The following is a 72,089-nucleotide window of genomic DNA, read 5'->3' as shown; positions in this document are numbered from 1 at the left end:
AGAAATTGAAAGTCTTCTGTATTATTTATGGTTGGAGTTAGAGATTCTATGCATTGATGTCCAGGTTGATATTGCTGCTGGAGGATGGCATTCTACTGCATTGACTGATGATGGAGAGGTATATATTAAATCTCTTCATTCTGTTAAACATTTGCACATTTGAACGCATCTCTGTGCTACTATGTACACAAGAACAATGCGTGGCCATTCAGACATGAAGAGAAGCTAAATACCTTAATTTCATCTTATTTTTTGGCAACATGTTCCCTGCCTTTCTGGTTCTCTTAGGCAGCAATCTGTTGGTTTGACCTGAAATATATCCTTGCAGTTTTTTCCACTTTTGTTACTGCTGCTATTTGGGATATTTATATTTGTAACAGTGTATTGGGAGTCCTTAGCCAGGACATTGGCTCGTATCTTAGGATTACTGAAATTATTTACTGTAAACATCACTGCATTTATTTTGTGTCGAATGCAACCACGCCACCACTCATAATTCCCCATAACAACCCCCCACCCCCACCCTTTGCTTGGCACCAAATGATTATATTTTTTTCAATACATCAACCAAATTCTGATAATAGCAAATTCTCTCTTTACTTCAGTTTAATCTCTCTTTTGGTGTTTTTTCCTTTTGTTTGCTGTTTATCCACTATGGAGTCTTAATATACAGTTATGAATCTTGTTAAAGTTAAGTGATGACTGTCTACCTAATTCATGTTTTTCTTTAGGTGTATGGTTGGGGCAGAGGAGAGCACGGAAGACTTGGATTTGGAGATGACAAGAGCAGCAAAATGGTTCCTCAAAGGGTTCAACTTTTAGTTGGCGAGGACATTGTTCAGGTTCTTACATGTGTCAGCATCCTTGTGATTCTTATATTATAAAATTGTAATGGCTTGAATAAAAATGTAACAAATGAATTGCTCCTTCAACGTTCCATTCAGGGCCAACAGTATTGTGTAACTGCATGTGTGTGGTGGTGCAAAAAACACCTTAACTTACATTTTATTGTAGCGTGAATTTGAGTATTGAACTAAACCAAATCCTAGCTTTTGCTCTTTAAGACTGGTGACATATCTATGTTTGTCCTAACTGACTTATATTTATTTACGACTTATTTTCTTTTCTATGTTTTGTGGTTTGTCCCTTTATGATGAGCAATTAGGCAATTTTGAGACGTGAACATCTTGTTTTGTTATTTATAGTATGCATTTTTGAAAAATCAAATGATAAAAACTTTTCTCTTCTTTGCAGGTTTCTTGTGGAGGTACTCACTCCGGTTGCATTAACGAGGGATGGCCGCATGTATTCAGTGAGTGCTTTACGCTTCTTTTAATCTTATTTATGCAACAAATGGACATACTATTAGCCCACCAAACATTACATGCTCTTCATTAAAATAAACTAGCGTTAATATATATATACCCATTAAATGCATCTTTGTTACACTCGTTAAATGCTTTTTACTCTTTGATGTGCATTTTTGTTGGCGTAGAAATTCAATTAGGAGCAACACAAGATCGGCTAAACTTTCTATTTCCATTTAACGTTTAACTTGAATCCAAGGGATTTTCAAGGCAGTCGTCAACTTATCTTGATGCTTGCAGTTTGGACGAGGGGACCATGGACGTTTGGGATATGGACGAAAGGTGACCACAGGACATCCAGCTGAAGTTCCCATAGCAATTCCACCTCCTAAAGGCACTGCAGCTGAAGGCCGGTGGTGTGCTAAACTAGTTGCTTGTGGTGGCCGTCACACACTGGCAATAGCCGAATGGCACGTTTCTGAAACTGATCAGGTACTCTGAAGCGCTAAAAAAGTGATGGGTCTACGAGAAATGGCCCAGAAGAGAAGCTTGTATAATAGATATGGGGTACTGTTAGCTACCTTGGATATCTGTATTGCACTCTCGCCATACATTGATACAACTTACCAACTATAATATGTTTTTCAAGTTTAGTTTTTTGGAGAAAAAAATATGTAACTTAATAATTTGCTTTTTGGGTAAATTGCGAAAACACCTTAAGAATTGATCTAATGGCCGTAAATACCATCGGAGGTTGTAAGCTGACCGTTGCATTTTTTGAAAAGTAATGCATAAAATTTGAAAATATTTAAATTTGGGAATATTACTACCACTATTTAATCTTTCTGTTGGATTACATGAAACTTTCGCCATTAACTCTTTCGTCCTCTGCCATCATGTTTTCATGTTCCACTACCAATCTGTTGCATCAGCATCACAAAGCTTTACTAGAATAACTATTTTCTACTTGCAAGCAACGAAATCTCTCTAGTTATTAAAATTCTTGCAACTCGGAAATGCCACATTCTGGTAGATTCTAATACCTCACTACACTTAATAATCACTTTGTTCAGACTATGGACAAACATCTGACCATCCTGTTGAAACCTGAAAGATTGTGAACTTGGAAATTGTGGTATTCTTTGGGTGTCCTTAACCTTGGTAAGTCGGCCCGTATCTGCTGTTAAATATTCCAGCATGCAGAAGAAGCAGGTAGAGTAGTTGGCTGAGTCCTGATATCGCAATAAACGCTTCCAGCGTTTGCTGCGAGTTGCAAGATTAAAATTCAAGAATCGGTCGGTGATGGATGCAATGAATATTCTATGTTGAGTTTAGACACCTTACCAAGCGTTTACCCCTGTGTCCTCCCATTATGATTTGCTTGCAAACAAGACTGTGTCAATTGGCAAATAATATGGAATGTTTAGAACACAAACAAGCTTGGGGCATGATAATGACGTAGGCTACGAAGGAATGGTTATGCATGATATTCTAGATCATCTTTTCTCAAGAGATTGAAGATTATATGTGATGGATACCCAAAAGCCAGAGCAGTAATCCCCAATGAGATGATTGCGGATGTTGCAGCACTTGCAAGTCCAACACTGTTTCAGACACGAAGTTGCAAGTATCCCTGAAACACCGAGCATATCCCCATCGTACCAGCGATCAACGCAAATATGAGAAGGAAAATCGTCTAAGGATTTCCACCCAGGTCTGCACATGCAAGCCATTAGCCTAGCCTAGTTGGAAGCTGCACGCGATGACTTTCGAGATATATATAAACTGAGAGGGTTAGTACTTAGTACTAACGGGGATGATTCTGCTCTCCATCGATGTATTTGTCGAGAGACCAACCAGCCAGCCCCACAACGATCACATAAACCACGAAATTCACTGTCAGCAGAGGTCCCATCAGCCTTCTTCCACCATTTCCAACCGCCATCGATCTTCAAATCAATCTCAAAACCCACGAGTCTCCCTTAAACCTATTCGTTCCTCTGGTGTGTGCGTGTATGTGCTTTGATTTCTCTGCAGAACTTGCGAAATTCGAGGTAGGTTTGTGGTAATAAATGGAATGATGATGCATGTATTTTTTTGCTTGTGTAAGACTCGAGCATCCAAGGGAAGTGACTGGATCATCATCATCGTTATCATCTACTTTACTCTGACTTATTTAAAAATAAATCATGCCTCTGAATTCATTAAAACGATACTTATTTGCGGGCACATATAATTGAAATTATAAAAATATTCCATTTTTATTTAATAAAAAAACCATAATAATAAATTTGTATCTCATATATAAATACTATGTATATTCTAATAAAATATTATTTTAGCTCTATATATATTTTTAAATAACCATATTATGAACATAAAAATTATTGGAAAATACAAATTTTATTTTAATATAATCTCTATATTTTCAAAACTAAAATATTTATTAACACCAAAATGCTCAATATGTAGAGTATGAGAAGCAGTACTAGTTTTAAATTATAATAATGCACGACTAAAAATATTTGCAGGCGTCGACTCCAAGTACCTAGGCGCACGGCGATGGTTAATGCTACTTTAGCTAGTTGCCTACTTTTGTTTTTGTGCTAGGTAGGAGGCCATGCAGATATCATTTTGAGCATATTGTTGCATACACTATCGATAATATTATTAATTTTAGATTATTCATAAATATTCCATGTTTGTTTCATACGTTATTTTAGCATAACCTCGATTTATTGACGAACAAAAGAACTCTTCGTTTCTTCCACATTCAATGATCCAGTAAATTAATTAAAACAATAGAATAGGGCAGAGTTTATTCACTATTGAAAACAATCATTTATATGAACAAATAACAACTTTATTTTCATCCATCATACATAACTAAATGTCCCATTGAAAGTTACATGGTACGTACGGTCGCATCCCGTATTATTAGCTTCTTCTTCTTGTTTTTTCAGACATTCCTATGGACAATAAGTTGCCATATTAGTCATTAGACCTTAGCAAGCTTTAATGAAGTGAAGAGCGGTAGGTATTTTTTGTGGGTTTGCTCTTCTCCTCTTTCTCGTGATTAAAGAGAAGCAACTGCACGTACTCGCTTTCTTTCTGGCTTTACCCGGCCTATCTTCTTCTCCTTCATTTTCTCGAGCGAATTCACCATTCTCCCTCGGTTTTTGCACTTCTACCTGTGGAGAGAACAGTAGTTCATATATGTCGCACATATAAATCCCTGTTTTTGAATTTCTTGACTTGAATTTGAAAAAAGTTGATAATATATATTATACGCGATATATCAATTCACTTCTTTATCAAATGAAAATAAAAAGACAAAATTCTCCGAGTGGTATGTATGTATGTATGTATACATGATGAAATCCAGAAAGTGTGACCACATAACACGCACTTGGCACATGCTCGAGGGGACATTCTATATATGATTCAAAATCACAGGAGCTCCCCACATAATACAACAGCAGTGTGGGGATAACTTGCAAACCAGACTATCTCAATATAAACAGATCAGATCGATTTATTACTTTGTTAAAAATATTTAGATTTTAGCGATATACTAAATCTTAGTACCATGTGCGATATTGGAAAATTTTGTGTTTGCCGATAAGAGACGCAACATGGCAGTTGGCGATCCTACGCTTACAACGATTTCTTTTACCCTTTGATAAAATTATCAAATTAATCTATTTCAAAAATAAAAATTTCATTGCATTAGTATAAAGAACCTTAATTTTAAAATTGGAAGCCTCGTATGTTGACATGAATTTAAAGTGATGGACTGAAAATGCTGATTCCATTACCTCCTTGTCCGGTGTAAATTTCCCACTGGAAACAGATCATGAGTCTCCACCCTCATTTTCACTCTTCTTTATTGATCTTTCTTCGATGGAAGGAGTGGGAATCGGACTCGGGCTTTTTCGAGCAAAAAAATATTTAAAAAATATAAGTAAAATTTTAAAATCTTATAAATCATTTTAAGTAACTATAGATATAAGACTAATTTGTTTCACATAAAAAAGATTTGAATTCACTCTTATTCTTCATTTTATATCACTTTGATGTATATAAGAGTAATTATTACACATAAAATCAATTTAAGCTCATTTTCATTCTTTTGAAGTATTCTCTCATGACACAAAATAATTATTTGGTTTGTCATGCATAAAATTTTACGGTTTGACCCATTGACACCCACGTCAGTGCAATTCTCATTATGTTCCCAATTAGCTTTGTATATGGATTTGCATGGTACATCACAATTATAAGAAATAAAAGTCTTGTCTTTGGTAACAAATAAAACATTTTACCTGAAGATCAAGAAACTTTTTAACTAAAATATTAATATTTCACTATCATTCAGTTTTATTTGGTTAAGCGTACATGAGTGAGATTAATACTGAGATGGATGAACTCTTCGGAAGTTCTTGTGCATAATGCTGACATTGTGTCGCTTATTTTAAATTCCAATAAAGATATAGTTTTTTTTTAAATGGTATTTCAGGCGATCATTCGAGGCGGGATTGAGGAAAAGACCCGGTGACGATTTTTGGCAATTTTAAAAATGGTATTTTATTTTAAGTTTAGTTTGGGGGCATTTTAAATAATTTAGTTAGTTTTAGCATTTTTGAGCCTAAATCATTATTTAGTAATTTTAAGAGTTTAAAACTTTTAAAATTAGTATTTTATGAGATGTTAGTAGTTTGAATCCTAAATTAATTATTTTGTGAGTTTATGATTTTAGAACTTTTAAAGTCTAGTATGGTGTGTGTTATATTTTAATTAAAGAGTTTTATTTAAAAGTGAGTAGAGTTAGTATTTCTAACTAATTTATTAATTGAGCTAACTTTTTATTTGCATTGGATCAGCATGTCATTTATTTTAATTAAGCAAAATCAATTCCCTAAACTATTCTAAAACACACGCTACACACACACAAACACACTTTTACACACAGTAATAGGCGCCTAAACACACACACAAGTTTCAATCTAGTTTTTATTATTTTTGAGAGAAAAAGCTAGGGTTCTTCTATAGCCAGCAGCCGCCCCTATTTCCCTTCAAATTCCAGCAGATTTCGTGATTTTATTTCAAGAAAAACGGTGCCACGTTCGTCCCGGATCAAGCTTCTCTCCATCTCCGCTTCGGTGTCGTCTTTCGGTAACGTTATCATCATAAAAGCACGTATATTCTGTTCTTGCTGTGTCGATCAAGTCATATATTGTATTGCGTTGTTTTTATGCGTAAAAGTTATGTATGATCTTAGTAGTTTGAGCGGATCATAGATCGGATCAATTTCGAAGGAAAAATTTTAGATCTAAAACTCGTTTTTGCTGTCTTTTCAAATACTGCGATTTTTCTGTTCATATATTGAGAAAACTTTCAACTAAAAAAACGTAGAACTTTTTGATACCTTCGATTTGATATAAAGTACGAGATTTGTGGACGAAAAATGAGAGAGTTATGATGTTTTTCGTGTGACTGCTCAAACTGTAATTTTTAAGAAAAGTTTGATAACAATGTATTCTTAAAGTTTTATGTTTCAGGCTTCGTTGGAAACCGACGGGCGATCGTTGCTGCGTATAAGCATGTTAGTATTGAGGTTTGGTGTATTTTTAAGGTTTTGATGTTGTTGTTAGGCGTTTGAATTAGTTTAAAGTTGTAGGAAAGTGATTGAGGTTAATTGCATAATTGGTGTTGCGTTGTGTAGTATAGTGGACGTCGTATTTTGAGGTGTTTGTATAAGTTTTGATGCAATGTTATGGTGTTCTAAGAAGGGTCCTAAGATGTTAAATTTCGTTCCATTGAGGTGCAATTGGGAGATTAGGCATGTGCATAAGTTTTCTCGCAGGTTTCGAAGCAACGAGCGATCACGGACCCAAACACGGACCCAGGCACGGGGTCCGTGCCTTTGTTTTCCATTCAGTGTCATGTTAACGAGCCAGCACGGACCCATACCCGGACCCTTACACGGGGTCCGTGCCCTTTCCTCTTCACGACACATACCATGCAGTACCTACACGGACCCTCACCCGGACCCAAGCACGGGGTCCGTGCCCCTCTTCTTCTCGAGCACTTCCTTCACAGTAGGTAGACGGACCCGTACACGGACCCGGGCTAGGGGTCCGTGTACACACTGTCATGGGAAAAATAATTTTGTTATTTTTAAGTTTGATGTTATGGCTTAGTGCAAGGATTATTAAGGTCATGTCATGGGAAATTATAGAAGGTCCTAAGATATAATTGAGCTTGAGAGTAAGTACGATTTTCTACGTCTAAGTTATGCAAGTTAAGTATGGAATGTCATGTTAGTTTGTTGCAGCAACGGCCCCAAGTCGAAGTCCAACGAATCTCTCAACGCCAAGTAAGTATGTATGACGTGCAAAGAAAGTATTTTAAGTTTTTGAGGTATGCTAAATGTCTTGTGACCAAAGAAAGTTAAAGATTGGAAACCGTTAAATTATGAACGGGGACCAATCCGCCCGTTAAATTATGAACGGGTTAGATCGTGGTTGGAAAGCGTTAAATTATGAACGTGGACCAACTGGCCCGTTAAATTATGAACGGGGATCTCATGTATGCGGCAGTGGATACGTCCCTGTTAGCCCAGTACTGTGGTGTGTCTGATCAGGCGTTTATCATGTTAAGGGTCACTTGCTTTGAAACATCATCTACGTAAAATGATGAAGTTAAGTATGTTGAAGTATGAAAGCATGTTTAAGAGAAGTTTATGTTCATGGCACGTCATAGTATGTATGTTCAAGTTCAAGTTTATTTCAAGTTGAAGTTTATGCAAGTTCAAGTTTAAAGTTATGTATGTCCTGTTTTTAAGATGCATGCGATTTTATTATGTAGTACTCGTTATTCTCAGTTTATACGTGTTGAGTCTTTAGACTCACTAGACTTGATCGATGCAGGTGAGTATGTTGATGAGGAGACCGGAGGTGGCGACCAAGGGGCAGGCTTGCACTGAGTGGGAGGCTAAACCCGAGGACCGCCTAGTTTAAGTTTATGTTTTATGCAATCATTTCAAGTACTCTGATTTTATGATTTTGGATGTGAGATACTTTGAGACAGTTTTCCTTTTTGAAAATTATGTTGGCGATGGATAATTTCAAAACCTTTTTATGAATGATGAGTGACTACCGTATGAATGTTTACTTTTAAGAAAATTTTAAATTTTTTCGCAAATTTCAACTAGTAAAAGTTCGGTATGTTACAGTTGGTATCAGAGCCAGGTTCTTGTAAAGGGTTATGCCTACTGCCAGTCGCAAGAAGCTCACGAAGTCACACCTCAAGTCTGTAAGTTTTAAAGTTTTAAGATTTATGTTATGTAGTATGCATTGAGTTATGATTTCAGCATGCCCATGTTTTTAAAGTTCAGTTACGTACATCTTATGTTGTTTATATCATGTTCATGCATGTTGGGTTACGTGTTGGGTAATTTATTGGAACAGTATGCCTCCTAGACGTGTGATTAACCGGGAAGTCAGAGAGGAGGACAGAGAGCCTCGAGTGGAGGACATGGAAGCCCGTGTTGATAGGGAATACGCTCCTCCACCACCACCTCCACCTCCACCCCCTCCACCACTAGACATGCAGGCCCAGATGATGGCTGGAATGACTCAGTTCTTTGCCCAGTTTATGGGTAACCATACAGTGGCTGATGCAAGGGCGAGGCCCAGAGCTGAGGCTGTCTACGAGAGGTTCAGTAGGATGCACCCAGATAAATTCTCAGGGACGACGGATCCATTGATAACAGAGGGGTGGATTAAATCCATCGAGGTAATTTTCGATTTTATGGAGTTGCAGGATGCTGATCGAGTTAGGTGTGCTATCTTTCTACTTCATGGGGATGCAAGAGTTTGGTGGGAGAGTGCGTCAGTGATAGTTAACCTACAAACTCTCACATGGAATGGGTTTAAGGAGGTGTTCTACTCCAAGTACTTCACTGAGGAAGTACGTACGAAACTGATTGGGGAGTTCATGACGCTGCGGCAGGGAGATAGCAGCGTAGCTGAATATGTGAAGAAGTTTGAGAAGGGTTGCCAATTTATGCCCCTAATTGCCAATGATGTTCAGGCAAAGGTAAGACACTTTCTCCTTGGAATGCGGCCGATCTTGCGCCGTGATGTGAAGGTGGTAGGGCCTATGACCTATGAGGTCTCCGTAGCGAGGGCATTGGAGGCGGAGCAGGATATGAAAGAAATCGAGAAGGATCGGCTGGGCAAGAGGCCCTTTCAGGCACCGCAACAACATCAGCAGTATCAGCAGCGGCCACCATTTAAGAAGCCCTACCAGGGGCAGCCTGGAAAGAAACCATACCAAGGACCACCTAAGGGCAATGGTCCTATCAACAGCAGGGGGCGCCGCAGAAGCCCGGTAATTTCCCTGTTTGTCAGAAGTGTAACCGCCAGCATCCAGGACCATGCTTGTATGGATCAGGCAAGTGCTTTAAGTGTGGTGCTACCGACCACATGCTAAAGGAGTGCCCGCAGTGGAAGCAGCCAACCCAAGGCAGGGTATTCGCCATGCACGCTCAGGAAGCGGATCCGGACACTACTTTACTGACCGGTAAACTTTCCTACCTAAGCTCAGTATTACTTTGCCTTGCAGGTGGATTTTATTTGGGATTATTAGCATGCTAGTATTGTTTGAGTATATTTGGGTTATTATCTCGTTAGCATTATTTTTTAATGGCATGGGACATTGAGTTTTATTATGCTTAAGATTAATGTTAGTATATTTTTGGGATATAAGTTGTGTTGTGCTAACGCATCTCAAGAAATATTTTCATAAAGAGATTAGCCACAACTGCACTGATAGATTCAGGATCTACTCACTCCTTTATATCAGAGACCTTTGCTAATCACCTGGACATCAAGTCCATCGGTCTAGACTTGAACTTCTCAGTGACAGTCCCATCAGGGGAAGAGTTGTTAGCTACCAGTGTGATCAGGGATATCGATCTAGAACTGCATGGCCACCTAGTGTATGCAGATTTGATCGTATTGCCGATGCCAGAGTTCGATATTATCTTGGGAATGGACTGGCTGACTAAGAACAGAGTTCTTATCGATTTTCAGAAGAGGTCAGTGTTGGTTAGACCGCTGGACATGGAGCAGTTTCTTTTCGAGCCAGCTAGATGGAGGAGTTTTCCTCGCATGATTTCGTGCTTGCAGGCGAGGAGACTTATTTCCAAGGGATGTCAGGCTTTCTTGGCCAGTATTATTTCATCGCCTGACGTGCCCACTCCTTCTATTTCAGAAGTGCCAGTAGTCAGGGAGTTCCCAGACGTCTTCCCAGACGACGTCACAGGCCTTCCACCAGAGAGAGAGGTGGAGTTTGCCATTGATCTCATGCCAGGTACAGTGTCAATCTCGAAGGCACCGTACAGATTAGCTCCAGCAGAGATGTTAGAACTTAAGCAGCAGATTCAGGAGCTATTAGAAAAGGATTTCATTCGCCCGAGTTTCTCTCCATGGGGCGCGCCAGTGCTTTTTGTGAAGAAGAAGGATGGAAGCATGAGACTGTGCATCGATTACCGCGAGTTGAACAAGGTAACGATCAAGAATAAGTACCCACTTCCCAGGATCGAAGCTTGTTTGATCAATTGCAGGAAGCTACAGTGTTCTCTAAGATAGATCTTCGATCGGGGTATCATCAGCTGAAAGTGAAAGATGCAGATGTTCACAAGACAGCTTTCAGGACCCGTTACGGGCATTACGAGTTCTTAGTGATGCCGTTTGGATTGACCAATGCTCCAGCTATTTTCATGGATCTCATGAACCGAGTATTTCGACCGTTCCTCGACCAGTTCGTCATAGTCTTTATTGACGATATTCTCATATACTCGAAGGGCCATGAGGAGCACAACCAGCACTTGAGGACAGTGTTGCAGACTTTGCAGGGCGGTAAGTTGTTTGCGAAATTCAGTAAGTGCAAGTTTTGGTTGCAGAAAGTTGCGTTTTTGGGTCATATAATATCTAGCAATGGTATTGAGGTGGATCCAGCTAAAGTAGCAGCTGTCAAGGAATGGGTAGACCCAAAGAATGCATCAGAAATCCGCAGCTTTTTGGGTTTAGCATGCTACTACCGTAAGTTTATTCAGGGGTTTTCGTCTATTGCAGTACCCATCACTTCACTAACCAAGAAAAATGCCAAATTTGTGTGGAGTGATGAATGCCAGAAGAGCTTCGACACTTTGAAGCAAGCTCTCATTTCAGCACCGGTGTTAGCCATGCCATCAGGGCAAGGAGACTATGTGTTATACACCGATGCATCTAAGCTCGGTTTAGGAGCCGTGTTGATGCAGCAGGGTCGAGTTATAGCTTATGCTTCTAGACAGTTAAAGGTGCATGAGAAAAACTACCCGACTCACGATTTGGAATTAGCCGCCGTTGTCTTTGCATTGAAGATTTGGAGACATTACTTATACGGCGAGAAGTGTCAGATTTTCACCGATCACAAAAGTCTCAAATATTTCTTCACGCAAAAAGAGCTGAATATGAGACAGAGACGGTGGTTAGAACTTGTGAAAGACTATGATTGCGAGATTAGCTATCATCCTGGAAAAGCTAACGTCGTGGCAGACGCTTTGAGCATAAAAGTGGCAGTCATAGCACAGTTGTCAGTTCAGAGACCGCTTCAGTCAGAGATTCAGAGGTTTGGTCTAGAGATTTACCGCAAGGACAGCGCTCCTAGACTGTCTAATCTGACAGTCAAATCTGGTTTGCTAGACCGCATTCGAGCAGGACAGTCTTCAGATGAACAGTTACAGAAATGGAGACTGAAGGATGAAGCTAAGGGCAGTGTTTTGTACACTGTGTCAGATGGTATTGTGAGATACAGAGACAAAATGTGGGTGCCTAGTGTTGATTCGATCAGACAGGATATTCTGACAGAGGCACATGCATCTCCGTATTCTATTCACCCAGGAGGTACCAAAATGTACAAGGACTTGCAAACTTTGTATTGGTGGCCAGGGATGAAGCGTGACATCCGCAGATTCGTATCAGAATGTCTCACTTGTCAGCAGGTGAAGGCAGAGCATCAGAGGCCAGCAGGAATGCTCAAGCCACTCCCTATTCCCGAGTGGAAATGGGAGAACATTACCATGGACTTCGTCGTTGGGTTGCCTAGATCAGTCAAAGGATCTAATTCTATTTGGGTTATAGTGGACCGACTCACTAAGTCAGCGCATTTTCTGCCAGTGAAGACGACTTTCTCCATGACGCAGTATGCGGAGCTTTATATTAGAGAGATAGTCTGTTTGCATGGTTTCCCAGTTTCTATTGTGTCCGACAGGGACCCGAGGTTCACATCGTCCTTTTGGAAGAGCTTGCATGCAGCTATGGGGACGAAGTTGCTGTTCAGTACAACTTTTCACCCGCAGACACATGGCCAGTCTGAGCGAGTGATTCAGATTTTGGAAGACTTGCTAAGAGCCTGTATGATTGACTTTCAGGGAACTTGGGAGTCTAAGCTACCTTTAGTAGAGTTCACATACAACAACAGCTTCCAAGCATCTATTGGTATGGCTCCCTATGAGGCGTTGTATGGTCGGAAGTGCAGATCGCTAGTTCATTGGGATGAAGTTGGTGAGAGAACAGATCTAGGCCCAGAGATAGTTCAGCAGACTGCAGAAGTGGTGGTCAAAATTCGTGACAGAATGAAGACCGCCCAAAGCCGTCAGAAGAGCTATGTCGATAAGAGAAGAAGAGATCTCGAGTTTGCCGTTGGGGATCACGTTTTCGTCAAGATAGCACCCATGAAGGGTTTATTGGACCGTTCGAGATTTTGGACAGAGTTGGGACATTAGTTTATCGTGTAGCCCTTCCGCCGAATCTGGTCGGGGTGCACAACGTGTTCCACGTCTCTATGCTGAGGAAATATTTAGCTAATCCTTCGCATATTCTGAGTTATGAGCCTTTGCAGCTTGCTCCAGATTTGTCTTATGAGGAAAGACCGACTCAAATCCTCGACAGACAGGAGCGCAGACTCCGGAACAAAGTTACTAAGCTAGTCAAAGTTCGGTGGTTGAACCAATCGGTGGAAGAAGCCACTTGGGAGTCAGAGGCGGATATGAGACTTCGCTACCCAGAGTTATTCGGTAAGACTTAATTTCGAAGACAAAATTTATATAAGTGGGGGAGGAACTGTAGAGCCCAATATCGTACTCGTAAAACCCATGCATTTAATTAAATTATTAAAGCATTTAATTTATTTTAAAGGAGTTTAGTCATGCATAATTTATTTAAATGCACTATTTTAAATTAAATTATGTTACGTGATACACGTTAAAATGTCTTTCGAGTTTCATGTTTCAGGCGATCATTCGAGGCGGGATTGAGGAAAAGACCCGGTGACGATTTTTGGCAATTTTAAAAATGGTATTTTATTTTAAGTTGAGTTTGGGGGCATTTTAAATAATTTAGCGAGTTTTAGCATTTTTGAGCCTAAATCATTATTTAGTAATTTTAAGAGTTTAAAACTTTTAAAATTAGTATTTTATGAGATGTTAGTAGTTTAAATCCTAAATTAATTATTTTGTGAGTTTATAATTTTAGAACTTTTAAAGTCTAGTATGGTGTGTGTTATATTTTAATTAAAGAGTTTTATTTAAAAGTGAGTAGAGTTAGTATCTCTAACTAATTTATTAATTGAGCTAACTTTTTATTTGCATTGGATCAGCATGTCATTTATTTTAATTAAGCAAAATCAATTCCCTAAACTATTCTAAAACACACGCTACACACACACAAACACACTTTTACACACAGTAATAGGCGCCTAAACACACACACAAGTTTCAATCTATTTTTTATTATTTTTGAGAGAAAAAGCTAGGGTTCTTCTATAGCCAGCAGCCGCCCCTTTTTTCCTTCAAATTCCAGCAGATTTCGTGATTTTATTTCAAGAAAAACGGTGCCACATTCGTCCCGGATCAAGCCTCTCTCCATCTCCGCTTCAGTGTCGTCTTTCGGTAACGTTATCATCATAAAGACACGTATATTCTGTTCTTGTTGTGTCGATCAAGTCATATATTGTATTGCGTTGTTTTTATGCGTAAAAGTTATGTATGATGTTAGTAGTTTGAGCGGATCAATTTCAAAGAAAAAATTTTAGATCTAAAACTCGTTTTTGCTGTCTTTTCAAATACTGCGATTTTTCTGTTCATAGTTTGAGAAAACTTTCAACTAGAAAAACGTAGAACTTTTTGATACCTTCGATTTGATATAAAGTACGAGATTTTTGGACGAAAAATGAGAGAGTTATGATGTTTTTCGTGTGACTGCTCAAACTGTAATTTTTAAGAAAAGTTTGATAACAATGTATTCTTGAAGTTTTATGTTTCAGGCTTCGTTGGAAACCGACGGGCGATCGTTGCTGCGTATAAGCATGTTAGTATTGAGGTTTGGTGTATTTTTAAGGTTTTGATGTTGTTGTTAGGCGTTTGAATTAGTTTAAAGTTGTAGGAAAGTGATTGAGGTTAATTGCATTATTGGTGTTGCGTTGTGTAGTATAGTGGACGTCGTATTTTGAGGTGTTTGTATAAGTTTTGATGCAATGTTATGGTGTTCTAAGAAGGGCCTAAGATGTTAAATTTCGTTCCATTGAGGTGCAATTGGGAGATTAGGCATGTGCATAAGTTTTCTCGCAGGTTTCGAAGCAACGAGCGAACACGGACCCAAACACGGACCCAGGCACGGGGTCCATGCCTTTGTTTTCCATTCAGTGTCATGTTAACGAGCCAGCACGGACCCATACCCGGACCCTTACACGGGGTCTGTGCCCCTTCCTCTTCACGACACATACCATGCAGTACCTACACGGACCCTCACCCGGATCCAAGCACGGGGTCCGTGCCCCTCTTCTTCTCGAGCACTTCCTTCACAGTAGGTAGACGGACCCGTACACGGACCCGGGCTAGGGGTCCGTGTACACACTGTCATGGGAAAAATAATTTTTTTATTTTTAAGTTTGATGTTATGGCTTAGTGCAAGGATTATTAAGGTCATGTCATGAGAAATTATAGAAGGTCCTAAGATATGATTGAGCTTGAGAGTAAGTATGATTTTCTACGTTTAAGTTATGCAAGTTAAGTATGGAATGTCATGTTAGTTTGTTGCAGCAACGGCCCCAGTCGAAGTCCAACGAATCTCTCAACGCCAAGTAAGTATGTATGACGTGCAAAGAAAGTATTTTAAGTTTTTGAGGTATGCTAAATGTCTTGTGACCAAAGAAAGTTAAAGATTGGAAACCGTTAAATTATGAACGGGGACCAATCCGCCCGTTAAATTATGAACGGGTTAGATCGTGGTTGGAAAGCGTTAAATTATGAACGTGGACCAACTGGCCCGTTAAATTATGAACGGGGATCTCATGTATGCGGCAGTGGATACGTCCCTGTTAGCCCAGTACTGTGGTGTGTCTGATCAGGCGTTTATCATGTTAAGGGTCACTTGCTTTGAAACATCATCTACGTAAAATGATGAAGTTAAGTATGTTGAAGTATGAAAGCATGTTTAAGAGAAGTTTATGTTCATGGCACGTCATAGTATGTATGTTCAAGTTCAAGTTTATTTCAAGTTGAAGTTTATGCAAGTTCAAGTTTAAAGTTATGTATGTCCTGTTTTTAAGATGCATGCGATTTTATTATGTAGTACTCGTTATTCTCAGTTTATACGTGTTGAGTCTTTAGACTCACTAGACTTGATCGATGCAGGTGAGTATGTTGATGAGGAGACCGGAGGTGGCGACCAAGGGGCAGGCTTGCACTGAGTGGGAGGCTAAACCCGAGGACCGCCTAGTTTAAGTTTATGTTTTATGCAATCATTTCAAGTACTCTGATTTTATGATTTTGGATGTGAGATACTTTGAGACAGTTTTCCTTTTTGAAAATTATGTTGGCGATGGATAATTTCAAAACCTTTTTATGAATGATGAGTGACTACCGTATGAATGTTTACTTTTAAGAAAATTTTAAATTTTTCCGCAAATTTCAAGTAGTAAAAGTTCGGTACGTTACATAAACAATTTGAAAACAACAGTTAATCAGTTAAGTACACAAGATATGTTTATTGATGTTCGGAGACTTCAACTGCTCCTACGTCACCCCTTCTATCGCCTCGAGTAGGATCCACTTGAAGACTTTGATTTATACAACACCTTGTACAAACCCACTCAGCTAGGACTTACATTACTGCCTAAACTGAACTCCGAGCCTAGACTGAAGGCAACACCTTCCAGCCAACCCTTCTTTAACGTCTACGTGTCAAAGATATATACACAAGTTTAACGTCTTTGTGCAAGACTGTATCTGAGTGATTGTGAGAGTGTTTGTGTGTGAGAACTGAACAAGGATGTTCTCACACACTGAGGGAGATGAGATTCTAAACTAAGCTGATAAATCTTTTGAATCCCTATGGGCTGATTGCTTCTTGAAAGCTGATAAATAAATAAGCGTGCCCTTTTCACTCTCTGTATCGTCTTATGAATCTTCAATGTTCTTCTATTTATATAGGCGCGATAAACTGATCGTACAGTGAGACTCATTTTTTGTATCCGTTGCATTTGAATTGGCTCCTTGAACTTTGTGTCTCGACTTTTCGACTGCCCTGCTGGAGCGCTTGTCTTTAATGCTCTGATGCAACGTCTATTTGTCCTTTGACAGGACAATTGATTTTGTACCTTTGCGCACAGCTGGATTCCGATAATGTTGACTGTCGTGTTCCGCAACTGATTGCTCCTAACTGAAGTTCTGAACTGGTCAGTTGAACTGATCTTCAGTTGTTGAGGTGAAATCAGTTGGCTCGTCAGCTGAACTAATTTCACTGATTCAGTCGAACTGATCAGCTGGGTTTCTTCACAGTTGAACACTCCTTCGGCTGGCCAGGCTTCTGAGGTTCTCCTGCTGAACCACCTATCAACTGGACAATCAACTGGACTGCTCAATTGACGTAACGGTTAGACTGATTCAGTTTGTGCAATCAGTTGAGTCTTCAGTTGTGACGCAAACACCTCGACTGATCCTAGCTTCTGCACACTAAGATAGATTATTAGTCACAAAGATTATCAAGTTTTGTTAACATCAAAATCAAGATTGCGAACTTGAAAAGTTCCAACAAAACCGTCTCACAGAAGACCTACTCAAAAATTGGATAACTATAAAATTTTGAATAATAGTGTAAACTTCATTTTTATTCGATTTATTTTAAAATGCATTAACATTAATTAATAAAAAATGTCGACTCGTCTTATAGATATATCTACTTGATACCGTTTTACAGAAGAGTACTTACTAAAAAATTGGATAACCATAAAATTTTGAACAAAAACGTAAACTTCATTTTTATACTATTTATTTTAAAATTTAATAATTAATGAAAAAATTGAAATCAAACAAAAAGACATCCTAAAAAATAAAGATAGGGTTCGCAAAACAAACAAAAAATAAAGATAAATAAAATAAAATTAATTATTTTTAAAACAAGAACATAATTCATTTTTTTAAAAAATAGAACGTAAATTTCATTATTCTTCTATTTATTTTAAATTTCATTAAAAATATAGTTCTTTTAAAAAACGTAGAGTATAAATTTCATTCCAATAAATGGTAACTGAATTTTATTTTTCTTCAATTTATTTTAGGATACACTAATAGATGAAAAAACAAATCAAAACATTTTATTAAAGATATATATTTTTTAAAAAAACTAAGTGCAAGTTTCATTCAAAAAATTTGAAGATAAATTTAAATTTCATTTTAAAAAATGGTAGCTAAATTTTTCATTCTAAAAAATATAATTAAATTTCTTTTTTTTTTCAATTTATTTTAGAAGTAATTGATAGCTAGGAAAAAATAAACAAAAAATATATATTTATTATTGTTATATTTGTGAATTTCATTAAAGATATAAGTTTTTTTTTAAAAAAAATGGATTGCAAAAAATGAATGCTAAATTTTATTTTTCTTCAATTTAGTTTAGATTCCGTTAATTAATAGATGAAAACAAAACAAACAAAGTGACATGTATTAATGAATATTATTTAATGAAGATAAGGATATAGATGTAAATTCACAATTCAAACTCATATATTTATAATAGTAATAATAGAAAAATGGTAGCTAAGTATTTCATTATCTAAATTTTATTTTTCTTCAATTTATTTTAGAAGTCATTAATAGTTTGGAAAAAATAAATCAAAACATATATTAGAAGTCATTAATAGCTAGAAAAAAAAAACAAAACGCATATTCATTATTGTTATCATTTTGATCTCATTATATATATTAAGTTTTTTTAAAAAAATGGATTGCAAATTTCATCACAAAAAATGAATAATACATTTTTTTTTCGATTTAGTTTAGAAATTTCATTATAGATATAAGTTTTTTTTAAAAAAAATAGCTTCTGCACACTAAGATAGATTATTAGTCACAAAGATTATCAAATTTTGTTAACATCAAAATCAAGATTGCGAACTTGAAAAGTTCCAACAAAACCGTCTCACAGAAGACCTACTCAAAAATTGGATAACTATAAAATTTTGAATAATAGTGTAAACTTCATTTTTATTCGATTTATTTTAAAATTCATTAACATTAATTAATAAAAAATGTCGACTCGTCTTATAGATATATCTACTTGATACCGTTTTACAGAAGAGTACTTACTAAAAAATTGGATAACCATAAAATTTTGAACAAAAACGTAAACTTCATTTTTATACTATTTATTTTAAAATTTAATAATTAATGAAAAAATTGAAATCAAACAAAAAGACATCCTAAAAAATAAAGATAGGGTTCGCAAAACAAACAAAAAATAAAGATAAATAAAATAAAATTAATTATTTTTAAAACAAGAACATAATTCATTTTTTTAAAAAATAGAACGTAAATTTCATTATTCTTCTATTTATTTTAAATTTCATTAAAAATATAGTTCTTTTAAAAAACGTAGAGTGTAAATTTCATTCCAATAAATGGTAACTGAATTTTATTTTTCTTCAATTTATTTTAGGATACACTAATAGATGAAAAAACAAATCAAAACATTTTATTAAAGATGTATATTTTTTAAAAAAACTAAGTGCAAGTTTCATTCAAAAAATTGGAAGATAAATTTAAATTTCATTTTAAAAAATGGTAGCTAAATTTTTCATTCTAAAAAATATAATTAAATTTCTTTTTTTTCAATTTATTTTAGAAGTAATTGATAGCTAGGAAAAAATAAACAAAAAATATATATTTATTATTGTTATATTTGTGAATTTCATTAAAGATATAAGTTTTTTTTAAAAAAAAATGGATTGCAAAAAATGAATGCTAAATTTTATTTTTTTCAATTTAGTTTAGATTCCGTTAATTAATAGATGAAAACAAAACAAACAAAGTGACATGTATTAATGAATATTATTTAATGAAGATAAGGATATAGATGTAAATTCACAATTCAAACTCATATATTTATAATAGTAATAATAGAAAAATGGTAGCTAAGTATTTCATTATCTAAATTTTATTTTTCTTCAATTTATTTTAGAAGTCATTAATAGTTTGGAAAAAATAAATCAAAACATATATTAGAAGTCATTAATAGCTAGAAAAAAAAAAAACAAAACGCATATTCATTATTGTTATCATTTTGATCTCATTATATATATTAAGTTTTTTTAAAAAAATGGATTGCAAATTTCATCACAAAAAATGAATAATACATTTTTTTTTCGATTTAGTTTAGAAATTTCATTATAGATATAAGTTTTTTTTAAAAAAAATAGCTTCTGCACACTAAGATAGATTATTAGTCACAAAGATTATCAAGTTTTGTTAACATCAAAATCAAGATTGCGAACTTGAAAAGTTCCAACAAAACCGTCTCACAGAAGACCTACTCAAAAATTGGATAACTATAAAATTTTGAATAATAGTGTAAACTTCATTTTTATTCGATTTATTTTAAAATGCATTAACATTAATTAATAAAAAATGTCGACTCGTCTTATAGATATATCTACTTGATACCGTTTTACAGAAGAGTACTTACTAAAAAATTGGATAACCATAAAATTTTGAACAAAAACGTAAACTTCATTTTTATACTATTTATTTTAAAATTTAATAATTAATGAAAAAATTGAAATCAAACAAAAAGACATCCTAAAAAATAAAGATAGGGTTCGCAAAACAAACAAAAAATAAAGATAAATAAAATAAAATTAATTATTTTTAAAACAAGAACATAATTCATTTTTTTTAAAAATAGAACGTAAATTTCATTATTCTTCTATTTATTTTAAATTTCATTAAAAATATAGTTCTTTTAAAAAACGTAGAGTGCAAATTTCATTCCAATAAATGGTAACTGAATTTTATTTTTCTTCAATTTATTTTATGATACACTAATAGATGAAAAAACAAATCAAAACATTTTATTAAAGATGTATATTTTTTAAAAAAACTAAGTGCAAGTTTCATTCAAAAAATTGGAAGATAAATTTAAATTTCATTTTAAAAAATGGTAGCTAAATTTTTCATTCTAAAAAATATAATTAAATTTCTTTTTTTTTCAATTTATTTTAGAAGTAATTGATAGCTAGGAAAAAATAAACAAAAAATATATATTTATTATTGTTATATTTGTGAATTTCATTAAAGATATAAGTTTTTTTTAAAAAAAAATGGATTGCAAAAAATGAATGCTAAATTTTATTTTTCTTCAATTTAGTTTAGATTCCGTTAATTAATAGATGAAAACAAAACAAACAAAGTGACATGTATTAATGAATATTATTTAATGAAGATAAGGATATAGATGTAAATTCACAATTCAAACTCATATATTTATAATAGTAATAATAGAAAAATGGTAGCTAAGTATTTCATTATCTAAATTTTATTTTTCTTCAATTTATTTTAGAAGTCATTAATAGTTTGGAAAAAATAAATCAAAACATATATTAGAAGTCATTAATAGCTAGAAAAAAACAAAACAAAACGCATATTCATTATTGTTATCATTTTGATCTCATTATATATATTAAGTTTTTTTAAAAAAATGGATTGCAAATTTCATCACAAAAAATGAATAATACATTTTTTTTTCGATTTAGTTTAGAAATTTCATTATAGATATAAGTTTTTTTTTAAAAAAATAGATTGTAAAAAATGAATGATAAATTTTATTTTTCTTCAATTTAGTTTAGATTCCGTTAATTAATAGATGAAAACAAAACAAACAAAGTGACATGTATTAATGAATATTATTTAATGAAGATAAGGATATAGATGTAAATTCACAATTCAAACTCATATATTTATAATAGTAATAGATAATAGATATAGATATGACGATAGATCATATATATTCACTTATATATATATATAACATTTTTCAATCTGCGTGATTATAACATAATGACAGGTCTATCAAATTAGCGAATATATTTTTAATCCAAATATTATTCATAATGAAAAAATAATAAAAATAAAATTAATAAAATAATAAATTTTACCAAAACTAAAATCACAATGTACAGTACACATAGTGATTGTCAAATTAAATTTTCTTAATTAACTAAATGTTGGGATCGGGAAAGAGTTTAGAGGGGGGTGAATGAACTCTTTCAAATTTTCTTATTTAAAATTATATTTTCAACCGTTTTCAGGCGGTTCGAAAAATTCTTTCTCAAGCAGTCGAAAGAGGTGAACTACTGAAGTGTGCGGAAAACGGTTCACATTTTTCGACAGATATTTCTAGAGATTTGACAAACTAAACAGCAAGAATATGAGTAACAAATAACAGTTTGCACGAAGTAAGAGACACAGAGTTTTTATGGATGTTCGGAGATTGAAGACTCCTACGTCACCCCTTCTTCCTCTTTCAGGAAGGATTCCACTAAAAGACTTTGACTTTACAAAACGTTTGTAACAGCCCAATCCAACCAGGACTTATCACACTGCCTGTATGGAACTCTTAGTGATCCCTTTACACTACTGGATATTAAGAACCCTTGGTTCACCAGCCATCACAAGTTTGAATCAAATAACCAACAGGTTATTGATATCGAGTAGTAGTTTGTTTCAGTAGCACGAAAAGATCATTGAATGATCAAATATGTTTCTGTATAGCTGCGTGCAAAAAAGAGCGAAGATAAATATTGACTGAGATTGCGCTCTGAGATTTCTTGACTACAAGCTTAGAGGATTCTTTGAACGAACATATGAGTTGTATAGCTTGCGTGAGATTGACTTGCATTCCTCTCAGATGATATAGCCGAATGATTTAACGGTCAGAAAGTACAGTTAACGTAAACCCGAGCTTCTGAATCAGATAGGTCACTTTCATCTTTATGAGCAATAAATGTTCGCATTTAATCTTCCTTTTGCTTAACATAAATTTGAAGCTCTTTTCTTGAGGTTTACTACTTTAGGCGACTGTGCAGATAGCATCAGACCACGAATACTGTCTTTGAACTTCCTTTATGGGATGGAGAGATAAATGCACATCTATCTTGGAATTGATGTGAGATCGTTGTCTTCGAGGATTTGAATGCATACAATCGGTCAGAGAATGTCGTTTAGCCATAAGTGAGTCTCTTAAATGAACCGGTTCACTATAGCTGTAATCTCAAGAATAAGCGGTTGAATATCAGCGATTGAGAATTTCCAGCCGCGGTTGATTACAAATTTGTAATACACCAAAATTCCTGAAATTTCATTTCTTAACAATTTCCCCCTTTTTGGTGATGATAAAACTGAGCTGAAATTTTGTTGATCAGAACAGAGAACCAATTGTATTTCATCCCTGAAACAACAATTACTAAACAAGATTACTATTTCTTAAGTTCTGATCCTTTGGCTTCCTTTTTCTTTAGAGCGGCCAATTCCTTTTGAAGAAGCTTTTCTTGCTCTCTTTCCCCCTTTTTGACATCACCATTAACAAGAAAGTCCATAATTTCTGTGAGTTGAGCACCTTGGGCATCCATTCGTTGTTCAATACGAGTGATTTGGGACGAAAGACCAAGGCACATGTTGACATTAATCGACTGATTGTTGGAAACTTTTGTAGTGATGGCAGCAAAATCCTTAGAGATGGCACTCTTGATAGTCTGTAGATCTTCTTTTAGATCAAATTGCTTGCGATTTAGAGCGAGGATAGACTGATCCATATTGGCAAGTCGGCTCAGAAGATCCTGATGGAAGTTTGCTTCAACAATTTCTTCTTCTTCAGGTGCTTCGGGATCAGCAAGTAGTTTGGCCTTGAAAGCAATTAATGTGGAAGAGGTTGCTTTGGCAGATGATGGCGAAGGATCAATGGCAAGAGGTTCCGCCGTGATACTCTCAATAAATTGATCAATGTCGTCAGTTGAGACAAAAGATGCTGAGCCAATGAGCTTGGCTTCCTCTGGTTTGGCAATTAGATCATTGGGAGAGGAAGGCTTTGATGAGATGGGTATCTCAGCTTCCTGTAACTCTGTCGGAGAGGATGAGAGCTGCTCTTGAAATACCATCGGAGTATCAACCTGAAGATGATCTTGTGAAGAGATAAGCGACTCTTGATATGGTTGAGCAGCATCAAAGTCAGAAAGAAACTGTTCTGCTTCATCGACTGAAAGAGCTGAAGCTTTGTTTGACTCAACAAGAGGCTGTGAAGCAAGGATGCCAGTATCAGAATGCGGTGAAGAAACAACTGGGACAACCGAAATATCTAGACCGCATTGTTGTTCGGCATTCGAAGAGTCTTCTTTCAGAAGTGTTTCAGAGGGTGTGGGAGCGGTTTCTTCATGAGTTGGTTGATTGGTTTCAACAAGAACTTCGGGTGATGCAGATTTAGCATGTGTATCAGATAAAATATCTTGACCAGCGGGGGAGGCTAGTTGTTGTTCTGACCGCTGAGTAACCTGAATAAGATCTAGCTCCAGCTGAGCTGTTGTCATAACGTCTGGTGAAGTGGGTTTAGAGCTAGTGCAAGGATTAGACGAAGAAGCCTTCTGAGAGGCAATAGGTGGAACTGGTTGCTAAGGTCGTTATGAACATCCATCAAAGAGTCAAACTTACTCTGTTCTGCAATAGCTGGAAGATTGAGCTTATGTCGCATGTGAGCGACTGACATAGCAAGAGACAGAGCGTCCATTTCAAGTTGAGATATGACTGCAGAGTCATCTTGAGCAGTAGGACTAGAGGGATCAAAATTTTTCCTTTTTAACTGTATGATGATTCGAACAGTGCTTTCTTTCATTTGAATTTCTATAAAGTCGCGTCTTTGAAGAGCGGTTTGAATGTCTGATGTTTCAGCCCATTCCAAAATGGACCGTTCAAGTTTTGCAGCAGCCTTTATTTTCCCGGTTTGGAGGAGCGAATCAAAAGGGACAGCAGTGCGATATTTGACCCATTTATCAAACATCTTGATTTTTGACTGAACAGCTTCATTAACACGCTGACTTGTGAGGATGATTGTTGTATGAACTTCATTGTTTTTGGGTGGATTGGTACTCATAACCTGTTTGCCTTTGTCTGAGGAGAGAATAATCGGAACTCCTGAATAAGATGATTGGATATCTGTGTCTGTAATTTGAATACCTTTTAACTTGGTAACCGATACTGAAGGGATAGGTGCAGGAATAAGTGGTGCAGAAATATGCTTGATCAGCTTAATCTTCGTTGATTTAGAAGTAACGGTTCGTTTCTTTTTGAACACTTGTGAAACCGGAATGTCATCCTTAGATTCATCGTCAGAACTGGATTTCAGAACCAGCTTCCTTTTTGTTTCCTTGGGAGTGGAGACAATCGCTTTCTTCTGTTTCACAAATTCAACACCAGTTTCTGTTTTGACAGGGACGAATTCTTCATCCGTAGGTTTGTTTTTCTTAATGAATTTGTCAACCGATACCCATGAGAACAGCTTGGTCTTACCAACTTCAATCATATCAACTGGTGGAGCACCGGCAGAAATTAGCATGTGGCATATTGGAACTGCAAAGCCTTGAGATTGGTTGTTTTTCTTTACCATGGCTACCAGAACTTTGAAAAAGATATAAGACAAGTTGATTCCAAGATTAGAGGAGATGGTTGTGATAACAAGAAATTTTTCTAGAGTGATTTTATCATATGCACCAGCTTTAGCAAAAATTCCTTTAGCCACAATATCAGCCAACAATCGAAATTCGATCTTTAGATCTCGCTTCTGGCATGTTGGGTGAGAGATAGGAGAGGCAGTGAGTGAAAAGTTTTGACGCCAGATATCAGTATTACCATCCGGTAGTGTAGAGAAGTCAGTGACGCCAGCCGTTGGTAACTTGAACAATTCAGCAAACACCTTCTGGGTGAAAGTGAAGTGCTGGTTCTGAACAGAACAAAGAATTTCTCCATTTTTCATGTGAGCAGTATCAAAGAACTCTTTTAGTAATGTATCAGAGTATGAGTATCGACAGCCCAGAAAAGTTCGAAGCCCAGATTCTTCGATTGTACGGAACATAGCCTTCATTGGCTTGTTGGGCATAGAGAAGACGGATGGAAAGTTGATAGCCACTGTATTCTGTGTAATGGAGGCAGCCATTTTGATGATTCTCCAAGAAATTCTGTAATCTGGTTCCTGTAGAGTGAGCTGCGATAAAGTAGTAAAGAGAACAATGATGTGAGTGAGGGTATGTATGTCCGGTTCAAACACGTACTAACAGGTCCACGTGGAGGACTGTTAGTGGAGAATTTTATAAAAAATATTTGAAATTTTGGACGGCGGCAAAATTAGTGTTTTTCAAATTTCAAGGAGATAACCGTCACTTCATATAGGAGCAGTTGAAAAGTTTGGGTGTGTTTTACGAAAATGACGTGGATGTATTATGACCACAAGATCTGAACCGGATAATTGATGTTATTAGGTGGAACCGGTTAAAGAAAATGATGATTATTCTTAACCATGTTCCCCCTAAACACGTGCATGAATGAAATTGAACCGTCGGTAGCGTATGATAAAACTCTTCACATTTCCCACCGCAGTCATGATGACATAAACCCTTGGCGCTTGATTTTCATCTATAAATACCAGCAAAGATGTTAACAATAAAATCAAGTTAGAAATATGGAGAGAGATAGTAGTCCAGACTTGGCGGAGGAGTTCCTGAATGCTGCGGTGGCTTCGAGGAAGAAGGCTATCATGGATCGAGTGATGAAAAAGCCGCTGGCCATTTGGGCAAAAGTTCAAAAACTCAAGTCCGTCCTTGAGGGCGGACTAGCTTCTTCTTCCAGAGATATGGCGGCATTAGGAAGATATCGGCGACGTCTTCGCGTTGCTGATAATGCTGGAGTCTTTTCTGATGATGGTGTTTATCTTCTTATGCTGCTTAAGGAGAGGAGATCTCTGAGAAGGGTAGCCATATCAGAGGAGTTCTCACGTATTTCCGTCGGAGGGCTGACCAGCTGGTTAGCACTTTGGAGGTTGTACGTAGATAGGGAGATTAGGAGTGTCCGCCTCCGCCTCTGTTGATGTACTGCCCCCTGCCTCTGACTTTATAATGAAAGATTATTTTTTGTTCTGTTTTACTGACTTTTTCCTGCCTTTTTCTTTTGTTACCTGCAAAATTAAACTGAGCATACACAAGAAATAATTATATCATGATAAATCAATCAAACCAAGCATATTACGAAAATAAGAGAACTTAGCCTCGGGTAGTGGTTTTGTAAGAATATCGGCTGTTTGTTGATCAGTATGAACGTATTCAAGCCGTATTTCTTTCTTCATCACATGTTCTCGGATGAAATGGTGTCGGATATCGATGTGCTTTGTCCGAGAGTGCATGACAGGGTTGTATGTTATAGCTATTGCACTTGTGTTGTCGCAAAATATGGGGGATTCAGCAGCTTGGATTCCATAATCTTTTAATTGTTGCTGAATCCATAGCATTTGAGCACAACAGCTTCCAGCTGCTAAATATTCTGCTTCAGCGGTTGATGTGGCAATTGACGTTTGCTTCTTGCTGGCCCATGAAATAAGTCTTTCTCCTAAAAATTGGCATGAACTGCTTGTGCTTTTTCGATCGATTTTGCATCCTGCATAATCTGCATCTGAGTAACCTACAAGGTTAAAACTTGAATCTTTGGGATACCAAAGACCCACATTTTTGGTTCCTTTCAGATATTTGAGTATGCGTTTAGAGGCAATAAAATGAGATTGCATGGGTTTAGCTTGAAACCGTGCACATAGGCATACAACAAACATAATGTCCGGTCGACTTGCGGTTAGGTATAGTAAAGACCCAATTAGTCCTCTGTACATTTTTGTATCCACCGAAATTCCCCCTTCATCTTTATCTAATTTGATTGATGAACTCATTGGAGTGCTGGCTGGAGAACAGTTTTCCATGCCGAATTTCTTTAACATATCTCGTGTATATTTGGCTTGATTAATGAAGATACCATTTTCAGACTGCTTGACTTGCAGTCCTAAAAAATTGTTTAATTCGCCCATCATGCTCATTTCAAATTGTTCCTGCATCATCTTAGAAAATCTTTCACACAGCTTAGTATTAGTTGATCCAAAAATAATATCATCTACATATATCTGAACAAAAAGTGAATGATCATTCTTGGAGAATTTAAATAGGGTTTTATCGATTGTACCAATAGAAAATCCATGGTCGAGCAGAAATTTGGTTAGTGTGTCATACCATGCTCTTGGGGCTTGTTTTAGTCCATATAAAGCTTTATCCAATTTGTAAACATGATCAGGAAAGATATGGTTAACAAAACCGGGTGGTTGTTCTACATGAACTTCCTCATTTAATAGACCATTCAGAAAGGCAGATTTAACATCCATTTGATATACTTTGAAGTCTTTAAATGCTGCAAAAGCTAGAAATATTCTAATGGCTTCTAATCTAGCAACAGGGGCAAAAGATTCATCAAAGTCTATTCCTTCCTCATGTCTATATCCTTGAGCCACTAGTCGAGCCTTATTTCTTATGATTAAACCACTTTCATTCATTTTGTTTCTATAAACCCATCTAGTTCCAATTATATTAGCATCATTAGGTCGAGATACTAAGTGTCATACTCTGTTTCTTTCAAACTGATTAAGTTCTTCTTGCATGGCCTCTATCCAGTTTGTATCTAGTAGAGCATCATCAATTTTCTTGGGTTCAATTTGAGAAACAAAAGCAGCCTGCATAAATTCACTTATCATTTGATTTATAGTTCTAAGAGGAGCAGTAGGGTTACCAATGACCAGCTCGAGTGGGTGATCCTTTTTCCACCGGAGACATGGTCCATATTGATCTGCCTCGGTTGGTTGAATGATGTCATTTTCTTGTTCTGTTACCTCTTCTGCCAGTGGTATGTTCTGCGGTTGATAATTGTTTTCTGGATCATTCGTTTGCTGACACTTTTCTTGACCGGTTGGATTTTCTTTAGAGATTGTTTCACCTGTTCTTCTTATGTCTATCTCATCATCATCATTGCTAGCTTCAAGGTTAGCAGCTTCAAAATTATTTATCAGATCATGCATGTTGCTATTGCTATTGTCATGGCATATAGATGATTCATCAAATACAACATGTATGGATTCTTCGAAAGTGAGAGTTTTTTGATTATAGACTCTGTATGCTTTACTTACTGCTGAGTATCCCAGAAAGATGCCATTTTCAGCCTTTACGTCAAATGCAGTGAGATGTATTTTGCCATTTATGTGAATAAAACACTTACAGCCAAAGATGCGAAAATACCCCACTTCTGGAAATTTGTCGGTCCATATTTCATATGGAGTCTTTGCATGATTTTTATTAATCATAGATCGATTCTGAGTGTAACAAGCTGTGTTGATGGCTTCAGCCCAAAATCTTTGCGAGATACCAGATTCAGCTAGCATGGTTCTAGCTGCTTCTTTCAGTGTGCGGTTTCTTCTTTCTGCTACTCCATTTTGTTGTGGTGATCTTGCAGCTGATAGCTCGTGTTTAATCCCATGATCTTCAAGGTAGGATGCCAGATATTTGTTCAGAAATTCAGTTCCTTTGTCACTTCTGATTCTGTTGATGTCTTCCCTTTTCTCACTGTGAAGTCTCTTGAGCAGCTTGATTAGTTGGTCGGCAGTTTGATCTTTGGAGCCAAGGAATAGTACCCATGTAAATCTAGAGAAGTCGTCAATAACAACCAGAGTGTATTTCTTTCCCCCCTAAACTCATCACCGGAATGGGTCCAAACAAGTCCATATGAAGTAGTTCCAAGCATTTTGCCGAAGAGTTTCTTCCTTTGCTTTTGAAAGTTGATCGAACTTGTTTACCTAGCTGACAAGCATTGCATACTTTATCTTTGGCAAAATCAACGTTAGGCAGTCCAGATACCAGCTTAAGCTTGCTCATAGTAGCAATGGATTTAAAGTTTAAATGATTGGGCCGTTTATGCCATAGCCAGTTTTTATTACCATTTAGAGCAATGAAACAGGTAGATGCGTTTAAACATTCATCATTCCATTCTACTCGATAAGTATTTTGATTTCGATAACCAGTTAACATAATGGTGCTTGTATTAGTTTTAACTAAGCATTTGTCTTTATGAAATTCAACGGTAGATCCATTATCACACAGTTGACTTATACTAATCAGATTAAAACACAATTTTCTACTAGGAGAACATCTTTAATGATGATTTTGCCATGGATAATCTTACCCTTACCCGTGGCTTTACCTTTAGCGTTGTCACCGAAAGTAATTGTTGGCCCCTTGAAGTCCTCAATTTCTGATAAGAGATTTTTGTTTCCAGTCATATGTCTTGAGCAACCGCTGTCTAAAAACCATGTTGACTTTTCCAAGCAATTCTTCTTTTGTTCCTGAAATTTAAAAGAAAAGAAAGAAAATGGTACCCTTTTTACTTGGGTCCTGAGTTAATTAGACCCTTAGGAATCCACACTTGAATTATCCTTGAGGATTTTTTATGATGTGTTCCAGGGTGATCATGATCGGATGAATAATCTGATGAAGAATGTAATGTGTGTTGTCTGGGTCTTTGGTCACCATCATTCAATCTGTATCTCTTTTGAACCGGTCGGCAATTATAGTAATTGTTAGGTCTGGTTTTTGAGTGATATCCATTTGAGCTATCGTAACCGGTTGAGTTTGGCCTGGATTTGCGCCAATTTTGTTTGGATTTATCACTTTGAACATAACCCAAACCACGTCGCCTTCCATTGTTCTCAAGATTGATACTATGAATGCCTTGTTTTTCAGACTCATCATGTTCATATACCGTGCTAGATCTGACAAATTTAATTGATCTTAAATTGTCTTTTTCTAGTAACGGTTGAGTTGGAGCTTTTGAAGTGCTGCAATCATTGATGTTGTAACTCACTCCAGTTCTGTCTCCGACTGGTTTCTGCATGTCATGCATCTTATCAAGATAGGCAGAAGACTTGTTCCAAGTATTTACGACATTTATTAACCGTTTATTTTCTTTTAGTGTGGCATGGAACAGTCTTCGTAAATCATCATTCTCAGCCGCTAGCAGACTTAACTTAACTTTCAAACTGTCAATCTCTTTGTACTGCGAACAGTTAGAGAGAGTTAACTTGTTTTTTAAGTTTTGTTTTTCTGATTCAGCCTCATTGAATTTCATAGATAGGCCTTTGTACTCATTTACCATGTCGTGAAGTGCTGTGACAAGATCTTCTCGTGTAAATTCTTCAGAGTTAAAGTCAAATACCGTTTCATCGATGGGTTCTTGATCTTCCTTGGCCATGAGACACTCAACCGTCTCATCTTCGTTTTCACTTGAAGATGCCTCAGAGGAGGATTTTCTGATTCGGTCTCAGCCCATTTGCCTTTATCTTCTTCTGCAGTCAGAACTCGCTGGTTCTTTTTCTTGATGAATTTCTTGTTATCTTTGAACCGTCCTCTATTCTCCTGTTTCTTTTCATCTTTCTTTGGTCTGTTGCATTATGCAATAAAGTGTCCCTTCTTTCCACAGTTAAAACAACCTTGACCATCCTCAGTATGGTCCTTTTTAAAATAAGGTTTATTCTTTTGAGATTGATTTTTGCGCATAAATGTGCTGAATTTCTTAACAAAAAGAGACATGGCTTCATTGCTTAGTTGCTCAGCCGATTTCTTACTTGTGGACTCTTCGACCGGAAGAGTCACTGTAGCAGCTGCCAAGGCTTTTATCTGTTGAGTTGCTGATGGCTCTCCTTCCGTTCGTATCCCAAGCTCAAATTCATATGCTTTAAGATCAGCAAATAAATCATGAAGTTCCAGTTTGTTCAGATCCTTGGATTCGCGCATTGCTATGGTCTTCACATCCCATTCTCTGGGAAGAGCTCTCATGACTTTTAACGCGGTTTCTCGGTTGGAGTACTCTTTTCCAAGTGAGATGAGCTCGATGATAATGTTGCTAAAACGCTCATCAAATTCTGCAAGGGTTTCTCCTGGCTTCATCTTTGCATTATCAAATTTTTGGATGGCCACAGTCAATTTGTTTTCTTTGGTCTGATCGTTGCCTTCGCAGAGTTGAGTAAGTTTTTCCCATATCTCCTTCGCAGTGGTACAAGTCTTGATTTTGGCAAACATGTTCTTATCCAGAGTTTTATAGAGGATATCCTTTGCAACATTGTCCAAGTTTGCTTTCTTTTTATCCTCAGCTGTCCATTCAGATCTGTGCTTCTCTATCATTTGAGGAGCACCTTCGGTTATACCAACAGCTGTGTTTGCTTTCATGATCTTCATTGGTCCATCAGTGATTATAAACCACATATCGTCATCCTATGCTGCTAGATGTGCATGCATGCGAATTTTCCAATCATCATAGTCTTCTTTGGAGAACATAGGGATTTTATTGAAAGATGCCATATGATTCAAAAGATATCAGTGTTTGAGAAAATCCTGCTCTGATACCAATTGTTGGGATCAGGAAAGAGTTTAGAGGGGGGGTGAATGGACTCTTTCAAATTTTCTTATTTAAAATTATATTTTCAACCGTTTTCAGGCGGTTCGAAAAATTCTTTCTCAAACATTCGAAAGAGGTGAACTACTGAAGTGTGCGGAAAACGGTTCACATTTTTCGACAGATATTTCTAGAGATTTGACAAACTAAATAGCAAGAATATGAGTAACAAATAACAGTTTGCACGAAGTAAGAGACACAGAGTTTTTATGGATGTTCGGAGATTGAATACTCCTACGTCACCCCTTCTTCCTCTTTCAGGAAGGATTCCACTAAAAAACTTTGACTTTACAAAACGTTTGTAACAGCCCAATCCAACCAGGACTTATCACACTGCCTGTATGGAACTCTTAGTGATCCCTTTACACTACTGGATATTAAGAACCCTTGGTTCACCAGCCATCACAAGTTTGAATCAAATAACCAACATGTTATTGATATCGAGTAGTAGTTTGTTTCAGTAGCACGAAAAGATCCTTGAATGATCAAATATGTTTCTGTATAGCTGCGTGCAAAAAGGAGCGAAGATAAATATTTACTGAGATTGCGCTCTGAGATTTCTTGACTACAAGCTTAGAGGATTCTTTGAACGAACGTATGAGTTGTATAGCTTGCGTGAGATTGACTTGCATTCCTCCCAGATGATATAGCCGAATGATTTAACGGTCAGAAAGTACAGTTAACGTAAACCCGAGCTTCTGAATCAGATAGGTCACTTTCATCTTTATGAGCAATAAATGTTCGCATTTAATCTTCCTTTTGCTTAACATAAATTTGAAGCTCTTTTCTTGAGGTTTACTACTTTAGGCGACTGTGCAGATAGCATCAGACCACGAATACTGTCTTTGAACTTCCTTTCTGGGATGGAGAGATAAATGCACATCTATCTTGGAATTGATGTGAGATCCTTGTCTTCGAGGATTTGAATGTATACAACCGGTCAGAGAATGTCGTTTAGCCATAAGTGAGTCTCTTAAATGAACCGGTTCACTATAGCTGTAATCTCAAGAATAAGCGGTTGAATATCAGCGGTTGAGAATTTTCAGCCGCGGTTGATTACAAATTTGTCATACACCAAAATTTCTAAAATTTCATTTCTTAACACTAAATTATCAAAATAATGTTAAAATAAAACCTCTAAATTTGTTCTTAAGTTAAATATCGATTGTGTTTTTGCTAACTTTTAACTCTTTAGGGATGAATTATCTTAGTTAAAAAAATTATAAGGATTATCTCATAAATTTAATACAAAAATAGAAAGTAAAAAAAAAAGATTTTCAAGGTGTTTACAATGATATTTGTAGAAAAATGTAAATTTGATATATAGATTAAATCACAAAATTGAAAAGTCATCTAAATAAATAAATAAAATTAAGTAATGGTACATAAAAGGGTAACTAAGTAAATTCACAAATAAACTCATATATTTATAGGGACTAGGAACGTTCACGTGCGATGCACGTGGGTGACTAATAATAAAAAAATATAATCACGAGAATTAGATAATGTTTAAAATTATTTAAATAACTTCTTGTCTATGAGTATTTATCAATCTAAATATATAAAAAAACAATACACAAAAATACATCATGACAATAAATCATATATATTCATTTATTTATATGACATTTTTCAATCCGCGTGATTATAACATAATAACAACTCTCTTAAATCAACAAAAATATTTTTCATCCAAATATCATTCGAAATGAAAAACAATAAAAATAAAATTAACAGAATAGTGAATTTTATCAAATCAAAACCAAAATGTAATTAAATAGAGTACATACAAATGTCAAATAAAATTATCTTAATTTACTAAATTATCATAATAATGTTAAAATAAAACCGTTAAAACTTGTTACTAAGTTAAATATCACTTGCGTTTTTGCTAACTTTTAACTCATTGTGAATTTTATTTAAATTTCTATATTTTTTAAAATACATATTATAGATAATTAATTTTATATTAGAATCAATCATTTATAAATTAATATTGGTGATTAATAATTTCTGTGAAATAAATTTTTTTAACATAATATCACTCAAATAAATGTGTGCAATAAAACACATATATAAAATAATACGTAATACTCATTAAAAAATATCATATGTAAAATTGTAATAATAACAAATAATAATAAATTATCAATATAATTCATATTTATTATAAAGATTATGTTAATTAAACAAATTATAAGGATTATATAAAAAATTTAGTTCAAAAGTAGAAAGTAATTTTCATTCTTTTTAATTTATCATTACTTTTTATTTATATGAATAAAGTTGAAATGATCAAACTAATCAAATTATAATGTAAATAAAATATTCACTTTTGTTTTTGCAAAAAATCATATAGAATCTACATGCACTCACTGTTCATTTTCATTGGAAAAGTATAATAAGAAAAAAGACATTTACTGACATGATTTTAATAAAATTTGTAGAAAAGTGTAAGCTTGTAATGCCCGAGATTTAATCATTATAATCAGACGTTGATTAATTGGCATAAATGGGGGTTAGAAGAACTCAAATGACGAGGCCGGGCGTCGGTGCAATAAAAACATGATTTTGTACAGAACTCGTGGCGCCCGAGCGGTAGAAAGAGACCGCCCGAGCGCCAAGGCACCATAAATGGGAGAGTTGGACAGAAAGTCTGGCGCCCGAGCGGTAGAAAGTTACCGCCCGAGCGCCAGTGTTCAATAAGATCATGTCTCGGACAGAATGTATGGCGCCCGAGCGGTAGAATGTTACCGCTCGAGCGCCAATGGATAATCATCCGAGTATCGGACAGAAGTTCCCGCGCCCGAGCGGTAAAGATCCACCGCTCGAGCGCCACTTAAGAATTGGAAAAGGTGCCACGTTTTGGTTAGCATGCTACGTGTATGTATATAGATATATATATATAAGAATTTTGATTTTCCCTCAGAAGAACAGGGGAAACGAGAAAGAAGAAGTCGAGGGAAAGCTATAGAAAATCCTTACGCCTTTTGCGAGAAATCCGTCCGTCTGATTTTGAATCCGACTTCAGTACTGTGTTCCTATCAACACAGGCTACAACTGGACGTAAGTTTTGTTACGTTTAGACCTGTCTTGAAATTATGATATTGTCAGAATTGAATATGCATCAGATATGATGTTTCTTCTACAGTAGACATTGTATAATTGAAGTCAGATTAAAGAACAGACTGTTTATACAATTGTTATGATTTTATGAAGATCTTGGTTTAGATTGAACACTAGACTTGTAGTGTTCTTGAGTTAAGAATAGAAAGATGTTGATTTCTATGAATTCTGGTATTATATCGGTGAGGTTTGATCTGACGGAATTGTCAAGACTGTATTATTGTACCGTTACAACATCAGATGAGTCAGAGTGATCAGATTCAGTTATGATTTAGATTTCATCGTGATATTCGTTGATATGAATCAGATTGTATCTTGTTCAGGTTTTGGTCAGATTATGTACTGAGTTATGTATTGATCAGAACAGATTGTGAATTGAGTTATTCATTGATACCGTGTATTTGATATTGTCATTTCAGAGTTGATTTGGACAGATTTGAGTACATGTCATCGTCTTCCTCAGACCGGGACGACAAAGGTATAATTCATGTGGTCACGGGATTGCACAAATCGATTCAGACTTGATACGAGTTTCCCTAAATCACATACTCGATTGTTATTACATTTGATTATGTAATATCTTGTTTATTGATTGTATTCGAGTCCTGAGATAGGCGAGACTGACAGAGGTGTCAGACTAGACGTTCGGTGTATCGTCGCGTAGTTGCAGATTTTCTCTACGTGTAGACACTCGATACAGAGTTGACCGAAGTCTAGGAATAAGACGTACCGTCACCCCGAGTGGTTGGGTAGGTGACAGACAGTGACGTCTTATTCATACCGAGATCCCTAGATTAGAATTGAGTCGAGTCAAGAATTATATGTGAATACAGATTTGTATCCCTTTGCATGTTTTAGATTTTAATTCATGTTATTCGATTTCTGTTATGCGTTTGTTCATGACTTGAGTAGAACTGCATGCGTACGAGAATGGGATTCATAGACTATGAAACCCATTGTTATTGTCTTTAGTATGACAGCATGTTTTATGATCGAGATTGTTGATGTTCATGTTAATCTGATTTGAGTTGCATGTTTAGTTAGATTAGATTTCATAGATGATGAAATCTATTACTATTGTTATTGCTTTATTCATGATAGCATGTTTCATGAATGATTATGTGTATATGCATGTTTACCATGTTTTATACTGGGATTTATTCTCACCGAAGTATCCGGCTGTTGTCTTGTTTGTATGTGTGCATGACAACAGGTGGGGCTGGATCAGGGTCAGATGATGATGAGAGAAGACGAGTTTAGCGTGGTGATTCCGGACTGGCAGTAGATTAGGTTTATTACTTGAACCTAGTAACTGAACCTAAGATTAGTTGGATAGACTCTTGTGCAGTATTGTACTTTTCTACTGAACTGTAGTTTTCATACAGAGATGTATATTGTTTAAATTTCCTTACCTTCCGCAGTTTCTTTTTAAAAGAAAATTTTTAGACCCTGTTTATCAGAACTGATAATTAAATCCCAATAACGATTAAGAGAATGATTAGCGTCCGGGTCCCCACAACAGGTGGTATCAGAGCGATAGATCCTTTAGATTGAGATAGTCAGAGTTGATAGATTATTTAGACTGAGATAGAGGAGATTGAGCGGGGTAGATTGAGTTTTCTTTCCTTGCATGTGATTGCTAGCATGATATTTATGTCAATGTTGATTTACATGATGTGTGCTAGCATGAGTTACTGCTTTCCCTATTACATGTTGGTTGTTATCTGAGTTGATTGCAGCATGTAATTGTTAAGCCTGAATCAGAACCGAGTCTCGATCAGAGGTATATGATCAGAGGAGGGCTGAGACAGATTGTATAGATTGTGTACTAATCCGTTTGATTATCAGATATACCGCCTCGGAGAATTCCAGAAAGGGGTAGTACTTCGTCTGAACAGATAGATGCATCAGAAACTCAGATAGCAGTGAAATTGGCAGAATTTCAGTTATTTCAGCCGCCGATTTTGAGTGGTATCGAGACATCTGGAGACTGTCAGAATTGGTTAGATGACATCGAAATATTGTTTGATCTAATTGACTGTACAGATGTGCAGAAAGTGAAATTGGTATTCCACCAGTTACAAGAAATTGCTAGAAGTTGGTGGATTACAATTAAAGGAGTATTGACGCAACGTGGTACTGTGATCACGTGGGAAGTCTTCAGAGCTGAATTCTATCAAAGATTCTTCTCAGTCTTTTATCGGGAGGACAAAAGAACAGAATTTGAGAATTTGAGACAAGGGCCATTGACTATTGACGAATATGCTGCTAAATTCTCTACGTTACTGCGTTTTGCTCCTCATGTGGCTGGGGATGATGAAGCGGTAGTGAATCAGTTCATCAGAGGATTGAATTCGGAGGTAGTTGCATTGATGAATTTGCAGCGACCTTACCATTTTGCTGATATCTTGGGTAGAGCAAAGAGAGCTGAGGCAAGTCTGATTAGACAGCTAGGGAGGTTGTGTGTGAAGCCATCCCAGACCCAGCAATCCCCTCTTCGATTTGATCGAGGTAGTACGAGTGGGAAGCAAGACTTGCTGAAAGCTCGAAAGAAATCGTTCAAGAAATTGGGAAGTGGTTCCTCTAGCTCCAGTAGTCCTAGTCCCAGTTATACTGGAGTGTATTGCAGGATTTGCGGTGGGAGACACCCCACAGAGCAATGTCAGGGAGTGACTGGTAGTTGTCATATCTGCAGACAGCGAGGACACTTTGCTAGAGTTTGTCCCCAGAGAGGTCCTCGAAGATTCTAGGGGGCCGGACCATCTGGATATGATGATCAAGGGACAGACCCAGGACACACTGGGTGATATAGTGACAGGTACTATTCTTTATGATTAGATTGCATATGTATTGCTATGTACTAATGCATTTCATACGAGTATCTATGACTGAGTTGCATGGAGATATGCATTATTTGTTGGATCTGTTATACTGTAGTATTGATTTTCTGACTTTTTGAAGAAAATGATGATATCCGTGACTTCTGTAGAATGTGGTATACTACGGTATGATGAGAATGAAATTGAGATAGAGGATAGGGTACTGATGTTTTCTGATTTGAACGCAGTATTGATATTTATATGCTAATCAAGTACATACAGAGGGTAGAATTTGTTCCAGAAATGGTAAGATTCAGACCAGAGATGACTGATCAGTGGAGATACCACGGTAAGGATTCTAGATTTAGAATTCCTGTGACATTTGTATTATATATGACTCGATTAATACAGAAAGGAGCATATTGCATCCTTATGTATTCAGTAGACCTACTGAAATCGAGCCTGGCATTGGCAGATTTGCCAGTGATAAACGAGTTGGCTGATGTTGCCTAGATAAGATTTTAGATGGGTGAATAGATTTCAGAATTGAAAGAATTGATAAATCAGAATACTGGCTGAGAGTTGCAGCAGAGGAAGTGTTTCTTTTGGGACATGCTTCAATTTTGTTTATAGATTGATAGACTTGGTATTCAGAGGTATTCTGAAGATTTATACTCGCTATATCTATGATATATGGATATAATACAGATTGATTTTGATACAGTTGAGATTAGGATCAGTGACAGAATAAGATATCGATGTCAGAAAGATCAGAAATTTCAGAAATACCAGAAAGGTCGGAAAATCATGTTATCTCCTTGAGTATTATTGCTTCTAGATCAATATGTAATACAGATGATATTGCTGGGGAGCATATTTGCAGATGAGATATAGCAGTTGATCAGATTGTTTTATGAGTTCACTGAACTCACTAGATCTGTATAGGATATTGATATTTCGTTCTGATTTGATATTACTGTGTTTTGACTCCGTATATGATACAGATTGTTATGAACCGTTGAGAGTATATACCGTTCAATCGTATCAGAATTGGTTTTGAGAGTTACAGCAGGTTAGAAACGAGATTAGAATGTGTCAGAATGTTTCAGAATTGACACTGAGAATCAGAGCCGAATACCAGGTAGGTATTTCTTCTGTAACTTATATTATTAACTGATTTGTTTGTGTCGAGTAGTTCGAATCAGATATCACAGATAGTGTCAGACATACACAGTGATGGATTCAGTTGTTATTCGGATAGCAGACAGTTTTGATATAAACAGATTAAGACAGTTAGAACAGAATTGGTAAGGAAAGGTTGGCAGAAATCATACTGATATGTCTGAATCGCTAACAGAACAGACCAAAAGATAGGAATCAGAAGATTTATTACAGAATTGTATATTTCTGAATAGAAATGAGAATTCATTTCTATGGCTTTTGTAATGATATTACCGCCATTGCTCTTCAGATAATAAGATGATATGATTCTGATTGACAGATTGATCAATCCCTATCTATTAGTTTGTACAAGATGACGTACAAACAGAACCATATGACACAGATTGATGTCAGAAGAATGATCAGAGTCAACAGAATGTTGAGATGGAGCATATCAGGATGTGATTGCTGGATGATTTTGATTTGTTTGCACGTATGGCAGAGTATCCCATCAGTTATGGCAGAGATGATTTATGGATTGACAGATAGCCAGAGTCTATTCTATCTAAATGTAGCACAACTGCCGGAATTGTAGTGCTGGAAGGTAGCACTAGGCGACGTGAGGTGTTGTTACTATATGAATTATAGTGTGATGATAGCTATTAAATGAGTCTTGAAATAGCTACAGATGAGATAGTATCTAGTGAATGCTGAATACTACAGATTCTTTTGAAGAAGATTCAGAAGAAGAGAAAGATAGTTCAGAAGGAACAGATTTAAGAAACCAATGTCGGATGATGACGATTGGTCTTTGAAGTTAAAGACTGTAAATGTTCTTGAATTGGAATAAACAGATTGAATAACAATTACTGGTATTGTTTTTGTTATGAACGGTGGATTGGTATATACGGATGTTGTATAACCCATAGGGCAAGATTGATTCTGTCAGAGTTAGTTTAAGAAGTATTATGATAGTATACTTCATGAAGTTGTATTCCAGAATTGAAATCAGAGGTTGATTCAAGAAAGAGATTTCCGAATGGAGTCAGTGAGATGAGAGTTTGACTTTAACTCTGTTATACATTTCTTCTGATATATCTGAATTGATTACTTGCGAGTTCGAGGACGAACTCAGATCTAAGAGGGGGAGAAATGTAATGCCCGAGATTTAATCATTATAATCAGACGTTGATTAATTGGCATAAATGGGGGTTAGAAGAACTCAAATGACGAGGCCGGGCGTCGGTACAAGAAAAACATGATTTTGTACAGAACTCGTGGCGCCCGAGCGGTAGAAAGAGACCGCCCGAGCGCCAAGGCACCATAAATGGGAGAGTTGGACAGAAAGTCTGGCGCCCGAGCGGTAGAAAGTTACCGCCCGAGCGCCAGTGTTCAATAAGATCATGTCTCGGACAGAATGTATGGCGCCCGAGCGGTAGAATGTTACCGCTCGAGCGCCAATGGATAATCATCCGAGTATCGGACAGAAGTTCCCGCGCCCGAGCGGTAAAGATCCACCGCTCGAGCGCCACTTAAGAATTGGAAAAGGTGCCACGTTTTGGTTAGCATGCTACGTGTATGTATATAGATATATATATATAAGAATTTTGATTTTCCCTCAGAAGAACAGGGGAAACGAGAAAGAAGAAGTCGAGGGAAAGCTATAGAAAATCCTTACGCCTTTTGCGAGAAATCCGTCCGTCTGATTTTGAATCCGACTTCAGTACTGTGTTCCTATCAACACAGGCTACAACTGGACGTAAGTTTTGTTACGTTTAGACCTGTCTTGAAATTATGATATTGTCAGAATTGAATATGCATCAGATATGATGTTTCTTCTACAGTAGACATTGTATAATTGAAGTCAGATTAAAGAACAAACTGTTTATACAATTGTTATGATTTTATGAAGATCTTGGTTTAGATTGAACACTAGACTTGTAGTGTTCTTGAGTTAAAAATAGAAAGATGTTGATTTCTATGAATTCTGGTATTATATCGGTGAGGTTTGATCTGACGGAATTGTCAAGACTGTATTATTGTACCGTTACAACATCAGATGAGTCAGAGTGATCAGATTCAGTTATGATTTAGATTTCATCGTGATATTCGTTGATATGAATCAGATTGTATCTTGTTCAGATTTTGGTCAGATTATGTACTGAGTTATGTATTGATCAGAACAGATTGTGAATTGAGTTATTCATTGATACCGTGTATTTGATATTGTCATTTCAGAGTTGATATGGACAGATTTGAGTACAGGTCATCGTCTTCCTCAGACCGGGACGACAAAGGTATAATTCATGTGGTCACGGGATTGCACAACTCGATTCAGACATTATACGAGTTTCCCTAAATCACATACTCAATTGTTATTACATTTGATTATGTAATATCTTGTTTATTGATTGTATTCGAGTCCTGAGATAGGCGAGACTGACAGAGGTGTCAGACTAGATGTTCGGTGTATCGTCGCGTAGTTGCAGATTTTCTCTACGTGTAGACACTCGATACAGAGTTGACCGAAGTCTAGGAATAAGACGTACCGTCACCCCGAGTGGTTGGGTAGGTGACAGAAAGTGACGTCTTATTCATACCGGGATCCCTAGATTAGAATTGAGTCGAGTCAAGAATTATATGTGAATACAGATTTGTATCCCTTTGCATGTTTTAGATTTTAATTCATGTTATTCGATTTCTGTTATGCGTTTGTTCATGACTTGAGTAGAACTGCATGCGTACGAGAATGGGATTCATAGACTATGAAACCCATTGTTATTGTCTTTAGTATGACAGCATGTTTTATGATCGAGATTGTTGATGTTCATGTTAATCTGATTTGAGTTGCATGTTTAGTTAGATTAGATTTCATAGATGATGAAATCTATTACTATTATTATTGCTTTATTCATGATAGCATGTTTCATGAATGATTATGTGTATATGCATGTTTACCATGTTTTATACTGGGATTTATTCTCACCGGAGTATCCGGCTGTTGTCTTGTTTGTATGTGTGCATGACAACAGGTGGGGCTGGATCAGGGTCAGATGATGATGAGAGAAGACGAGTTTAGCGTGGTGATTCCGGACTGGCAGTAGATTAGGTTTATTACTTGAACCTAGTAACTGAACCTAAGATTAGTTGGATAGACTCTTGTGCAGTATTGTACTTTTCTACTGAACTGTAGTTTTCATACAGAGATGTATATTGTTTAAATTTCCTTACCTTCCGCAGTTTCTTTTTAAAAGAAAATTTTTAGACCCTGTTTATCAGAACTGATAATTAAATCCCAATAACGATTAAGAGAATGATTAGCGTCCGGGTCCCCACAAAGCTTGAGATATTAATTAAATATCATAATTTAATAAATTAAAAATAAAATAAAGTATCATATTAAAGTATTTTGTAATAATATTTGTCGTTAATTCAACCAAATAATGAAATAAGGTTATTATCATTTTCAATCTCAATCCTTAAATATATTTTTCTCAAATATTTTACAACACGTTATTAATTAGTTAAATTAACATAATATTAATTGAGTTATACCCGATCACAAATCAAATGATCTCATCCGAAAGCAAACCAATATACTATCCTAACCACACTTTACCTCAACTATTTCATCATGACAAATTTTGAATGCAGGTGATAGTGACAATCATTTACCCACACATATGCTTCGTTGAGTTTCAATAATAATAATAATAATAATAATATACAATTTATTAGTAATTATGACTGAGTTAATGTGGTGTGGTACATGAGTAATATTTAAACAACATAAATAATTTTGAAATTTAAAAATCATGAGGTTAAAAGTTCTTAATGTAATAAAACTAAAATAAATATAGACTAATATATAATTCGGAAGATGATAAATTAAAATGACTGTCAAAATTAATTATTGAAAACTAATATAATCTCATAATTTTGTGAAAGATGATAAATTTATTATATAGATTAACCGAACTGTTAAAAAAATGAAGAAAAAAAATGGTAACAAAACACGAAACATTGATAAATTAAACTAATTAAATCAAAGAAACTAACGTAACATCAAATAATTAAGTTAAAAAACTAATAGAAGGAGGAAAATAAATAATCACTAAAATAAAATGAAGAACTAAAATATCCAATCCATTAAACAAATTAATGTAATAAAAGTAAAATAAATATACACTATATAGTTTTGATAGGGGAGCTCAAAATAACCATCAAAATACATCCTTAAAGACCAAGATATAATCTTCAAATTTTGTGAAAAGCGACAAGAATTAACCGAGCTCTGAAAAAAAATTCGGAAGAGGAGAACTTAAAACGACTATCAAAATAAATCATTGGAAACTAATATAATATCATAATTTTGTGAAAGATGATAAATTTATTATATAGATAGATTAACCGAACTGTAAAAAAGACGAAGGAAAAAAATGGTAACAAAACACGAACCGTCGATAAATTAACTAATTAAATAAAAAAACTAACGTAACATCAATTAATTAAGTTAAAAAACTCATAGAGGGAGGAAAATAGTTAATCACTAAAATAAAATGAAATACTAAAAGATTCAATGCAACTTGTTAAGCTAAAGATTAAATAAGGATATATATGGAAATTCACAACTGGAAGTGATATATTTATATGTAAGTAGATATAGATTTAGAGGGATATAGGTATATTTGAAGGCAAGTGATGGCGCCCGAACATGCAAAATTTTTCCCTCGTGACAATGGCCAAGATATAGATCTGTCAATCAAGAATCATACATAATTGAGACCATTTACCAATTAAAAGCTTTAATTGATTAGCTATAAGATAGATAACAATTTTATATTTTAATGAATAAAGTCATATAATTTAGGCGCGAAATTAACATTTAGAACGTACACATAAATTGATCAAATATCGTACGTGCAGTAAGAATATAAAAGCAGCACTGATTATATCATGAAACATAGATGAGATTGCGCATGGAAGGAAGGGCTTTTGAAAAACGATTAAGATATCTTCTCAGAATCCATTTTTTCTCAAAATTTGAGGAAAACGATTCAATAGGCCATATTTCCAAATTCTTTCGTATAACCCTTTATCAAGAACTCAATATAATGATAATCATATTTTAATATAATATAAGATTAAAAATTTGTTTGGCCGATAAATTAATAACTGGTGAATCAACAAAAGAGAAGATGCCAAGGGCTACTTTTCAAAAAAATTTAAACTGGACCAAGCAATTCAAATTTGGAGATATGTCTGGAATTTTCTACGTAAATTACATTTTATAATAATTTTCCAAGTAGATTTTATTTATTTAATTTAATTGGAAAAATCTTGAAAAACAACTTTGTTCCAGACCTGTAGATGGCAATAATAATTACAGGCTCTCGACATTTGGCTATGACAAGATTTCGATCCCCAAATATAACTTTAATCTTGCTAAAAGAAATGTAAATTATTTCATTCAAACATACCCAAGATTATAACTAATATACAAAAGAAGCACGAGTACATCATCTTGTGAACTGAAGAAGATAAGGTTAATGGCTGGCTATAAGTGACAAATTTGGAGATAGATAAGCATCAGTGTCTGATTATTTTCAATGTGCAGGTTTGATGGCGAAATATGGATATGGATAGGAATTGGGAAAGGAAGGTCATTATCATCTACATAAAATGCTCAAACACCATAATTTACAGATGCTATTATACCACTAAATTTGCAGATTTAAATACAGACACCATGCGACACAAATGTAAAAATATATAGATTTTTCAAAAAATATAGGAACATGGTAAGAAATGTGATACAAATCAAATGAACGTATATTGACTGTATAGAAACAGATTCCATGAATTCAAACCTTATTATCTTCCATTCGATCTGTAAAAAAGGAAAAAAAAAATGAATGGAATATTTACAATTTTGAAATCAATCAGAACAGCCAACATGTAGAGGAAAACCAAAGTTGAAATCAAAGAAACAAGCAAATTTTGCAAGATTATGGGAGAGTAAGCAAGAGATTACCTTTAACGCCAATTGCCAGTGGAGACATGAAAAGAAATGCCATATACTCAATAAATAAAGATCAAATCACTCCACAGGGAGTATTCGACAAATAATGTGCGGTTAACTCTGAGCAAGCCTCTTAACAATATCAGCCATGTATTTGCCTTGATGTTCTGCAATGGACAGTTTTGTTTCACTTGGTTCCCTCGTGCCATCACCTGCATAGACTCCAGCACCATACGGAGTACCTCCTCTGATGGAATCCATTTTGAACATACCACCTCCGAAAGTGTATCCAATGGGAATAAACAGCATCCAATGATGAGCTAATTGTGTGATTGCTGTCCACCTGCGGCAGAGTAATATGTGAACAGTGAAATTTATGTTCAAACATGGAGCGTCGAGTTTGAGCAACGGAAGAAACAAATATGACAATTTCTGAGGTATGTTTGTAATAAGAGGCTTCAGAAGATATATTTCAGATAAATTACATTCAAGAGCCGATTATTATACCTTATTAATTATACAAATTTCTGATGCATGGTAATTCAGATGATCGGATGGTGATAGTATGTCAGGCTAGTGATAATTCAGAGTTAATGTTCCCAGTTATTGAAAATGAAGATAAAAAACACTTGATTATACTAATTGCAGTGGTACCATGATATAGGTATATTTCATGTCCCAAAACAAAATACCAATAAAAGGAATTAAATTAAGAATGACTTTTCAGCACAGTTGATCCAATAGTTTGGAGTCAAGTTCAACAGCCTACATACTAATTTCATCATCAAGTTCTTTTGGTGCCTTGCTACGAAACTTATCCGAATCCGTTAAATCAATATGAACTCAGCCTAGAGGGCAGCAGCAACAGTCTCGATCAATTCACAGGCTTCTCTATGAGGAGGCTCGAACTTCATAGAGGAAGGTGTAAGGGGCCTCAAGAAGGGAAACAAAAGGTTCTTTCTCTTCCACAGAGCTGGTATCCTTGGGGGCAGCGTAAGGACGGAGAAACAGACGAAAATAAATGCAGAAGAATAAAAAGAGAAGGCTATATCAACTCGACTCATCCAATTAACAACTTACCAAAAGAAAGATACAACCTTTCTTTTGTGGTTTTCCAGGAAAACGTAGTATCATAATTCTTTTGCAACAATGAAGCATTTATGTGAATTCTTGAAGATCCTTATATTCCATCAACGGACAATTCCCTACAAGACATTATTTGTTGTATAACGATCCCTTGATATCTTAAACTAATCAATAGATTAAGGTTACATCCATAGTTTAAGCCTCACCTAGATTACCAGACAGGGCAGAAAAAGAAACTTTTATAATTTTTTTCACAGTATCAATCCCTAGATCAGCCTCTCTTTCTAACACACATGGAAATACACCACATACCTGTGCGTCCGCACAGATAAGAACATCCAAATCTCCACTTTCCATGCCATTCTATACCCATAAGAAAAGCTTTTGCAAGAAACTTGCTTATCCCTTGTTTAAATCTCATGAACATGGAGAGATTAAGAATACACAATTTGACGAGAAATCAGACAACGTATGAATACGCAGGGTAAATACAGTGATACTCATGACCAAAAAAAATTTCGGCAAACGCAATTAAAAAAACCATAATACAAAAAAGTAAAACATTTCATTCTTATTTTCAACATTTCCAAAGACCGACAATGAGGGGTGGATCAACAGTTGCTGAAAATGAATCAAATTTCTTTAAATATGATATTTTCATCTACCAAATTAGTCCAGCGATTGTCGCAGAACAAATACACGGATCAGTAGGAATAATTCTACTGCAAGATGCTTACGCAGTAGTCTCTTGGCCTCCACCTTGAGTTCCGGTGCTGACGAAGAAGCCAGCAGGCTTGCCAGCGAGCTTCTGCTCTCTCCACAACTGTCCCGTAGAATCAAAGAAAGCCTTCATTTGCGCAGCCATGCACCCGTACCTTGTGGGAAATCCGAATAAGAATCCATCAGCTGTCGCCAAATCATCGGGAGACCCGATCACAGGGATCGAATCGTCTTTCGGCGGAGCCTGCATTTTGCAAAGTACTTCGTCGGGTAGCGTCTCGGGAACACGGTAGAGCACAGCATCTACTCCGGGAGTCATCTCAACCCCCCGTTTCATCCGCCGGGCAAGGCCCTCCACGTGGCCGTACATGGAGTAAAAAACTATGAAAAGCTTGAGACTCCGCGTGGGATCTGAAACTGTGGAGGTGGTGGACTCATTGCTGACGACATGGTTTGTGGCAGGCGGAGAGGTGGATTCCAGGAGGCTATCATCGGAGGAAGCAGCGGCGGTTGTGGGTTTTGGAAGCTTTTTCTTGCTGGGAACACAGCCTCCACCCTTTCCCATGAATTATATAGGGAATCAAGAGATATTGGGAGGGGAGATGGTGGTGGCGATAGTTAAGTGGAGATGGTGATAAGTGAGTGGCGGAAGCTTCGCTCAGGTGTGGCGGCTCGGTCAATTGGCTGTGAAGACGATGTCGTTTCAGTTTTATGGTTTATTTATTAAATTAAAATTTTTAAAAAATGAGAAAGTAGACCCTGGCCGCTAAAAAACAAAATAAAATAAATTATTAAAGTGGGCCGGGTTAGTAATCCCGGCGCCTCGGTTTTTCATTTTTAGATTTGGATCGGCCCAAAACAATAATGGGCTATCAAAGACATCTACTGGATTGGAACCTAAGCCTTGCATACAACTTATCCTAATGGTTCGTGCATGGTATGTCATAAACCAAGATAAAAGCAACCGTCGTTTCATCCTACTTTGATTTGTCCTGATACATACATAGTTTTAATCAAGAAATTTTAACATGTATGTTGTAAAATTACATATCGAAATGCTTTAAAATTCAAAAATTATTATCTAAGAAATACGACAGCATCTATTTGAGTTTGGATCATTATCAAGTGAATCACATTTTACCACATGCATGCATGAATTTTTTTAAGAAAAACATATATATATATATATATATATATATATATATATATATATATATATATATATATGTATGTGTAATTTAGGATGAAATTTATTTGAGAGGCCTACGTTGCTCTTATCAATCTTTCCCCGTGATATATTTTACAGAAAACTTGAGGTTTTTAATTTCATTAATGAAGGAAACTACCGCACCAAATAACAGAAATTTGGGGAAGGAATTGAAGAGGAAGCTAAACGAAGAGCAAGTGAGCATGTAGGAGCAGAATTGTTCGCTTTTTGTTTTTTGGAAAATTGAATTTTTTTTTCCTCATATTTGATTCTATGATATTTTGATCTTTTAAGTTATAAAATTTAAATTTGAATCATTTATTTTTCGGATGTTTTGTTCTTATTATTAAAAATAATATTAAAATCAAAATAAAATTTGACAAAATCGAACACCATAATCAAGAAATATATATATATAAAATATTTCAAGTCTCTCACGTAGATTTAAAAATCTAATATATATATAAAATATTTCAAGTCTCTCACGTAGATTTAAAAATCTAATCAACTTACTTTCTCAAAAAAAAATTCTTACAAACACTTCAAAATAATAAAAATGCTATTAATTAACGACACGATGGTTCTAGAAAATGTAGAGAATTAACAGACTCTGTACTTTTGCATCTCTCTCTCTCCTCTGCACATCGATGGAGGAGAGTCCCGTCTCCGCGAGCCCAGTCAGGAGACGGGCACTTCGGGAGCCCCAAAAATTGTCAATATATACCCAAATCACTCTCCACCAGCCTCAACAGTTGAGTAGAAATGACAATTTCCCAGATTTCTCGCCATTTCCGAAATCTCAAAATTTTTATGGGAAGCGATTCCTTTCACTATACACTGGTAAATGCTGCTTCAATCGCTTGTGTGGCGAGCTTTGTAGTGGTTGCAACAGATGAGAAACCTGGGGATCAATTGATTGTCACCCAAGAAATTGAGAAATCGGTCAAAAGTTTGGAGTCTCACGTCCAGAAACTGACGTCTACTGAAATTCCTATAACCGAGCCGAGATGGAGCAGAGCTGCAGCCGAGAGGCTATGGGTGAACTCCCGTGGAAAAACAGGAGCTTATATGAGGTTTGTTATTTACTTTCTCAATTATAGTCTAGTGGTCTGATAATAATCTCATTGAGCTTGATTTTACAAGTTAATTTTCTTTGTTTTTTTGGGTGTTTTCACCATGAAGAATACTAATCAATGAACGAGAAATTCAGTGAGTTATAAATATTTGAACTAGAGTGCTCATCATCTTCGCTTCAAACTCAAATAAAATAATCAACATAGAGCAAGTAGATAAAGATATCAGCAAATAACTCTTCAGGATTAACACTCCGCTCATTTGAAAATGTTGTGCTTACCCATGAACGAAGTACGAGTGTTGCTTGAATTATATAATTCTCTTACAAACTATTCTGCAGTACATAAAGAACTAGAAAGAATAATTACCCTCGAATGGGAAAAAACTGACTTAATTACCTTACATTTGTGCAACATGGATCCTTTCTACCTTTTCTTCTTCATCGTCCATTCTTTCATTTGAATCCGACAATAAAGCCTCTTCATTGTTCAGTTCATTCTCACTGATTCGGGTAAAGGAAAGATTGTCCACAGAAATTGCATTCTTTTTATAATTCCATACTAGCATCGAAATGTAATCTTGAGGTGAAATCAGACCTTGTTCTTTAAGGCAGTCACGTTGCTCATCAAGAGTTTGAGAGTCTTCAAGCCCAATAAATTCGAGCAATGCTTTCTCGTGATCTGGCCTCCAGTTAGCTGGAAATATGGTATGGTCAGTCTCTGGTACAAGAGACATTCGGGTGTTTTGAAGCCCATCAATTGATTCCACAAGACCCATTCTCAGTAAATTATGGTACTCAGGCGATTGCCCTTTCTTTTCCTTCAAAGGGCGACTCAAATTCCGAGAACCAATCTTGTAAACCTTTGCTCGTGACCTTAGCTTGTACTTAGCAGCATAGAGCTTTGCAAGTGAACCTCTAAGGATGTAAGAGCAAAAATTAACGATTTTCTTCCTATTGTCTGCATATCGATACCACTCAGCCATTGTGCTCAAGAACTTGTTCATCTGAGCGTTTGTGTGAGCCTGGGTAGCATGAAACATTCTAAAGCAAGGTTGTGGATCTGGATCCCTATCTCCCTTCAGAAAGTTAGCTTCCTAAACTGTTTGATGCACTGCTTCAAGCTTGCAGTGACTGACAACAGTGTCCCGACACCCTTCTCACTGATTATTTTTCCACCAGTAGCCGTATATCTTAGAGTAGGATAGACAACCCTTCGGCATAATACATGGTCAAGAAACATGATGCCTTTAGTAATGTGCTCAATCGGGAGGCTCTCGTTGTCAAGTTTCAGCATATACTTCTGGTCACAGAATTCTATCAACTGCTTTCTAAGAGTTGCTGCGTCGGCCCTCGGTCCCCTGACTCCAATCAAAATGTGACCACCATAGCGGATGTAGTCAATCTTCCGAGTCTTATCTGGGCCACTAGTTGGCACAAATTCCGGCCAAGACGTATTGCTTTGTTCTGCATACACATCAGGAGAGTTCCATATGACATCTCTGGTAGATGGTCTATAAAATTCTTTAATTTTACCTTCCATCCAACGATCCAATTCATCCAGGCATATGTTAGCCAAAAGAGGACTAAGGATTCCACAATGGCCCCAAGAAGGAAGTATTTCGGCCTCCTCTGGTGCAAACCCAAAGAAGGTTATCAACCAATACGGATCAGGCTTCGGCTCATCTTCTGCCAGAACTCTCTTTTTTTGATGCTTTCTTTTAGTCTTCTTTTTCTTCTCCCCATCATCAATCTTACTAGTGATAACAGGTGTGGCCAACGCTGCCTTTATCAAATCAACCACTTTCTTATCCCTTACGTCCCTCGTTAAAGCACTAATAACCATACCAATTTTCATTCCATCCAACACTGTACTCAAATCCCCCTTTATATACCACAAGTACCCTGCAAAGTTCCGCCTAATCACCCTCAGAACTGTTTGGGCATTCCTGCCTCGCCGAAACACAAATGACTTTTGCGAGAACCTAGCCTCATATACTGGCTCCAAAATCATGAATAATACCTCTTGGACAATCCTATCTTGAAAAGCAGCTGGCTGCGTAGTTGTCAAGATTGCCTTGATCTTCCTCTTCGACAAAGACTCATATTCTGTCTTATCCTTTGGTGACTTGACGAAAAACTCTAACCTAGCTCCCCACTTGAACTTACTATCAAGAACTGCATTACGTAGAGCCAACAAATCCTCCAGAGCAGCGCGTGTGATGGAACTTCGTGGCATGTACGCACCCATATCATCAGCAGAAACCTTTTGGTACGCCAAAACCCACAATTCAAATCTCCTGAAATAATTCTTCAAATTGGTAATAGTTTTCTCGGGTTCTCTGAAGTTTTCAATCCACATTTGAGAACAAACTGCAACACCGTCCTCCTTCATCAAGGTGGCCGGGTCATTCGGGTCAGGCACTCGCCTATAATAAGTAGAAGTGCTAAGTGCTCTTGATAGAAAAAACCCACGATTATTTCTTAGGTTGACAGCATTTGTCAATTGAGGATGAAGCAACACGTAGTGGCGGTGATTTGGAGATAAAACTGTGGCTCTACTTCTGAGTGCTCTGCGGCAAAACACCATCACACTTCGATGCATTTAACAGAGCTCAGAGCACCACAAGGAAAATGCAAAAAGGATAAAACTTTCAATCAATCATAACCCAACAAAATTGAAACTTGCGACAGTGGCTCCAATCGCAAAAAGAAAATCAATTAATAAAGGGTCCTACTCTGAACCTTACTCTGTAACAAGTATTTTGAACCGGGAGAGGGGACTGCAACTGCGTTCAGCTTTGCTTTTGATCTGTTTCTCTTACAATATTTTTTCAAAAATTCAAAAGTTGATTTTATTTTAGCATGTCAGAGATTGATGAATTATTAAAGCAAATTACATCAACACCTCTTTGTAAAAATTATATTTAAAAAAATCATATTAAAAATTTTGTGTTTTAAAATTCATTCATGAAACCCATTAGAAATTAGGTAGATGTGCTACAATTTTTTTAGGCAAAAACTTGTGTGAGACGGTCTCACGGGTCGTATTCGTGAGACGGATCTCTTATTTGGGTTATCCATGAAAAAGTATTACTTTTTATGCTAAGAGTATAATTTTTTTTTGTGAATATGGGTGGGTTGACACGTCTCACAGATTAAGATCCGTGAGACGGTCTCACATAAGATCCACTCATTTTTTTAACGCATGAGTTAAATATTAATGATTTTTTTTAAAAAAAATAGAAGATATATTAGCTATTAATATTTTTAGGAGGTTCTATGCTTTTTAGACTTTTCATCTAGGTGTGGTACAGTTAACCCTGAATTATTAAATTAAAGGGTTATAAAATTGGTAATAGATTTGTGTCTATATTAAATTAATTTTCCACTCTAATTTTCCTACTGATATCTAATGAACACATACTTCTTCTATTTCAACTGTTAGCTTAGGGTGTATTTGGTAGATGAATTTGAAATTCATTGATTTTGATTATAGTTTTATTGATTATATAATAAAATAATAAATTAAATCTTTAGTTTGCACTATACTTATTTACACGTTAGTGATTTCAAATGAGATAATTATTGGATAAACATGAAATTTATCATAATTAACATAAAACATATAAATATGAATTTGAAGTTTATGGTTTTACATCTCTAAACAACAAAAATGTATTTGAAATCTTTGAATTTAGAATCTATCAACTCAAACGCAACATTAACTAACATATTTAAATGTTGATCGAATTGATATTTAATGAGTGAATTTACTCAGAATTGTAGCAAAAATTTTGGTATACTTTATGCACATAATAAAATCAAAATTGTCAATACTTTAACACTAAAAATGGCCCAAAAGTAACTGAACGCCTAAACTCGAAGAATTTATATGTAGTTACAATATTGGTGAATATAAGTTAACGAATTTTTTTAAAAGATTGCATCAACATACAAATTGATTTTTTTTAAAAAAAAAAATCAATACAATGTTAACATTTTCATTAATTCAATCTAATTTTTTGAAAAACCTAGTAACTTAACGTTTAAACACATGTAATTTATATTGTTCATCCATATTACTTCGACTTCGTTGTAAGTATAAGTTAATGAAATAAGAAATAACATTAATACACGTTGATGTTTTTTTAAAGAAAACCAACAGATATAATGTTAAAATCTTCATGAATTCAATTTATGTAAAATTTGAGTTCCACTAAATCCATTTCGGAAATTAAAAATAAACAATAAAAATGTCTAAATTAAATGAATTGGATATATGTTTTCTAGTTTCGGATTCCATTATATAATTTATTTATTAATGTCATTATGTGTTATTCAGACATTGATGGAATTTACATAACATGTGATCCAACATCACTACAGGAACGAACGTTAGGTTTCAAGCAGCTGCTCTGCCATCGACTCGCTGCCCGAATATATTTCAGCTGCCCACAACACTTTTTCCCTAATTGATCTTCTTGAGGATTTGGAAGAACCCTGTTAAGACATTAAGTTTTAATCCTACCTTTTAATCAATTGTGATCCAACATCACTACAGGAACACTTTATCCTAATGGTGCAACCGTTGTTTCATCCTACCTTGATTTGTCCTGATACATACATAGTTTTAATCAAGAAATTTTAACATGTATGTTGTAAAATTACATATCGAAATGCTTTAAAATTCAAAAATTATTATCTAAGAAATACGACAGCATCTATTTGAGTTTGGATCATTATCAAGTGAATCACATTTTACCACATGCATGCATGAATTTTTTTAAGAAAAACACACACACACACACACACACACATATATATATATATATATGTATGTAATTTAGGATATAAGCAACCGTCGTTTCATCTTACCTTGATTTGTCCTGATAACATACATAGTTTTAATCAAGAAATTTTAACATGTATGTTGTAAAATTACATATCGAAATGCTTTAAAATTCAAAAATTATTATCTAAGAAATACGACAGGAATGCTTTAAAATTCAAAAATTATTATTTATCAAGAAATTTTAACATGTATGTCGTCCGGGTACGTATAGCGTTGAAACATGTGCGGTCGGTTCGAGAAAACGAGGGCGGTTTGCAACTTCCTAAAAAAATTCCAAATCATGTTAAATGTTATTTTTAGAAGTTTTAAAGGATATGCATGGTATATGCTATTTTTAAAAGTTTTAACGTATTTGCATGTATTTGCTATTGTTAGCAATTTCGATGTATACGAATGATATGAGCCATTGTTGGGAATTTTAAAGAATATGGAAAGTCATGAATGTTTTATGAAATTAAAAGGTAAAGGGAAATATTTTTGAGGAATGTGAATTGATCGTGACGAAAAGTAGTAAGGAATCCGTTGAAAACGGGAACGGTGAACTTGCAATAACGAAAGGGAGTGAACCGTCGAAAACGTGGGCGGGAATCTCAATGATAACGGATCCGTTGAAAACGTCAACGGTGAAGTTATGTTTATGATAGTCGGTGGGATCGTCGAAAACGTGGACGTTGAACCCGGCGGCCTAGTACTATGGTTTATAGATTGATCAATCGAATAAAAGCTGTTCACTTTCGAGGATCGGACTTCACATAAAAATGATAATTTTAAAGGGAAAATGTTCATATTTAAGCATGATTTCAAAGGTTGCATGTTTTAAAGGTTTAACGTTTGCATGAAAAATCTATTTTCTTGCTATGTGAGGTTTGGCCATGCTGAGTCATTAGACTCATTAGGGTTGAATGGTTGCAGGTAATGATGATGTTGAGTCGTGAGGTGCGGACTATCGAGTTATCCGGAAGGCATAGTGCAAACCCAAGGACCTATAAATTCCGCATATGCTAAAGACATTAAATGAATTTATGATTACCGTTTTATTTATAGATTGTTAAGATGCTAGAAATTATGGAGTTAAATGTTAGACTTTTAATGCTTATTTTACTTATTCCGCATGAATGATTATGGATGATATGGAGTTTGGTTATTTGATTATTTATGCTAGTTTACTTATGATGAAATAATTATGCATGGCTTTAAAAAAAAAAAACTAGTGTAAATTAAAATGAATTAGAAGTTAGGGTCGTTTCAACAATCATTGTTAATCTTGCAGATCTGCATTGATTGACCTTCCAGATCAACACGATTTACGTTGAAAATCTTTTAAATACGCTTTCTAACTATTGATAAAATATGGTGTAGAATGACTTCGTGTGTAACATGAAAACCATGATCTCTTATTTATAGACTACATTTTGTATTTGAGCTCGTCATTCAAATAAAAAAGTCTACTTAGTCTCTAGACATCAAAGGTTTACCCTATACCATATATATTAAAGCCCAAGCCTTGTTTAGATAACTTTTATGGGCTAACTTTATTTGACAGTCATCAATACATAATTATTAACATATAAACCCGTTAATTGAAATTATGTTCCAACATTATCCAGTGATATGGAGAGGCAGAACAGAAGAGGGTGATTCGGGAACTCGAAAGGGTTGTAATATAACTGTCACAGACATTGTCTATGAAGCTAGATATATTGTCGAATTGTTCACGGCTGAGGATGTAAGAGACAGGATTCAAAGTGCAAACACTAGTAGAATTTTTTGTTTTTATTTCGTCACTGATTACCTCGGCGATTATTAATTATGAAGTAGTATATACCAATCAACTTCGGTAATAACACCGACGAAGTGAAACATTATTTTTTACTTCACAATTTAAAAAACACGGGCTTCACTTCTAATTTTCTGTAACATTTTACTTCGACGAAATAGTTTTGATAAGGTAAAAAGTTAAAAAAAATTGAAATTTATATTTAGTAAAGTAAAAAAATGAACCATAATTTTAATTAATTTTCCTTAAATTATTTCTCGATCCCTTAAAATTGTGTCGAATGTAAAGAAAGAATTTACTTCACCACAACTCAATGTAAAGTCGTTCTCCATTAATTATTTCACTACAATAAAAAAATGAAGTCTTTTAAATCTACTATTTTGTCATTAAATGTAAATTGTGAAGTAACAAAAAATCAAATAATTAACAAACAAAAAACAAAGTTTTTAGCGACGGTTTTTAAAAAATCGACGTAAATATTTGCGATGGTTTAGGTAAAATACCTAAAATTGTTAGAATTTTGCGAAATTAGCGACGGTTTGTCGCTCATTAGCGACGGTTTCAAAAACCGTCGCCAAATCGGCAACGGATTATAAAATTGTCGCAACTAAAATCGTCGCAAATTAGTGACGGTTTTAAAACCCGTCGCCGATTCTTTTTGTGACAGTTTGGAAAACTGTCGTACAAACGGTCGCGAAAACGAATCGGCGACGGGTTTTTCATCTGTTCCATTATACATTAATAATTAATTAATGACATTTATCTTAGTGCATGTGGGGGGTATTTCATCTGTTCCATTATTTAGTAATTTTAAGAGTTTAAAACTTTTAAAATTAGTATTTTATGAGATGTTAGTAGTTTGAATCCTAAATTAATTATTTTGTGAGTTTATGATTTTAGAACTTTTAAAGTCTAGTATGGTGTGTGTTATATTTTAATTAAAGAGTTTTATTTAAAAGTGAGTAGAGTTAGTATTTCTAACTAATTTATTAATTGAGCTAACTTTTTATTTGCATTGGATTAGCATGTCATTTATTTTAATTAAGCAAAATCAATTCCCTAAACTATTCTAAAACACACGCTACACACACACAAACACACTTTTACACACTTGTGACTTGGCCCGTAGGCCCAGTGGGCTTGCCCACCCTGTGGTGTCACTCACGGGCTTTCCATAGGCGTCGTATGGATTACTCATAAAATTCTTAAGCCCATGAACTTAAGTATGTGCCTTCCCAGACTTGAACCCATAACCATCAATCTATATATGACTAGAACCAATAACGTCACAATGTTCCCAATACATACGCCAATGCAACAGAACAGCTGGCTTTTGACGTGGGTGGCGGCGGTGCAGCTGAATGCGAGTCTTAGTGCATGTGGGGGGTATTTCATCTGTTCCATTATACTATTAATAATTAATTAATGACATTTATTTATTTCTTTTCTTATTATAAATGACTAAATGGTCAAACATTTTAATTTTACTAGTTTTGGGTGTGTAATAATTATTATCAAAATCTATATCAAATCGAATGAAATACCTATATTCACTATATTCTATACTATAATATAAAATATATATTTCTATCTATTTCATAAATATATGAAATTTCAATATTTCTCAAAATATATTTCTATATGTATATACCTAAACTAATTTTTAAATTAGTTTCTATTTCAAATTATTTTTAATTCATTGTTGCAAATAATTTGACACTTATTCCTCAACTTCAAATCATATCTTTCATGATATCAAATGCTAATGCATGCCCTCCTTATCATACACATCGCCAAAGGCTTTTAAAAACATATATCAAAGTTTAATAAATCAAATTATATATATATATATATATATATATGTATATATAACTGATTTAATAATATAATAGTGGTGGTATAATTCTTTTTTTTAGAAGCAGTTGCACAAAACGAACATTTGGTATTTAAAACTAATAGTCTCGCGTCTTGTACTTTTATACAGTAATAATAAATAATAAATTACATCCTCCATTTGTAGTGAAATTTAAACTTATGTCCATTTATAATCCAGAACATTTTTAGTTTGGAGGATAGAGAGAAGCTTCATAAATTATTACATACTCCATTTTAATTTGAAAACATTTTTAAATTTGTTTTTTTGAAGAAAAAACGTTTTTAATTTAAAGCCTCGTTCATTACATCATTTCTGCAAACACGTTGGCTTCATTTCCCGAAAGTACTTTCTATCATTATCTGACTATAGCAAATACTAATAACATGCCTTAATTTTAATAAGTGTCCACATCAACAAAATGCATTTTTATTCAACCGAAAAAAAAAAAGAATAACGGAGAAGGTTTTTAACAAGCTTCGGTTCAAGCCCATTTCCGTCACCTGCCAGCAGCGTAAAAGGTATTTATTAATATAGCACTCCGGCAGGTACCATTCAAACTCAAAAATAAGATTAGTTTCACAGACTAATGTCATGTTCCGATACAGATATAATAAATATATGTAGCACCTGTTCCTTCGTACATGACGTATAATGATATATACAAAATCATTTTTAAATTTAACTTCAAGACGTATTGCTCATGCGTGTGTGAGTAGTAAAAACTAAAACATGAGATGAAACATCTCGAATGCATCGATATGCAGCAGCTAATACATAGACCAGAGCACCTGGACTTTCAATGATATTTCTTACCAACATAGTAACACAAAAATGATGGCTTGCAAGTTGTTCTTTTTACCTTTTTCACCCTTTCTCTTTTGCCCTTTTCTTGATCTGCTGTGAGTTGTAACTAGCACCTTCAAATATATACCAAATTTATGTATTCCAATTGTATAGTTCCACTCGCAACTAGCACCTTAAAAAAATCATTCTCACACCTTTAGTCCCACTGATCTTGCATGGCTAACAGCACTGACAAGATCTGAGTCTGTCATGAGCAGGACTTTATCTCCTTCGTCATCTTCATACTAAACAGAATTAGGAAAATAAATTAAAAGGTCTTAATTGGTTTGACATGAAAATTTACCAAAATTCTTCAATGTTCTTTTAACTCACCAAAGGTTGAGAGAAAATCCGATCGTTTGATGCACCCAGCCTTTGCATAACAGCAGAAACAAGCTCAGATAAATTCTCAAAGCCTGAATGGGAGAGGGAATCAGAACATGGAACATCAAAAGGGACGACTTTGTTCATTAAACTTGATAACAAAAAGACTGCAACCAAAAATTCGAGCCCCCTGCCTACTATAAAAAAAAATTCAACAGCTAGACATTTATACCACATCAACCTTCTCATAGAGAACAATGCGAGTTCTTGCTGCACAGCAACCTCGACATGTTATATATATTTTTCTTCATTTTCTTGCTTCATTTGTTCACAAAACCAAAAACTCAATGCACCACCAACACTTGATGCTGCTGTTGTAGTACTAACAGTCCGGCTTTAAAAACTGATTTTGAAAAACAATTTTCGGTTTATACAAGAAATAGACTACAATAAATACAATACCAAGTAAAAGATATACAATCATATGACAGAGTAAGAATCATGAGGTGTTCAGTTTCATCTAACCTATGCCGGCAATAAAGTCTAACTCACCAAAATTAAATCGATGCACACGTCCTTTATGGTCCACAAATTTGAAAGAAAATGAACTCCCAAAACCGAGAGATGGGTATGTAGCCTTTGTGTGCTCGGTTCCTTCTGATGCCATGTATTGGGACATTGACATCTCACTGTACATCAAAGCATGCAAGGGGAACAGTCATATCTATAGATCATTAATTATGTTCTCAATAGAAAGGTGAAGGACAACCTGTGAGTATCATAATCATCTGGGGGCTCTAGATTTAGTGCTGAATCCCAGAACTTTTGCATCACTGTATTTGCTACATCATTGGCAACATCAGAGCTACTTTCAACCTTCATAGAAATATTTAACCTACTCAATTCTCTAAACTCTCTGAAAAAATCATCACTACCATGTTCAATTAAATTCTATTTTGTTCCCATTTTATTAAATGCTGATTCTTATTCATATAAATAAAAGCATATTTCAAGAACATTTTACCCGGAAGAAAAGCCTCAGTAAAAGAATATGTACTCACTTTCACAAAAAAAAATTGTACTTCTATATCATAACGAATCTCTAAAGCAAAGGCAGAAGTATAAAAATACAAGATTGAAGTCATTCATGATGTAAAAATTTCTCATAAAAAGTTAATACAAACAAAAGAATAGCTGACTAATGTCATTTTTTATCATCCAATAAATGTGTCCTTCAAAAACACAAAAAAACAGACAAAAGCATAGAAATATCTTATTTATGCAACCTCATTGAGTGTCAGAAGTATATAGACAGCCTTACATAAAATATTTGCCATTAAAATTCAAAGAACTAAAAACAAGTTAATAAAATCATCAACTCTTAATACTTGTGCTAAAATGGCCATCTATTTCCACAATTGGAAGAATCATCTCAAGTTACCAAAACTCAACAACTGATCGTATTCCTTTAAAAAAATCAAGATCGCATTTAAGAAATGGAAGACATGAAGTAAGTTAGTAACAGTTGGCAATAAAAAGTTTATAAACTGTTTCTAAACATAATGAACCCCGTTAAATTCCACAAATATACCAAACATGAAGGTGAAAACTCGTAGTTTTCATCACAAGTACGAAAATATCAAAAGGTAAAAAGCAATATATTGTGCACGGGCCTTAAACAGCACTCAAAGCATAAAATAACTTTACCATAGAAATTGCTGCCTGAGTTATCTGCAAAACATCCATGCAGGCAGCAATACCTCCGTCTGCCGGCCTCCCCAAATATAAAAAGTATTAAAAACTCGAAGCTTGAAATCAGATCATTTTGCTTAGAATAGAAAAGGGTGACAATATGATCACCTTTTTCCAGAACAGGCAAATGTAAAAATTTCCCGTCATGCATTATGTGCAATGCTTCAAGGATTGTTGACTCCAGTGTTACACATTCTGGGTTCTGTGTCATTACCTAGACAAAGAGAAGTAGCATTGGAAAAAGATAAGTCAGCAGAAACATCTACATCCAAACAACCGTGGAGTAAAAGTTAGGCAACACAGTCCACTAGGTCATTCGATTTTTAGTCTGTTATCACACAGAAGTGTTCTCAACCACAATATACAGCACAGACAAAAGCCTAAAACAAGAAAGAAACAGCTCCAAATCTTTTCCACTAAAGTCAACTCGGGAGAGAGATTTTGGGCCACAACTCGCATGAGTATATCCTTTGATATGCAACAATATCCAAATAATAGCCATGAGCAAGGATAAAAAGCACAGATCAATTCAGACTCCACTACATGAATATCCGTATATATACATATTATATATGTGTGTGTGTGTGTGTAATAAAGTAAAAGAAAGATGTTCTGGACAAAAGTCATACGTTAATATCCCCTGAATCTTATTTCCTGTCATGACAACCACCGAATTGACTCGTAACTCACGCATCATTTTAGCAGCAACATAAACAGGATCAGATAGATATATTATTGCAACCCTGAATTTGTGATCAATTACATGGTAGTTTTTTAAATGCAAACAATAAGACAACTTTCCATCTAAAAGAATAGGCTAGCAAGTTCCGTTGTACCTAGAATTATCGGAAATGATAGCTGATAAAGAAGGCTTGAACGTGCGTTCCCTGAGAGTTTCTACAAAAGCTGATGGTGCTGAAATACAGAAGAACAACAAAATAAAAAAAACAGCTACAGTGGAAATTGAATTAGCTGACAAACAAACCTTGTAATTTTTTTTTTACAGAAAATATCCCTTTTATAGAACCGTTATTTAACACAACAGCCACAGAAATACAAACTGACCAGAGAAATTGCTCCTGAACTGACGTTCAACTCCTTCAACTGCTGCTGCAATGGCACTTCCCTGCTCTGCGGCCTTCTCCATTCTTGATATGGCATCATAAAGACATTTTGTGATGTCTAAAAGAGCTATAACTTCTCCATTCTCAACAACAGGGAGGTGCCGGAATTTACCTATAGTAGGTAAAAGAATACCAGGAAAAGTTAACACTGTACTTATAAGTAAAGGTGCATGTTCAAAATGAGATTAATGGAGCAAGTTAACAGAAACAAAAAACCTAAGCTCATGAATATTACGCTACGAGTAATTTTTTTGGCATATTTTGCTGGGATAAAATGGAAATAAAGTTGTAGCATATAAACACTTATAATCGACATTTCGCAGAAAATTATAATCTAGGAAGGTAAAATATTTTAAAAAATGATTACACATGTACAATTAACGTTTGAGGTCATAAAGCATTAACGTTTGAGGTCATAAAGCAAGACAACCACCCAAGTTCAAGGAGCAGAACCATTGCCACATGTTTAAATAGCTTGTTCTTATCTGGTGATCAATCTACAAGTAGTAGCAATTTTCTAAGTACAGAATAAGGTTGACTTTACCCTGTCACCATAAGCTCCGCCATAATACACCATTATCTTTCTGTAAAGTGCCAATTCTTTCGACTGTATTAAATCCATATGATGTCAATAACATGTAGATTTTTTCAAACTCACTTTCTTAAAATCAACCAATTTTAAAAGGCTTGTTCAGTAAGTATTACAACAAGGAAAAAGAAGACTTAGAAGAAGAAACCTTGAACCATCTTCTGAAGAGCCTCAATAGCCAATGAATCTGAATTCACAAATATTGGGTTCCTTGTCATCACTTTCGAAATTATTGTTTGCTCTGGCCTCAACTCCTCAGCTATGACTCTGGTTGCAATGTCCTATTCACACAAAACCTGAATTAGTATATAAAAATTCATTGACGGTGATGTTATATGTTACGTTTTCCTAGAATTGGAGATCATCAGTTCCATGACAGATAAGGTGTTCACTGCAATAAGCCTATTCAGAAACATTACCTTATAAAGCACCTTCTTCCATCTCCTTCAGGGAAAAATCAATAATTTGAAACCAAACCCATTTACTGTAATCATGGATTGTCAGCCAGTTACACACCCACAATAATACCTTATCAGTTACAATTCCTGAAAGCAGAGCATTAGCATCAGTTAGCAAGACAGCATCAACGCGCTGGGCTGCCATCCTCCTACATGCATCTGACACAGTGGTCCCTTCAGGAATTGTAAGTGCCTTAGAGAGCCTTAGTTTCTTCACTGTCCTTTCCCCAACAGAGCTACATATACAACGAAAAATATGATGTCAGCATAGTGCATAGACAGGGAGCTGAATAAAAAATGGAGTCAGAATATACATTCAAACATAGAAGTAAACGAGGGGGGAAACCACTATATATTTGGACCTAAATTGTCTGCCTTGATACACTACACTAGGAAAAAATATACCAATACCACGTTAAAAATATAATGAGATGGTCATCCGCTGGTTGAAATGTTTCACTTCCATATGATACACGGATAAAAATTTAAAGCAACAAAATACTAAAAATAAACCAAAGGAGAAACTGAAATAATCTGCATTGACAATGACATAATATGAGTGCAAGAGACAAGCCGAACTCCCAACGACTACCATTCTAGGTGAGATCTCTTCGTGCTTATTAGTCATTCCACATTTTGTTGTAGTGCCAATACGGGAAATGTAACATTACCGACAGTTACCTGGTGGAAACCCTTTCCACCATAACAAGAGCACCAATATTGGGATTTGGGCCATTAGTCCAAGAGAAAGTCCAAACCCAAAAGACTAGCCTTTTAAGTGGAACTGTGGAAGAACCCCTCAAACCAATTGAGCACTCCACTTTTTATAGTGAAGCAAATGTCGACACAGACCATACTACAGACAGTTACACAATAGTAGCTTTCACAGGTTGCCACCCCTTCTGCCACGTCAACTCTCTGAACAAGCGTATGAACTTAGGCCATTAGCGACCCAAATCCAAAAACATAGCTTTCTACATAGTAGAAATTGTCAAGCCAATTAGTCACTTCATAACTCATTATGAGGCCATAGTGGGACATGGAACATAGATAGATAATTATGTCAAAACTTGGTATCAGAAGGAGCTCCATAGGAACAAACTATTTACCAAAAGACAATGCTAATTTCCATATATATCACTCTCAAAACACACCTGGCCGATCCCAAGATGATCTGCATCATAGATTCCAAACCCACGTGTACATTTAAATTTTCTGCTTCTGAATTTTTCAAAAACGTGGCAAACTGGCAGTAAAAGGATCCACGTAACAAGCTAAATTCCTCTTAACACCCCTCAAGCAGTTCCTGACTCAGAATATTTCAGGAACCCAGAATATTTCAGCTTCTTCGAGTTCCTGACTCATAATATTTCAGCTTCAAGATTCAATCTCTTTCTCCGAAGACCCATAATTCCAAAATTGAACTTAATTCTTAAATATGATATAGAAAAGAATTTTTAGTAACGAGAAATATGACACAAATGAAATAAATCACGGAAACTTACGATTGAGTAGGGGAAGTAGGCTTGGCGTGAAACCCATTAGCATCAGCGGCTCCGTTCTCGGAAGGTGGAGCCGAAGACTTCCTGACGGTTGATGAATTGCGTCTTTGAACCGTACTGCTGCGTCTGGGCGGCGGAGGACCCATCGGACCACTCATTTCTTCCTGATATATTTCCTTTTCAATCAATCACCGAGTCATCTAAAATTACGAAAATTCTACGGGGAATTAGGGCAGTCATTCAGGGGATTCCCTAACACTCTCCCCACTTCCGAAGAGCCGCAGCAGAAATTTTTTATTTAATGACTTTTTTTAAATGATGAACTTTTGTGGAGTTGATAGATTTTTATTGACTTTTATTGAATCTCATAGAATTTTAAAACAAATTTCATAGACTCTTATAGACTTTTTTTCAAGATTTTTGTAGACTTTTGTAAACTTTTTCATAGAATTATGTGAATTTTGTAGTTTATAATTGTGATTTATTTTTTATTAATTTTTTAAAAATAATTATTGGACATAGATAACCTCTTCAATTTTAAATTATTTTTTATTTATGAATGTAAATGGATTTTACTTACTTAAAAGTTAAATCAATTTAATTTGTGAAAAACGACAAATGAACTATCCAATTTATTGATTTTTATGTCAATTCAACATATTAATGAACAATATTTTTATAAGTTCATAATAAAATTTTATTAAAAGAACACTCAAAATAATGAGTAGTCTTTTATAAAAAAAAATCTAATCATTACTGACAATTTGATCAGTATCGTTCTACATTTCATTGTGGTATCCCTCCATGCATTAGCATTTGCTCGTTGTTGTTTTTGAGTATTAAATAACTGATCAAAGTCGTCACCTTCATAAACTTGTGCTGATGAAGACAATCGAACTTCATTATCTGGTTCAATTTGAAATTCATCAAATTGACACTTCTTTCAAAGAAAATTGTGTAATATAGCACATGCCAATACAAGCCCTGTTAGGAGTGAGAAAAATACCGAATTTTCGGTATACCGAGATTACCGTAACAAAAAAATATTGAATTTACCGAATTTTAAGTATACCGAAAATTTCGGTACGGTACGGTAACAATACCGAATTTTTCGGTACGATAACGATATCTAATTTGATAATTTTGGTATATACCGAAATACCGGAAAAATATACAAAATTTTTAAAATATATACTATTTTTAAAACAATAAATTATAATTTTTTTAAAATGTAAGGTTTTTTTGTTTCGGTGTACCGAAAATTTTGGTATAGTATCGGTATGAATTTGCTTATACAATAATTTAAGATATATATTAACTAAAATTAAAGAAAATAATTAAAAATAAAATGTTATATAATAATTAATAAAAATATTAAATTTTAATTATGTTTTTAAAAAGTACAAATAAAAGGAAAAATAAAGAGATGAGAAAATAATGAAAGTTTGTATTGAGTAAGTGAGTTTGAGAGATTTTTCAATTAAATGTACATCAAAATCTTTAGGTTGAATCAAAGACTTTTGTTGACATTTTATTGTTGTACCTTATGCTATAATTCTTGTACTTAATAGAATTTCATAGAGTCATTAAAAGTCTATTGACATTTTGAATACATATAGACTTTTGTAGAGTTTTTAAAAGTCAAGTTTGAATATCACATGACTTTTTAAAATTCTACAAAAGTTTACATTGAATACCACTAAACTTTTATAGAGTATATAAAAGTCTAGTTTGAATATCTCTAGACTTTTAAACTCCATAAAATTCATTAAAAGTCTATAACCAATACATCTCCAAGTGTCTGTTCAGGTTGGTATATTCAGTTCTTACGTTTATTAGCGGCCCTCGCTGTACTCCAATCCACCAGTGTCAACACACCATCAAGTAAAATGCGACTTTAGTTGCTAACGACTTTTCAGGTCCACAAATTGTATAAATAAAATAAGAAATTGTGAATAAATATTTTGTTTAGTCTTATTATTTTGCAAGGTGTAGAATTTCTCATAGCACAAGAGTTTTTTGTTTCTTCTTGACGGAGAGTTTGTAGATGTACACTGAATAAACTCTGAATGTATATTAATGCATACAATTTGTTTTTGTTTTTCCGTTCCAAATCATACATGAACATATGTAATTTATTTTTCTAAAACAAAATGATATGGAATCCCATTTATTTCATTATCTTGATCCCGAGTGGTTTTTATTATCTAATATCTGACCAACTCCGGCATTTTAAATACTAATTTATGGATAAGCATTGTCCATTCTCTAAGAAGAAAGTGCACAATTATCATTTTTCCATTACCTCGAGGATAATGAACAAGATTGATTTTAGTAGGGACGATGGACAAACTTTGAGCCGGTTAATAAATTGTCGTGACAAAATCAGATGAAGAATCTTAAAAGAGAAGAAGCTATTGTATGCTTTAATAATATAATAAGGAATCCTTCTTGTATGCAAATAAAATGGTGATTATACAAATTACCTTTGCAAATACTCAAATGTACAACGTCGGTAATATTATCATACTACATACAAATAATTATTAGTCTCTAAATATTTGTCGGGTGAAATCAGAAATTTGATCTTGCAAATTATTTTATCTTGATTTTCAAGAACTTCACGAATGTCCTTGTTTAAACAAAAAACATTTTAAGACTCAATTAAAATATCAAGACAATCTTAAAAGAAAAGAAGCTACACGAAACATATGGATATTGGAATTTATAATACTACATTCTTCTATGAAAGAACGTTTCATGCCAAACAAACAAACATGTATCAAAGTACAAACTATTTAAGAATCTCCTATCTGCTGAGTGAAGTTTTAACCGATCTGGTATCCCTTCATAACATTATGCGAAACCTGGTCGATCTCCTATCACCATTCCGGCATTTTCGCGATCATAATTCTCAACTCGGAATATCTAGAAATGCTCAAAGTATCTCATATATCATTGAAGGTAAAAACTATGAGAAACCTACATATCCAAACTATATGTGCTATACAAGGAGCATCTCTTATGGTCTAAGAGAGACTGTAGCCCGAATATATCATCAAACTATGTTATCATGATACCATCGCAACAACCAAGTAAATCAAATTTGAGTAGCTAATGTTTTTACTAGTTCCTAGTACTAAATATCACCTTTTGCATAGTTACAGAGATTTTCCTGTCCTGCCCTTTCTCCTTTCGTAGTTTTATGCAACTTAACATATACCATAATCTTTTCTAGAATAAAAATATTTGAGAGGGCCATTGGAACTAAGGATAAATGTCTTGAAACGTAGAGAATTGATTATTATACTGCATCTGGGAGCCAAAAGGATCATCATCTTGAAAACCACCCAAGTAAGTGTGTTGTAAATCAACGGAATTTTCAAATGCACTACACTGAGACACACTTTGAACCTCTTTCTCGCATGTAAACTCGGGTGACGATGCATGCTCTGAGCTGCTCGAATACGTCTGAACCTTAGGTACATACTCATTCTGCTCAACGGGGTCATATCTCCTCAGAAAACTCAGACACTCTATCCTTGGCTTGCCTAAAGGCATCCAGCCTTCTAACATGCCACCCACATCAGCCTAGGCCTCAATTTTGGTTCTACATGCAAATTAAAATGTGGACTAGTTAACTTATACGAAGGTAATTCTAACAAGTGGCAGGAGTATATGACCTTCATTCCTGGTCCCTTACTCTTGTGCTCTTTTGTATAATTGCCCGAAAACATGTCTATATCCGACACAGTAGGTGTGTGTGTATATGGTGCGGAGAGCTGCTGTTAACTTTATTATATGTTGAAACCACTGCCAGACATGATAGGTTTAGGTGAATCATTCATAAGCCTTTTGAGTACTTCATTGCAAATTACAAACTTCTCCACCGTACCGTATGTTTAAAGTAGACACTGATGATTAAATCCATGTTTCTCTTACAGGTAGAACTATTGATACGGCATGTTCCAGTGTTTATAGAAGAGTTACATCAGTACAATTTCGGTTCAGTAAGTCCTTATATTCACAGATTGGGTTTTGTACAACGAAAGTCACGAAATTTCGTTGCTCATTATCATCTTTTCTATTACTCTGTAGTATGTTATTTGCCTAAAGGCAAAGCTGGTGTGAAAACAGATACTTAACTAAATAAAAACTAATTGTCTTTTACAAGTTAATGAAATAGGAACATCACATATTTGATTTGTAAAAAAACAATAAACATACAAAAATTACTCTGAGTTAGCAATTAGCATCTGAATAACGATATTTAAAATGTAAAATCCATAATTTTGCAAAGTTTGACGTGAAAAAGATGACATACCATTTTTTGAAATCTTATATTAAGCCATAACCATAAAAATATTTAAACGTAATTAATTCTCCAACATTAAATACATCTCATTTAAATGGAACATGCACTAAGACGTAATAATATATGTCATCCAACTCCGGCACCATCAGGAGTTCCTATTCTTCTTCCCTGAAACACAAAAAGCAAATCAGAAATGCCACTAGACTATATTGTATATCTAAACAGACGACCATATTAGTATTAATTGAGAAAGTAAGTTCAATAATTTAATAGCTGATATATAAAACTAACAAACCTCTTATAAGCTTCCATTATGCGACGTGATTCACGCTTGCGTCTATAACATAGAGAATCTCATCAGATAAGTAATTTGTTTGCAAAAATCAGATAATACTGTATATGTATATTTCTAGCAGTAATCAGAATACAACGTACCAAAAAAAATAAATAAATAAAACGAAGAATCACCACCTACCTTACCACCTCGTAGACAGTGAAACATCCCGCTAGAAACATATTAATGTTCGTAATTGCTGAAAAGGGTAAAAGATAATTTAAGAATACATTTGCATCAAACATCGAAACTTCGTTAATGATGTGCTTATCCTCTATACACATTAAGTCATAGTTTAAAAAGGCATGGACGTTTCAAGCACAAGAATTAAGAATTTGTATTATAATTAGTTTAGTCATTTTCTGTAATGTTGTGTAAATTTCGATAAAACCATGTAAATATATATGTATTAGTTTAAGGATAGGAGTAGGCAGTTTTATTTACTTGGATACCGCTAAACAGTTTTATTTCTTGGTTGGGGAATATTCTGTATTATTTCTTGGTTGGGGAATATTCTGTATATATTCTCTATAACGAGCCTCACTTCGATATTAAACAATAGGTAGTTACAGAAGAAAATAGAACAAAAAGAAACACACGCAGGAAATTTAATGATTTTACAGCAAATACACCCATAACAAGATCCATTTCACAAACACATGACAAATTGGTATCAGCCCCAAGAGTAATGGGGGATTTAAGGTCTTGCAAGATCAGTTTGAGATGTTCCTGAAAATATCAGGATGAAAAGTTTCCAATTAAAGGCGACAACGAGAATGGAATAATTCAGTTAAGAGGAAATGTCCAAGAATGAATCAAAATTGCGGAAAGAAGCAAAGGAGGATCGAGGTACACGCAAAGTCCCATGACTCCTAGCGACCAGCACTCACGACACAAGCAGGTACAGGGTGAAGGTCATTCTTATGTTAACAGGTATTCAAAATTGGATTTCCCTTGTTACGATGGTCACACAAATCCATTGAGGATGGCTTCATCGATTTTGAGCATTTCTTTCGTCCCCAACATACATCAAAGGAAGATAAATCGGGTCGGCATCCTTCCATCTTGAAGGGGATGGCCAATTATGTTTTTTGAAGTTGGAAAAGGATTGACTAAATCTGTCATGGGAGGACTTCAAGCACCAATGTGATTTGTAATTTGGACATCCTGTACAAGGCAACACATTGGGGGAGTTATATAAATTGCAGCAACAAGGAACCTTCGAAGATTATCAATGCCGGTTTGAGCTTTCTTGCAGCAGGGGCTTGCTTGCTCTTTATCAGGCGAACAATAAGTGAAGAATTTCAATAATAAATAGCAGTGAAAGCTGAACCGCATCAACTCAAGGATTTAACAAGTACAATGAGACTTGTGAGGTTGTATGAAAAAAGGTGTGCACGGCAATCCATAACTTCAGATCTGCCATGAAAATCATCCGATAATAATAATAACTTCCAACCTCGGTTCGTAAAGTAACTCAAAAGATCCGAGATGAAGGAGCGACAATTAAAGGATTGTGTTCGAATTGTGACAAGTTATATACTCAAAGCACAGATGTAAGAGAGTATTTTGGTTCGGTTGGAAACGGTTAATGAAGGAATTCCATCAAATGAAGTTGACGTGAATTCTGAGGATCCGGATATTTCAATTCATGCGATCACAGATACCAAGGGGCGTAAACCATGCAGGTTGATGGATCTATTCAGCAACATTCTTACTTGTTTTCATCGACTCCGGAAGTACGCATTGTTTCTCAGGTAATTCATTGGTAGAGATGTCGGGTCTGCCGAAAGAAAATTAAATTGCTTTATCGGTAATCGTCACTGGCCATCTCTTTCCATGCTTAAGTGGTGTCCAGGGGTCGTAAATTTCTTTGACAAACACGCTTTATGCTTGAATTTTTTTGTTATTCCATTAGGGGGTTTTAATGGGAGTCAATGAGCTACAAAATTTTGGACCAATCCAATGGGATTTTGCAAAAATGTGCACGCAGCTTGAATACAATGGGATGACAGTCCAATTGGCAGGTGCAACAAAGGAACGATCTTTTCCAACAAGTCAAGAGTCAGCAACACGAGTAATAAAGATCAGGAATTACAACAGCTTATTGGGGAGTTTCTTAAATCTATTTGGAGCCTACAGGTTTACCATCCTCTATAAAATTCAACCATAAAATAACTCTAACAATGGACAGAGCATAATGTTGTTCGACCTTATTGACATGTTCATGCTCAAAAAGATGAGATCGAGAAGCAATATTTTCGCAATGAATACAAGGCATGACAGTGCTAACCTTTCAAACCATATTCGTCTTCCACGGGACGGGCACGAACAATAATTTTCCTCACAACTTGTTTTGATAAGCGAACACCATTCCTAAAAACACACGAATTAGTTGTTATTGATAGAATATTAATAGGGGAGATTGAACTCATACCTAATCGGAGACATTTCCGCCCGCCGTTCGTCTCGTTTCGTGGGGAGAAAGGTAGACACGAAAGCAAAATAATTTCTTTTTTCTATAATTTATATTTATATTAAAAAAACCATTTTCAATAGGATTCAATGTTTGTGTGTTTTTTTTTTCTTTTGTGAATTAATACCAATAAAATTTAAATTTTAGTTTCAACTATCTATTGACCAAACTTTATTTTTTTCCTTATATTATATAATATCAAATATAAACATCCCCAATTCATAAATTTTTTTTGTTATTTTATATTAATAATTAAACTTTAATAAAATTTTAATTTTTATTGAATTAGTTAAATTTTTTAGTGTTAATATTGTGTTCTTTATTATTTTATGATTAATATTATATTATTAATTTATTTTCTATCATTTATTGTTATTATTGTTGTTATAAATATTATT

At 35.1% G+C, this 72,089-nt stretch overlaps 2 protein-coding genes, 1 long non-coding RNA gene and 2 pseudogenes across 3 annotated transcripts; 1 reads left to right on the top strand and 4 right to left on the bottom strand.

Annotated features, from left to right (window-relative positions):
• The window catches only part of LOC140821715 (ultraviolet-B receptor UVR8-like), a 4,410-nt pseudogene extending 2,450 nt beyond the window's left edge, over positions 1 to 1,960 (top strand).
• A 229-nt stretch (positions 1,961 to 2,189) lies between these two features.
• On the bottom strand, positions 2,190 to 3,331 carry LOC140822144 (uncharacterized). Its single transcript, XR_012115906.1, has 4 exons — positions 3,120 to 3,331; positions 2,846 to 3,023; positions 2,652 to 2,700; positions 2,190 to 2,570 (listed from the first exon to the last, which is right to left on the bottom strand). It is a non-coding gene; the product is annotated as an uncharacterized lncRNA (long non-coding RNA).
• Positions 3,332 to 45,111: 41,780 nt separating this feature from the next.
• LOC140821991 (probable NAD(P)H dehydrogenase (quinone) FQR1-like 2) lies at positions 45,112 to 47,887 on the bottom strand. The gene is made up of 3 exons (XM_073182695.1): positions 47,205 to 47,887; positions 45,394 to 45,724; positions 45,112 to 45,249 (listed from the first exon to the last, which is right to left on the bottom strand). Exons 1-2 carry the CDS (start codon positions 47,750 to 47,752, stop codon positions 45,496 to 45,498), a joined length of 777 nt encoding a protein of 258 aa, XP_073038796.1. The 5' UTR covers positions 47,753 to 47,887; the 3' UTR covers positions 45,112 to 45,249; positions 45,394 to 45,495.
• Positions 47,888 to 49,692: 1,805 nt separating this feature from the next.
• Positions 49,693 to 52,284, bottom strand: LOC140822150 (nuclear intron maturase 2, mitochondrial-like; annotated as a pseudogene).
• Positions 52,285 to 58,520: 6,236 nt separating this feature from the next.
• LOC140821885 (CBS domain-containing protein CBSCBSPB3-like) lies at positions 58,521 to 64,872 on the bottom strand. Its single transcript, XM_073182557.1, has 14 exons — positions 64,570 to 64,872; positions 63,135 to 63,300; positions 62,755 to 62,887; positions 61,959 to 62,129; positions 61,730 to 61,808; positions 61,523 to 61,636; positions 61,281 to 61,368; positions 61,002 to 61,107; positions 60,849 to 60,907; positions 59,911 to 60,017; positions 59,694 to 59,830; positions 59,151 to 59,233; positions 58,973 to 59,062; positions 58,521 to 58,891 (listed from the first exon to the last, which is right to left on the bottom strand). Exons 1-14 carry the CDS (start codon positions 64,722 to 64,724, stop codon positions 58,784 to 58,786), a joined length of 1,596 nt encoding a protein of 531 aa, XP_073038658.1. The 5' UTR covers positions 64,725 to 64,872; the 3' UTR covers positions 58,521 to 58,783.
• Between the last annotated feature and the right edge of the window lie 7,217 nt (positions 64,873 to 72,089).

Source organism: Primulina eburnea, unplaced genomic scaffold (genome assembly GCF_022965805.1).
Source record: "Primulina eburnea isolate SZY01 unplaced genomic scaffold, ASM2296580v1 ctg739_ERROPOS11973397, whole genome shotgun sequence".
NCBI lineage: Eukaryota > Viridiplantae > Streptophyta > Magnoliopsida > Lamiales > Gesneriaceae > Primulina > Primulina eburnea.
The sequence above is the reverse complement of the archived record's forward strand: the minus strand, read 5'-3'. Positions and strand labels throughout refer to the sequence as shown.

What these genes read in the sequence shown, in the direction of transcription:
- LOC140821991 (XM_073182695.1), bottom strand. Translation starts at nt 47,752, where the DNA reads ATGGGAAAGGGTGGAGGCTGTGTTCCCAGCAAGAAAAAGCTTCCAAAA. An exon ending in GGAGGCCAAGAGACTACTGC is followed by an intron (nt 45,725 to 47,204) that starts GTAAGCATCTTG and finishes ACTCTGCCGCAG; the next exon opens with GTGGACAGCAATCACACAAT.
- LOC140821885 (XM_073182557.1), bottom strand. Translation starts at nt 64,724, where the DNA reads ATGAGTGGTCCGATGGGTCCTCCGCCGCCCAGACGCAGCAGTACGGTT. An exon ending in GTTCAGGAGCAATTTCTCTG is followed by an intron (nt 61,809 to 61,958) that starts GTCAGTTTGTAT and finishes TCTGTATTTCAG; the next exon opens with CACCATCAGCTTTTGTAGAA. An exon ending in TTTGGAGCTGTTTCTTTCTT is followed by an intron (nt 61,108 to 61,280) that starts GTTTTAGGCTTT and finishes CTCTTTGTCTAG; the next exon opens with GTAATGACACAGAACCCAGA.